Here is a 72,089-nt window from a genome sequence, read left to right as displayed (position 1 = left end):
ATTATATTTTAACCTCTTCCCTCCCTTCCATTTATTCTGCCTTGGGCTGTGGAGAAAGCCTAAAAACCATCCTGCTACGGCAACGGGAATTTAGACCAATTTATATTTGGACGGAATCGTATGTACTGGTCGGTTATAGCGAATCTGCCCAAGATGAATTTCAGTAGATTCTCTCATCTGTAATGTGACCTGGGTGAGGGTCCGGCAGACGTGGCGTGGTGCAGACCTCCCATAGGTGATCTATGTAAAGCTCTTTTATGTATTTCTAGATGTGGATTTCTAGCGATGGCCGGACTGCTGGCATCAAACATTACTAAAAGATGATATAATGACTTGTATATACAGACTGTTAATAAGGCATCATTATAAACCATGGCTTCTCCTTCTCTCCAGGTCCGTCTTCTTAGTGCGCCATAAAGAATCACAACAGATCTTCGCTATGAAGGAAATGGCCAAGCGGAACCTGGATACTCCACAGAAAGTGGAAAGCGCCTTTATCGAGAGAGACATCCTAACCTTCGCAGATTGTCCCTTTGTGGTCTCCATGCTCTGCTCCTTCCCTACTACATCTTACCTGTGTATGGTCATGGCGTATGTAGGAGGTAGGACACGTACATTGTATTATATTCTTCCCATGCCTGCTGACATCTTATCACCTCTCATATCATTAGGATTGTCCCCGTGGACGGTTACATCCCACAGAGCATTTACTATAGGTTATCTATTACCAAGATGCCCAGAAAGTCATTGATCTGTGTGATCTCCCGGTATGTCCGCACTGAGAGCGTCAGTATCTCCAGCTGTAGGCGAGATGTGACGTCACTTTATGTTATTAGTTACATAGATGACATTTCATCATGACGTCAGACTAATTCATTGTGCAGTAGACAGTATATTATATCTTTATATATTGTCTCCCGCCCCAATGTCTCCGCTCACTTCTCATCACACATCATGGTGATCTGCTGTATAAACCCCTCACCGGCCATATTTCCTTTCTTCTATAGGTGGAGACTGTAGGACCCTTCTAAACACCAGGGGTCCTTTCCCTGTCCCGTTGGCCCGCTTGTACTTTGCAGAAGCGGTCCTTGGTGTGGAATACCTGCATAGTTACGGTGTGGTGCACAGAGACCTGAAGCCGGAGAAGTAAGTGAATACCTATAGTATGAGAAAAAGCGGAAAGTTATCCTTTATTATCTCACGGTCTATGAAGCTACAACCATCTTCTCTTTCACAGCCTCCTGATAACATCTGCTGGACATATTAAAGTTACCGACTTTGGAATTTCAAAATTTGGTGTCATGATGCCAGACACCAACATCTACAAGCCATCAGCAGAGGACATCTCCAGAGAGTTCCAGGACCATGAGGTTGGCATTACCTACAGGAACTTAGCTTGTTCTGCATAAATCTCATGACCCTATTGTCTCTTCCCTACGTTCTTCATTTCTACAGAACTTTTTCACTGATATTTTATCTTCTGTATTTCTGCTTTTATGTCAAGAACTTATCATAATAATTGTCTCATCGATTCTCATCTCGCTCTTCTGTTGGTTTCTAGTTCTGTGGCACCCCGGGTTACATGGCCCCTGAGGTCATCCTGATGAAAGGCTATGGAAGACCTGTGGACTGGTGGGCAATGGGCATCATATTATATGAGCTTCTCATGGGATATAGACCATTTGATGGAAATTCCTGGACTGAGATTAATGAAAATGTGATCAATGGTAAGTAGAATAATCTGATCATTGCTTTCACTGGTTATCTTGGTTTAGTTGCTTCCTTTGCTTTATCTTACAGTCCAGTAAAGAGGTTTTATGTTCTGTAATTTTCTATATAACAGGAGATATAATTTGGGATAGTAATGAAACTATTCCACCCGATGCTCAGGACCTCATCACTCAGCTGCTCAGAAAAGATCCTGTGGATAGACTTGGCACAGGTAACATATCCAATACTATCACTATTCCCTTGTTACACCGAGGACATATCACTGATGTCCATGAGGATCATTACTTCTCTATCAGCTTCTCCATTTATAGTTCTCATTGCTAAGATTTTCACTCTATTTCCTACATGTCTGCTCGGTTACGTAATTAATTCAGATTAAGATAAACTGTTCAGATATAGTTACAAAGGTTGAAAAAAGACCTCGGTCCATCAAGTTCTCCCTTTCTCCACCAATTATTCATTTTGTCACCAAATTACCTATAACCTACAATCTTATGTGCACTGAGGAAATCTTCCAGCTCTTTTTTAGAAGCTGTTATAGTGTCTGCCATTACTACTTCTTGTGGTCGGCATTCCACAGACCGACTGCTCTTACTGTAAAGAACCCTTTCCTATTTAGCTGCTGGAATTGCCATTCTTCCACCGGTAATGAGTATACAGAGGGTATATGTTTTCTACAGGATTCTAGTAGGATATCCTTAAACATGTCCCATTTATGGTCGGAATCCCCATTTGCCATGAGATGGTCCCAGCCCACTTGATTAAGCGCTTCCCTTAATTTGTTGGTATGGAGCTGTCTCTGACAATGTCCCCATCACTTTTGTTTTTCTTTATCCAGGAGGTGCATTTGAGATCAAGGGTCATGCATTCTTTAGAGATTTAGACTTTGACAACCTTCTAAGTCAAAAGCCAGTGTACGTTCCTCAGCTTGCATCAGATGTGGACACCAGTTTATTTTTTGTCAGTAAGTAGAAAAGACATCATCTAGACATAGTGTCTGCTTGTCTCGTCTTCCATATTATGTGATAATCGGATCCCATTAATATTAATGATAAATGGTGACTGTGTTAGACTGACAACCTCTAATAGTAATAACACTTCATTGTCTATGTCTTACAGACCATTATAATATGATTAAACATCTGGTCTCAGAGGATGAGAAGGGTACAAGTGAGGACAATAAGTGGTATGACTTTCAAAATTTTACATCATCATCTGAAAGGCTTTCTAAAGTAAGTATGTGATTAATAAATCCAAAATATGCATAAAAATACCCTTAAAAGTAAACATAAAATGAATTCATATCTTGTTGCTTCCAAACGTAGCTCTATACCACCACTAACGGGTTGATGAACGATGAGGATCCCAAGTCCCCTCCAGAGTGTACCCCAACATGCAACACTGACAGCTCCGAAATGTGAGTAGATTATGGGGTCATTACTGGGAACTTCAGGCTGATATATGTGCACAACACCAAATATAGGACAGAAATACCATAATATCACATGCAGCATCCTCCGCCCCCTGGTTAGCAGTCATTGTGCTTTTGGCTTCAGAAACCGCTGGTGATAACAGCCCATGATTGTGGCCAGTCATGCATTTTTAGCAATACACACACTGTAGGAGAGATGTAGTATTACCTGACAGACATTCTTGGTAGTTGTTTTCCACTCCACTCTATAAAAGTTAGTTTTGAGCATTAGACCTTCCCCACTATGGCAGTCATATGTCCTATTAGGCCTTATAGTCAATGTTCTTATAGTGAGACAACCCCTTCTATACTGTGTTTCCTTGTGATTCATGTGTTTTTCTTCTTCCAAACAGGCAGAAAGAATCTTCCCCAATAGTTGATAGAGACGACGCCATTAGCATCTTACCATCCTCGTCCCCACTATCAGGTATGTCCATGTCTGCAGAACCAACAATCTGAATGTTGACTTCAAGTCTCAAATATTTCCACATGGTTTTCCTGTAATAGGTCTCCTATGTTATTCATGATTCATGGATCACAATTATGTTGTCCATGGGCCCATATTGTATCTCTATTTCACTGATTTTGCACAGGAGCTTTTTCATGGATTCTGTGAGATGCGTTGCAGCGTCCAATAACCTCCATCATCATAAGGAGACATCGTCTCCTACAATAGAATATCGCTCATCAGTGATGCACCACATGGCGGCACACAGGGCGCTTACTGCTCTATATCAGTGACACATCTATTGCCCCTCAGAAGGGATTATGTACATTATATAGGACTTATTCTGCCCTATTATGATACAATGCCAGATTATCAGGACTATAGGAGACAGGACTAGAACAATCCTACTATATACAGGAGACAAAGCAGATCCCATTAGGATATGTTATTACTGAAGTTTTTTTTTACTTTATGATCAGAATTTCCAGCTCAGGAGGAAAGAAAATCTACAATAAATCTGAGTAAATTAGAAGAAAAATCAGAAAACGGAAAAAAGAGACAAGGTAAGTGTGAGAATCAGCCCCATGTTGTGTGATATCAGTGAGAATCATTCATGTGGAGCAGATGTCATCTGTCAGTGATGGGATTATCACATGATTGACGGCTGACAATGATCCCTGACCTCTGTGTGATAATATTCCTCTGCCGTCCGACCACAGTGACCGCACAGTAGTATCATGTCATATGGAGTCCCATCACTTACATTATATTTACTTCTCTTCTCATAGGTTCCATCTTCCGCCGGATCTTATCATCCTGCCGGCGTGGATTATCCAGGGCTGCTCGAGTATTTGCAGGTTGTCACTGTTGCCCTAGAACCATCTGAAAGACAGGAAACCTAAGCATCGAGCGCCCTGAAGTCAAGCAGATCCACCATCACTGCTGGCCCTGTTTTGAAGCGGGACTAACTCCTAGCCGCGGTCTACGGACCAAACATTGGGCATGGGCAGGGCCTTGGGGGCAGATCCCAAGTGCGCTCAACCATGTGAAATAGCTTACGCTCAGGAACATTGAGGGATAGCGCTATCGGATAGCTCTACCCGTTCATTTCCTTTACGAATAGAGCTATGGGATAGCTCTACCCGTGCACTTTCTTCATGGATAGTGCTATCGAATAGCTCTACCCGGACAGTATTAACGACAGAGCTTTTTCATACACGTATTGATGCTGTTCCTAGTTTTACCCCTCCCTTATCCTTCTATCCTATTATTAATTAAAATTATAAAGATAAAAAAAAAATTCTAAGTTTGCGTAATTTTTTTTCACTTTTATTAACCTTATCTATGTATTTTGTTATCTGATAAGATTCAGTACATATACAGATACTGGCCGGTGGCCGAACCTTATACTACAAACACTTATTACCATATGTGTCCAACATTTTACTTATGAGTTGTGCCCCTAAAGACATCTAAAGTACAGGAAACCTCCACATCTTGCTCCCACAAGTCCAGCAGATCCACCATCAATGCTGGACCTGTAAAGAAGGACCTTCACCATCTACCTGTGGCCTTCTGTTATATCTCTACCTGGACATGTATCACCTCTGTCACCAGGCTCTGCGGTAATCCTACTGCTCGCCTGATTGGGTTCTTACTGGTATCTGACCCCGGATTCCCTCCTGACTATGATTTCGACTACTGATTCTGTTCCCGATCTTCTCCCTCCTTGAAGTCCAGCAGATCCACCATCACTGCTGGACCTGTATAGAAGGACCTTCACCATCTACCTGTGGCTTTCTGTTATATCTCTTGCCGGACATGTATCGTCTCTGTCATCAGGCTCCGCTGTATTCATACTGCTTGTCTGACTGGGCTCTTACTGGTATCTGACCCCGGCTGCCCTCCTGACTATCATTTTGCCTATTGATTCTGTTCCCGATCTTCTCCCTCCCTTTTCCTTCTATCCTATTATCAATAAAAAAAATTATAAATATTTTTAGTGAGATTTTTTTCATCTGTTAATGATCAAACTTTACTCTGCATTTTGTTAGTTGATAAAAATAATAATGTAACATTCCTGTTTCTAAATATATGAATGTCTATGTAAGCAGCATATACATTACTGATTTTACTCATTATATAGAGCCATTTATTCCACAGCACTTTACAAACATTATTGAAATTGTCCCCATTGGGGCTCACAATCTAAATTCCATATTAGAATGTTTTTGAACTGTGGGAGAAAACCAGAGAAACTGGAGGAAACCCACACAAACATGGGAGCGCATTCAAACTCATTGCAGATGTTGTCCATGGTGGGATGTGAACATAGGTTCTCAGTGCTGTAAGGCAGCAGTGCCAACCACTGAGCAACCTTGCTGCCCAAACGTATGTAGTCTCATTTTCTAAAGCTTTGTTTAGTGCTTCTTGGACCTATTGTCAGAAGTTTTGATAAGTCCATTAAGCAATGCATAAAATGAGAGCGTTTTTAAGACAAAAAGTCACTAAATGCTCCAACTGACACCCAGGCATCTTCTGGGGTTGAGTATCTGCGAAACAGAATATGCCTGAAGAATGGTCGGCTCACTTCTTTCAACCTCTTGGTGTTTTTGGAAACCTGAAGAATTTCAAAGACACTGAAGAGATACATAGAAATTTTGGTGGAGTTTCTGAGTGATTTTTCAGGTGGTTTTCAGAGTGGACCATGGGTTCAGTGATGGTCAATGTAGCAGATCAGTATTCTTCCAGCTGGGGCTGAGGTCGTTAAGCTGGCATCCTGTAGAATGCTAAATCTGTGTCCCTCTTGATGGAGCCATGGTGTACCGGCAGCTGTCTTGTAGAGTGTTTCTGGCTGTGATTTGTAAAGTTTACCTGATACAGAAGCAGATCCTCTTTTATACATCACAGCTCTTATTCAGGTATTTTTTCCACAGGATTGGGGGAAGTTTTCAGTGTCTCATCCCTCATTGTTTGAGTATTTAATTAATTTGCATAGTTTGTCTTCCTCTGTTTTTCCAAGTAAACAAGCTCCATGGCTTGGTACAATGTGTAATCAACATATTAGCAAACATGATTGTTCAATGACCCTGCGTCCCTGTTTTTCAAAGATAGCAGACAATAATCCCTAGGAGCTGATATAAGAGGTAAACAGCTGCCATTCAGCAATTTCCCAAACATCAATTCCAGTGTCAACATTCAGACCCATACGACTATAGTCCATGTGTCTTATGCAATGTATGGTGGGTAAATTTAGCAGTAGTACAGCAGAAGGCTTTGGGCACAGTATTGTAGTATTATTAAGGAGTAGTTTCATGCTGAGCATTAATAAGCAGAGCAGTAGGACATATATGATATTTTCTCCCTTGTCATATCATTATAATGACTTCTACTAAGATAGTGATCCATGATATCACATGTATTACTAGGAATATCATCATGTGACAGCACTATACAGATGTGTAGACCTGCGCCTGATGCCTAATAACTGAGGGGCTTAATCAGAGCTCCTCTTGTGCTGCAGGATGATAAGTGAATTGATTGTCGAGGACTCAGCTACTTCTCATCATCATTTACTTGAAAAACGAGCTGTGTCATTAAGATCTGAAGTCTGCGCCATTTAGAAAACCGGAGAACGTACTGGATGTGAATATACGGAAGCAGATGCCCAGTAAATTTTAAAAGATAATACACTTTATTGAATACTGTATAATGCACAATTTAAAAAAAAAAAAATTCCAATGGTTAAACACAAGAAAAATGGACTTGCAAACAGAGGGATCGTTATACCCAGTATTAAGAGCAATAGATTGAATACCAATAAAGTAGTGTTACAATTATGATTTGGTCCAGAGAAGATAAAAGAAAAAGCATCCAATTCTTTTGCAAAACAATAAAATACTGTTAGCGCTTATAAGCTTCGATGTATAAAAAATAATAATTGATGATTTCTCAAATAATAGGTAGTCAGGTACATTTAGATTGATGAAATTATTCCTGATGCTAAGTAGCAATATTAGTACATATTAGATCAGTACCCTTGTACATACAATTAGTGCTTATAAGCTTCAACGTATGAAAAAAAAAGTTTTTAAGTTCTCTGATGATATGAAGTCCAAATCCAATTGGACGAATTACATTATTAAATCTATTTTTAAAGCAGAGTAACAAGTGTCTTAAAGGTAAATTAGCTAATAGTACATATTGCATCAGTGGTCCAATTGAAAACAGCTTTTAACAATAGTAAGAAATAAGGGTTTTGAATAAAGTTAAACAGTAAAGTAACTGGTGGTCATTAGTGATGGGTGAGCACTAAAATGCTCGGGTGCTCGTTGTTCGGGTCGAGCAAATTGGAATACTCGGGTACTCGGACAGAAGAACAAGCCCAATGTAAGTCTATGGGAGACCCGAGCATTTTTACCGCGATTTCCACCGGGGATCCTTTTAAGGCCTAAAAACGTCTGAAAATGATGGAAACACTGCCCAAATGACATGGGGACATCATGGGGATCGCCCCTGGAAGCATTCCTGACTCCTAGTTCACAGCTTTATATAATGTTGTCAGAGTTTCATGCCATTTTTACCGGTGCACCAAAAAACATATCAAAACGAAACCAAAATGGACTTTGCTGGGAAATATGTTACGGTACATCCTTTCCAGATTAATGACTTGCATATAAGGCAAAATAATTAACCCCAGACCAAAATGTTCCTCCACCACTTGGGATATGTTCAGACGCAGCGGTTTTGAAGCGTATTTCAACTTTTACATTGCTTTCAACCAAAACAAATGTATTCACTGGGAAATGTCACTGTAACATTTCCCAACCCTAGCTGGCCATGTGGTGTGTGACACATAAGCAGACACATCTTGTTTCCTTTATGAAGGATGGACTCCTGCAGTGAGTGGATGGGCTGCCAAGAATTACGACGCACCCCAATACCCCTTTCACGAGATGTCCAGGAGGACGTTGAATGCAAGGCCTGCCCTGCTGCCAAGTCACATGCACCCCAATAAGCCTTTGAACCCAGGTAGTGGATGGGCACAGGAAAATCCAATTCACATTATTCATTTTGTACTTCCATACTCTTTTCTTATGCATTGACAGCAAGGTCTGCCCTGCTACCAAGTCATATGCACCCCAATAACTCCAATCCCCCTTGGAAGAAACATGGAGGAGGGCCTCTTAGCAAAAAATGACCCAATAAAAAGGAGCGGTCTCCTTGACTTGTAATGCCCATACACCAAGTGTGTTGGCTGGCAAACATTTTCCCCTGTGGGGTACACCTCAACCTTTTCCATAACAACTCTTTTACGCCCAGCAAAACCACCCACCCTTGTTCATGGGACGACTCCTGGACACTCTGGGCCGTGATACCAACCCACCCCGGGCGAAGTGACCTAGTGAGGACCACCCCCTATACAAGGAGCATCAGGGGCAGGCCCAGGGGAACAAAGTACCACGACTGCTGGAACCAGGTGGCTGGCTCGAAGACAACACAGAGCAGAGCGCGTGCTGGGAAGCAAGCCTGAGTACAAAACAGAGGAGACTGCATGCTGGGAAGCAAGTCTGAGTACAAAACAGAGGAGACTGCATGCTGGGAAGCACGCCTGAGTACAAAACAGAGGAGACTGCATGCTGGGAAGCACGCCTGAGTACAAGACAGAGGAGAGCACGTGCTGGGAAGCACGCCTGGGTACAAGACAGAGGAGAGCGCATGCTGGGAAGCATGCATGAGTACAAAACAGAGGAGACTGCATGCTGGGAAGCACGCCTGAGTACAAGACAGAGGAGAGCACGTGCTGGGAAGCATGCATGAGTACAAGACAGAGCAGAGCGCATGCTGGGAAGCACGCCTGGGTACAAGACAGAGGAGAGCACGTGCTGGGAAGCACGCCTGGGTACAAGACAGAGGAGAGCACGTGCTGGGAAGCACGCCTGGGTACAAGGCAGAGCAGAGCTCATGCTGGGAAGCACGCCTGGGTACAAGACAGAGGAGAGCACGTGCTGGGAAGCACACCTGGGTACAAGACAGAGCAGAGCTCATGCTGGCAAGCACGCCTGAGTACAAGACAGAGGAGAGAGCATGCTGGGAAGCACGCCTGAGTACAAGACAGAGCAGAGTGCATGCTGGGAATCACGCCTGAGTTCAAGACAGAGGAGAGCTCATGTTGGGAAGCACGCCTGGGTACAAGACAGAGGAGAGCACGTCCTGGGAAGCACGCCTGAGTACAAGACAGAGGAGAGAGCATGCTGGGAAGCACGCCTGAGTACAAGACAGAGCAGAGCGCGTGCTGGGAAGCACGCCTGAGTACAAGACAGAGCAGAGCGCGTGCTGGGAAGCACGCCTGAGTTCAAGACAGAGGAGAGCTCATGCTGGGAAGCACGCCTGGGTACAAGACAGAGCAGAGCGCGTGCTGGGAAGCACGCCTGGGTACAAGACAGAGGAGAGCGCATGCTGAGAAGCACGCCTGGGTAAAAGACAGAGGAGAGCACATGCTGAGAAGCACGCCTGGGTACAAGATAGAGCAGAGCCGTGCGGTAATTGTGTGTCGTGCAAAAATATAGTGAGATCTTCTTCATTCACATCTGTGGATGGCAAAAAAAAAAAATTTCTCCATCCAACAACATATTACCTGCAACACCTCTCAGGTAATATATCATGCCACAAGTGTTAGGTGTCGGGATTCCTGCCCCTGCACAGGAGGAATCTCGAGCCTTGCCTTCTGCATTCTCCCATTCAGTCCCAGCAGCAGAGGAGCCTGCTCAGTAAAGACGTCGTTCCCAGAGTCTTGCTCAGGCTAGTGCTGTCACGTTGGTTACTGCTGCCACCTCTGGGTCAGCTTTGGCAATCCGCACTAGCCAGCAGCGATGGCTTCCCAGCCATCCAGAAAAAACCCATAAGTTTACAGTTTCTGATTAGTAGACAGGACAAAATAAGTCTGACCCTCTGATGAATATCCAGAGGGTCAGTAGCACCAGAAATGGTCAGTCTGGTGCCAGATGCTCTTTGGGAACACGTTACAACAGCCATTACGCTGATGAAGCCCCTGTGTTATGGGTAAATATGTATATGAAATACTCAGTGCCTGATGACAGATGAATAATGATAAAACAGGCAAAAACCCCCAAGGAATGAAATGTTCACCCACCTGAAATCCCCTTTGTTGTTGATCACTCTGTCCATGGGGCAATACTGTGCTGAACTCTCCAGCACCACGATATCCACAGTCCTGCTGTCATTACCTCGCCTGCTCTGCACCCGGCAGCCCCAGTTCCCGGTTGATCCAGCTTGTATGTTGGAAATGGTCAGTGCACTAAAAAGGGGATCAAGGTGTCACAACCACACACAAAGGCAATACTATTATAATAACCTCATACCTTCCACGGCCATAACTCACCTACTGGAGCATTTACCACAGAAGATAAAAGACTTTAAAGAGGACCTGTCACCAGGACAAAAATGGCCAGGTTTTGCTCTTATTTTCTCCCTGCTGTTTCCCAGAGTGTTCCGTAGCTTTTCTGTACGTATTGGGGATATGGGCCTTTTTATTTAGTACTGACTTTACCATGGGGCGAGGCTCACAGGATCCTCTGGGGCGGGTCTTTGGGCTGCTCTGCATTATATGTCCTTGTAAGTCACCTCTCCTTAGTGAAGAGCATAATTATAGCAAGTAAATAAAAAGGCTCATATTTCTGGAACAGTATAGCAAATTTACAAAAAAATTCAATACAACCCCCCGCTCCCAAAAAGAAACAAAAAAACTGAGCTGGACTATAAGCTGGCATGTGTGCAAAGTGTAAGAGCAAGTTCACACTGTGGCCATTTCACAGACAGAACCTAGGAAAAAAATAAAATGAGCCCATACCCTACAGAAAATAAGCAAATACTAATAGCACATATTATATATATAACACAGGGGACTGAGCGCTGTTTTGATCAAATACATATTTTTTGTGTTATTTTCCTATGGGTTTTGTCTGTGAAATTGCCGCAGTGTGAACGCGCTCTAAGGCCGGAGTCACACTGGCGAGGAATACGGGTGCGTGCGAGGCGCAAAAAGCCCGCATTAGACACGGACCAATGATTCTCTATGGGGTCACTCGCACCAGGCGTATATTTCTCCTCCGTATCCTCCGCTCCGTGCCACTCGCAGCATGCTGCGATTGTCAGCGTACTACGCCCGTAGCACGCCAATGCAAGTCTATGGGTGCGCAAAAAATACGGATTACACACTGACCACACGTGTGACCTGCGAGCAATACGCAGGTCTTTTGGCTGGTGACAGGAAATGGGCCAATCCATCATCAGGAAGCGTAGACATGCAAATGAGCTCAAAAAGCGCTCCAGACATCCAGGAAGTCCGCCTCCACGGAGTACAGCAGCAGCATGGCGTCCACTTACATAAATGTGGAGATGCTAATTGTGCTGGTGCAGGAGCGTCCAGAAATATGGGACCCACGCGACGCAAACTATGCGAACCGCACACGAAAGGAGGCGTCATGGAGGCGCATCTGTCGCCAGATGTATCATGACTTCGGTGACAGACCACGTGAGGAGCAGCAGAAAATTCGTAAGTGCAACCATAAAAATATAATTAACGTTAGCGCACGCTATAAAATGACTCTACAATCAGCCCCCCCTTCCTGGGCATGTAATTTTAGCCTCATGAGGCCGTTACATTAGGATGTGACACGTGGCTTCACACAGCCATAATTAGGGGTTAGGCCACAAGCTCCTCATCCTCCTAGCCACAAAAATTATTTTCAGGGGAGCTAATGAGACCCTGGGTATCGGCCTAATTACATATGCCACCATGGGTAGAACGCACACCCCAGAAGGCCCCATGCCTAGACTACTGTTTGAAAATGTGACCTTTCCAATATGTGATTTTGACAATCTTTCCTGTCACATTGCAGTGGAAGATGTGATGAAACGGTGGAGAAGCATCCGGGACCAGTACCGCCGGGAACGCCAGCAGCGGTCCAGGAGTGGGGATGCTGGCCATGTAAAGCGGAAATATATATATTATGACCGGCTGAACTTCCTCGCCCCAATTCTGGCTCTGAGACCGTAAGTACATACCTCACACCACATGACACAAAAACATTACACAAATACTTTACAGGGACAAAAATATTGATGTATTTTTGCCTCTGTTCTATTTCATAACAGAACTCAATCCAACCTTACGGATCGAGGAACGGCCTCAGAGGCAGAGCCCGTTATAGATCCTGTAGGGGATGAGGTGGCTGGCCCATCTTCTCCCCCTACAAGAAGGATGTCTGAAGAGGAGGCATCACAAGAGCACACAATGGCTGCCCGACAAAACACACCACCAGGACGGTCTGCAGCTGCAACCTCACCCATCCTGGAAGAGATGGGCAACTTGAGCAGCAGCCCAACTGCCCAGATCAGGCCCTCCCCACAGGCTGCTCTAGCATCACGGCGAATAAGAAGAAGGCGCCAGGTCGCCATTCAAGAGAGCAGGACCAATGTGGACACTGGGGTGCTGAATTACCTGTCCAGAATCACTACAGATGATGGTGAGGAGGCCTATGCACGTAGCCTCACCCTTTATCTCCGTGCCCTTACCCGTGAGGTCAGGCTCCGTATTAGGGGGTGTATTCAGATCCTGCTTGATGCAAGCACCCCCCCCAATACCCCATATGAGGTGTTTGAATTTCTGGAGAGGTGGCAGCTCTCACCAAGAAATTTAATGCGCATGAGACCATCCACACAGATGCTTGCTTAAGCAGGGTCTGAACAACCCCTAATACGTGGGCCAACACCTCAACCCCTTCCTCCCCCTACCCATCCTTCTATTCCGCAGCCCCAAATGTCTTCAGCAAGCCAACCCCACCAATATGGCCACTTGTACCCACCCAGTGTTGGAGGCTGGTCCCAACCTGGTTGGGGACGATCTGGCTATCTTGGTGGGTATGATCCACGGGCCTACCATAGCCAACAAGAAGCCCCTCACCATCATCATTATTACTCTGGGCAGTATCACCAACAGGCCCAGGAGGCTGGACAACAACAGCATCATGGGCAACAGTATGGCCCCACACAGGGCGATGTTGCCCACAATGTCCAGCAGCACCCCCAGGCTGTTCCTCCCCGTTCCCCTTCCCCTACATATGAGGATTTATGAATCCAAACTTTGGAGATGTCCAGTGACATGTAACTGGTGCTTCTAATCTAGAGAAAAAAACAGGTGTTCTCCATCACCAACATTTATAACATAATTTAACACTCACATTTGTAAACAATGTTTTCCAAACATATGAAACAATCCATCATGACAGGCAACGCTACCTCACGCCTTTCACACAGATATTACATGTGTGTATAAAAGAGAAGATTTAAATGCGCTATACAGTTACCTGAAAGGATGAGAATACAATAATCACTTGTTAATGCATAGGAAAGGCGTGCTTGCCTTTAGTTAAGTAGTCAACTTTGTTATTAGCACTCTCTAGTAACCCAATTTGAGGCGACCAGCATTCACAATATCACGCTCTCTCTATGTCTTAACAAGTGAGTTTTGTATTTTCATCCTTTCCAGTATAGCATGCTTAAATATTGTCTGTTCTACAGACAGGTAATATCTGTGTGAAAGATGTGAGGTAGCCTTGCCTGTCATGGTGGAATCTTTCTATGTTTGGAAAACATTATGAGGAAATGTGAGTGTTATCTTATTGACTTTATTTAGGTGATGGAGCTCACCCTTTGTTGCCTAATCCAGGTTAATGTAGGCATGCAGCAATGTTGTTATTGCATAATGTTTGTTGCAGTTATTTTCTGTTATGTTAATGTTACATCAAGTTAACGAAGGCCCAAAGGGGCATTTTGGCCATTGCCAAATTTGTGTGATGGCAAAATTATGTTTGCCTTTAAGCAAAACCCAAAAAACAAAAAGGCAAAACTAAAAATTTGTCTACTCTAGTTAACGTCTCTGTGTGATTTCTCACTATCCCTCACAACATACTAACAGACACCAACCAATGCAAAGAAACACTCATAGAATCATAACAAGGCTTGAGTAATATATATTTAGACACACTTTGAACCAAAAATAATTAGAACATAGACACAGCATTCTCTTGCCAAGAAGTAGCCCCCTCAGGTGAGATAAAGTAATTAGTGAATATATCACGCACTTTGAGGCCAGAGAGCGGTCTACGTTGAGGGATGATAGGTGGTCTCACCCTGCGCACATTGTCCGGCCTACGCACAACACCATCAGAGGAGGAGCAATCATGTATCCTGGTGAAGTTATGCAGAACAACACAGGCTTTCACAACTTCATTCACATTTTGCTCACTCAACTGAATGGCAGACTGGAGTACCCGCCATTTGGCACAAAGAATCCCAAAGGAACACTCCACCAGTCGCCTAGCACGTGATAGGCGCAAGTTCAAAATTCCGCGCCTGTGGTCAAGGTTGCGCCAGGGATATGGCCTCATGACATTACATAACTGAAAGGCCTAATCTGCCACAAGGACATAAGGGACTGATTGTTCGGGGGAGCCTGGTAGCTGGCGTGGTGGTGGTAGTTCAAACTGGTTGGTGCGTAGCCGCCGACCCATTATGGAAGTATTGAAGACTCTAGAGTCTCCTGTCCTTCCATAGGCCCCAATGTCCACAATTATAAACTTGTATTGAGGGTCTACCAGAGCCAACAATACAACAGAAAAGTATTGTTTATAATTGAAGAATTGGGACCCTGAGTTCGGCGGCTTACGCACCCTGATATGTTTGCCATCCAGGGCCCCAATACAATTTGGAAACTGGCAGTCCTCCTCAAAGTCCCTTGAAATCCTTAACCAGTCTTCCATCCTGGGCTCGGGTAGGACCACCTGATGGAGTCTTGTCCAGATTTGTGCACATGTAGACCTCACTATGCCTGAATTGGTGGACTTTCCAATGAGAAACTCATGGTGGAGGGCGGCATAAGACAGGCCAGTGGACAGGAAGCTGTAGAACAACAGAAATAGTCCAGGTTAGAATGGCTAAAGTAAAAAAAATCAGTTACATGCCGACCAAACTTGGTAGGAAATGAGAGAGAACAACACACACATATTTGGTGGCACAATGACTAAGTGATATGCAGTACATATTAGATGTAACATTGTGCTGTGTCAGTTGAAACATATTTTGAGTAAGATGAGGGTATTAAACATTGTCCAAGAAGGCCAAAAAACATAAATTAACACACACATTATGAACATAGAGAATGTGGTTGTGTAGTACATACCGTATTGTGAGTAGAAGTCGCTCCTCTGCAGATAAGGCTTGGCGCATCCTAGTGTCCTGAAATGTGATCCCAGGGCGCACTGTCTCCAATAGGCGATCAAATGTGGTAATGCTCATTCGACAGTACTGGTAAAATTTTTCCGGATGCTCCCGCAGAGACGAATAGAGGCGGTGAAAATGCCCTCTTGTGAGTCGTTGCCTCAAAAGTGGATGTACCCACATGCGTCTCCTCCTCCGCGGATCCACTATCACAGGATATGGTTGGCCAAAGCGCCGTGACAAAAGCCAGGTAAAGAGAACCTGCTCGGTTGTATTGAATGTCAGACCCTCTGCCATGCTGCACAAAGAACACCAACACACCTCGTGAAAGCAAGGTGAGAAATGTACAGAATGTAGGCAGCCACCTATTTCTGAGTGTCTAAATAGGGTGCAGGCTAATGATTTAAATAGTTTGCAGGCCTCAAAACCGTTAAATGTCCATTTTGCAAGGCTGCGAGAAAATCTCGCCATACGGATTGCATACGGATTGCATACGGAGACACACATGCGCAAAATACGCGACCTCACCTTGCTTACGGATGACCTACGGACCACTATTTTGTGGTCATTGATCCGTATTACGCATGTAAAATACGGAGCGTATTTTGCGCAGGTTAGTGTGACTCCGGCCTTACACTTATGTACTGGGGATTACAGATTATAGTCCAGATCAGATTTTTTTTCTGCTGAAAAAATAAAATAGGAAAAACTCTCTTTTAAACTTGACAACCCCCCTGTAACTTGTACCCATGGCTCTGAATATTTCTGGCCATGCATGCGCTGAGAATGATGAAAATGTCTATAGGACGCTGCATCGCTCCCCATCCAGCTCAGGGGGTAGAAGTCTGGGGAAACTGTGGGGTCTTGCAGGGCAATGCATACAATTCTCCGGGGTTTGGTAAATCAGGGAAAAATAACAGAATAAATGACTCTTTATGACCCAATATGCGCAGTGATCTTTAGGCTACTGGCTTCGTATACAATGCCAAACTCCTATAGGGATTTTATGGTTTGTCCATGAAACAACGTATATATATACCGATGATATATCGGAGAACACGGGGCACCTGGCAATCAGCGATCAGCTGTGGATCATGTTCTTCTCAACAAAAATCCCCTGCGACTCGTCCGTTCCCACAATCCTCCCATCCGGATAGCACAACACCGGCATGTCCTGGTCTATGTAGGACGCCGTGCACTGGAAAGCGAGGCTGTCCCCTCAGACACAACCTGACGATGGGACGGGGTCATGTAAAATGAAGGCAGCTCCAGAGTCTGAAAAGTGGATACAAAAAGTTTGAAAAAGTTAAAATAAAAAAAAACTAAAATCTTATGTCACCAAATATACACGATTTTATTACCTGGATTGTAAAATCCAGCCAGCTCCAGAGGCGCACGGCGCATGTCCAGAAGTTTGGAAGATAACTTTTGGTCATGCGGAGTGCGTACACCCGGCTTCAGAGACGCAGTGACGTGGCCGGAATGAGCGGCGCATGCATGCGCTAGATACGCATAAGCGGTGATGACACGGCGTGTGCACATTATGTTATCACGCCCACAGGGGCACGATAACATGGAAAGAGGGCTGACTAGTCTGGGGCAACGAGCGCCATTTGACTCGAAAAATGTTATCTAGGGCCGGATAGGCAGGGAACTTACTCATAAGTGAGTTAGAGGGAATGGGGGACCTGACAGCTTCACTTTAATGGGGTCGCAGCCTCTGTGGACTTTCCGAAAAGGTGTGTGTATACTGACAGACCATGTGACACTGAGGAAGACCACCTGGGTGCAATCTTTCACTTATGAAGGGAATTGCTTGCACCAGAAAATTTTAGTGGCTTTATGGCAAAAGGCGTGAACACATATGCACAGGTAGATTTTTAGAACCCAACCAAAAAATTATTCTATGCCAATTTATCACCCACAAATCAGATTACAAAAATATTTAAACACAGGTAACAAGATAGGTAACAAGCCAACAGGGGTGAAAACTTTTGCAAATTGCTGTATTTCTATGCAGCTGTCACGCTAGAGCCAGGAGAGCAGACGGCCAGTCTTAGCACTCGTCCGAGTTATACGGCCGTCTGACTCTTCCCTAACACAGAGAGAAGAGAGGGAGAGCAGTCACTACCAGGAGCTCTGCGGGATTTGTAGCATTTTTGCAGAGCGCTCTGCTAGATAAAAGGACTTGCAGACACTGATGATAGAACATTTGTAATGAAGACTATTTAGAAAGTTCCATTTAGCCAGGAAATATTTATCATCAATGAATTTTCACCCACTAGCCAGCACAGCATTGTATATATCCCCCTGCGGGGACTGTTCACCGTCAGCACGCCATGTTTCCCTACAGTACGTGGCCTCCTGGAGGTGCTCTAGACCAGAGGTCCCCAACCTTTTTTGCACCAGGGACCGGCTTGAAGCAAGACCATTCTTCCATTGCCCGGCAGGGCGGGGATGGAGGTGTGACAGGGGCGGGGCTTTGGTTATAAGGGGGCGGGGCTATGGACGTGGTTGTAGTTTAGCAGTGCATACTTATAATTTAATTATAACATTTTTAATGTGACTCAGCTCACCATAGGTTTTGAATGAGTGGGAGCACCTGGCTTGCTTCTCTGTTTCAGTGGGAGCACTGGGCTACTTCTACTGATGATCGTCACTGCTAATGATGATTGGAACCTACAAGGAAATGGAGCATTGAGCACTTAAGAAAGATTGTACTGGAGTTCTGTACATGCTGATTATTTTCTAATCATCAGAAAATTTATGTGTGGTTCCCCCCGTCCTGTCCAGCTCTGTGTGGCTTCCCCTGTTGTATGCATATCTCCCCTGTCCCATCCTTGTATACATGGCTCTGCTCCCATCCTGTATACATGGCTCCACTCCCACCCTCCCATCCTGTATACATGGCTCCGCTCCCACCCTCCCATCCTGTATGCATGGCTCCCCTGTCCCATCCTGTATACATGGCTCCCCTGTCCCATCCTGTATACATGGCTCCCCTGTCCCATCCTGTATACATGGCTCTGCTCCCATCCTGTATACATGGCTCTGCTCCCATCCTGTATACATGGCTCTGCTCCCATCCTGTATACATGGCTCTGCTCCCACCCTCCCATCCTGTATACATGGCTCTGCTCCCATCCTGTATACATGGCTCTGCTCCCACCCTCCCATCCTGTATACATGGCTCCGCTCCCACCCTCCCATCCTGTATGCATGGCTCCCCTGTCCCATCCTGTATACATGGCTCCCCTGTCCCATCCTGTATACATGGCTCCCCTGTCCCATCCTGTATACATGGCTCCCCTGTCCCATCCTGTATACATGGCTCTGCTCCCATCCTGTATACATGGCTCTGCTCCCATCCTGTATACATGGCTCTGCTCCCACCCTCCCATCCTGTATACATGGCTCTGCTCCCATCCTGTATACATGGCTCTGCTCCCACCCTCCCATCCTGTATACATGGCTCCTCTGTCTCATCCTGTATATATGGCTCTGCTCCCACCCTCCCATCCTGTATACATGGCTCTGCTCCCACCCTCCCATCCTGTATACATGGCTCCGCTCCCACCCTCCCATCCTGTATACATGGCTCCCCTGTCCCATCCTGTATACATGGCTCTGCTCCCACTCTTCCATCCTGTATACATGGCTCCCCTGTCCCATCCTGAATACATGGCTCTGCTCCCACCCTCCCATCCTGTATACATGGCTCACATGCTCCCATCCTGTATACATGGCTCTGCTCCCACCCTGTATACATGGCTCCGCTCCCACCCTCCCATCCTGTATACATGGCTCTGCTCCCATCCTGTATACATGGCTCTGCTCCCACTCTTCCATCCTGTATACATGGCTCCGCTCCCACCCTCCCATCCTGTATACATGGCTCTGCCCCCACTCTGCCATCCTGTATACATGGCTCCCCTGTCCCATCCTTTATACATGGCTCTGCTCCCACCCTCCCATCCTGTATACATGGCTCCGCTCCCACCCTCCCATCCTGTATACATGGCTCTGCCCCCACTCTGCCATCCTGTATACATGGCTCCCCTGTCCCATCCTTTATACATGGCTCTGCTCCCACCCTCCCATCCTGTATACATGGCTCTGCTCCCACCCTCCCATCCTGTATACATGGCTCCGCTCCCACCCTCCCATCCTGTATACATGGCTCTGCTCCCACTCTTCCATCCTGTATACATGGCTCCCCTGTCCCATACAGTATACATGGCTCTGCTCCCACCCTCCCATCCTGTATATATGGCTCCGCTCCCACTCTTTCTCCCCTGTATGCATGGCTCCGCTCCCACTCTCCCTCCCCTGTATATATGTCTCTGCTCCCACTCTCCCTCCCCTGTATATAAGGCTCCGCTCCCACTCTCCCTCCCCTGTATATATGGCTCTGCTCCCACTCTCCCTCCCCTGTATATATGGCTCCCCTCCCACTCTCCCTCCCTTTCATATATGGCTCCGCTCCCACTCTCCCTCCCTTTCATATATGGCTCCGCTCCCACTCTCCCTCCCTTGTATATATGGCTCCGCTCCCACTCTCCCTCCCTTGTATTTATGGCTCCGCTCCCACTCTCCCTCCCTTGTATTTATGGCTCCGCTCCCACTCTCCCTCCCTTGTATATATGGCTCCGCTCCCACTCTCCCGGCCTCCCTTGTATATATGGCTCCGCTCCCACCCTCCCTTGTATATATGGCTCCGCTCCCACCCTCCCCTGTATTTATGGCTCTGCTCCCACTCTCCCTCCCTTGTATATATGGCTCTGCTCTCACTCTCCCTCCCTTGTATATATGGCTCTGCTCTCACTCTCCCTCCCCTGTATATATGGCTCCGCTCCCACTCTCCCTCCCTTGTATATATGGCTCCGCTCCCACTCTCCCGGCCTCCCTTGTATATAAGGCTCCGCTCCCACTCTCCCTCCCTTGTATATAAGGCTCCGCTCCCACTCTCCCGGCCTCCCTTGTATATAAGGCTCCGCTCCCACTCTCCCTCCCTTGTATATAAGGCTCCGCTCCCACTCTCCCGGCCTCCCTTGTATATAAGGCTCCGCTCCCACTCTCCCTCCCTTGTATATATGGCTCCACTCGGCTCCCCCATCCTCCCCCATCATACTTACCCTCACATCGCTGAACTTCCCTCCCTGCATCTCGCGGTTCTTCAGCTCCTGTGCTACCGCTCATTAAGGTCTATGAATATGGACGCCACGCCTATGGGAGATGAGTGGCATCCATATTCATGACCTTAAATGAGCGGTACACGTGACCGCTCAGCGCTGGATGAAGCCGTCGCGGGATGCAGGGTGAGTATCAGGCACTGCTGCACCGCCGCCGGCTCCCCTTTTGTCCGCGGACCGGCAAGGGCACTGCAACGGCCCGGTGCTGGGCTGCGGCCCGGTGGTTGGGGACCCCTGCTCTAGACGTCTAGTCTTCCGTCTGTGCAGATACATATCTCCAGTAAGTCAGGCCTAGTCTACACATGTCTCCAGCAAGTCAGGCCTAGTCTACACATATCTCCAGCAAGTCAGGCCTAGTCTACACATATCAACAGCAAGTCAGGCCTAGTCTACACATATCACCAGCAAGTCATGCGTAGTCTACACATATCTCCAGCAAGTCATGCCTAGTCTACACATATCTCCAGCAAGTCATGCCTAGTCTATACATATCTCCAGCAAGTCAGGCCTAGTCTATACATATCTCCAGCAACTCAGGCCTAGTCTACACATATCACCAGTAAGTCATGCGTAGTCTATACATAAAGTCAGGCTTCGTCTACACATATCTCCAGCAAGTCATGCCTAATGTACACATATCTGCAGCAACTCAGGCCTAGTCTACACATATCACCAGCAAGTCAGGCCTAGTCTACACATATCACCAGCAAGTCAGGCCTAGTCTACACATATCTCCAGCAAGTCATGCGTAGTCTATACATAAAGTCAGGCTTCGTCTACACATATCTCCAGCAAGTCATGCCTAATCTACACATATCTGCAGCAACTCAGGCCTAGTCTACACATATCACCAGCAAGTCAGGCCTAGTCTATATATATCACCAGCAAGTCATGCCTGGTCTACACATATCTCCAGCAAGTCAGGCCTAGTCTATACATATCACCAGCAAGTAATGCCTGGTCTACACATATCTCCAGCAAGTCATGCCTGGTCTACACATATCTCCAGCAAGTCAGGCCTAGTCTACACATATCACCAGCAAGTCAGGCCTAGTCTACACATATCACCAGCAAGTCAGGCCTAGTCTATACATATCACCAGCAAGTCATGCCTAGTCTACACATATCTCCAGCAAGTCAGGCCTAGTCTACACATATCTCCAGGAAGTCAGGCCTAGTCTATACATATCACCAGCAAGTCATGCCTAGTCTACACATATCTCCAGCAAGTCAGGCCTAGTCTACACATATCACCAGCAAGTCAGGCCTAGTCTACACATATCACCAGCAAGTCAGGCCTAGTCTACACATATCTCCAGCAAGTCAGGCCTAGTCTACACATATCTCCAGGAAGTCAGGCCTAGTCTACACATATCACCAGCAAGTCAGGCCTAGTCTATACATATCACCAGCAAGTCATGCCTAGTCTACACATATCTCCAGCAAGTCAGGCCTAGTCTACACATATCTCCAGCATGTCATGGGTAGTCTATAAATAGTCAGGCCTAGTCTACACATATCTCCAGTAAGTCAGGCCTAGTCTACACATATCTCCAGCAAGTCAGGCCTAGTCTACACATATCTCCAGCATGTCATGGGTAGTCTATAAATAGTCAGGCCTAGTCTATACATATCACCAGCAAGTCATGCCTAGTCTACACATATCTCCAGCAAGTCAGGCCTAGTCTACACATATCTCCAGCATGTCATGGGTAGTCTATAAATAGTCAGGCCTAGTCTACACATATCTCCAGCAAGTCAGGCCTAGTCTACACATATCTCCAGGAAGTCAGGCCTAGTCTTATTTACCCACCAAGTCCTGTGAATAGCAGACACATTCTTCTACCCAGAGGAGGTGAAGTCATGCCTCAGCTCCGTGACAGGCATCCACATAGGAGACGTCACGTGTGCAGCTTAGCTGCCGAGGATCAGAAGAAAAAGAAGAGCGCTCGGTGGGTGAAACCCGCGCAGGATGATTTACTCTCAGTACAAGTAAGAACCCGGACTTGTGATCTTACAGGAACGGCTCAGCTGCCAGGAAACATCAAGGCTGACGCGGTGGTGGATTAGAGAAGAAGTGGATGGTGAACGCCACCAGCGTCTATATGTCCTGAAGTCACGTTCTGGAGCCACACACAACCTTCAGGGCATCCTCACAGTGAGCCGTCACAGCTCCCACCGCTCTGCCCAGGAAATCTTATTTGTAAAATACTAGAACTCCTAGAAAATAACAATAAACTGACAACTGGGCGTTACCAGCAAGGGGCGAGTCCCTACACTGGACAATATCATTCAGGAGCGACGATGGCTGCTCTGTGCGCACAGGACCTGTGATGAGGTCACAGGAGGGGAGGAGTCAGAGGTCACATGATCAGGGGCCTCAATGTCTGCAGGCCTCTGCTGTCCTGGTTGTCATGGTGCTGGATGAGGGGAAGTTTCTGTGTGGGGTCAGGAGGGGTTTACAGGGTGGATGTAGCAGAGCTGTGTGTGTACGAGGTGTACGGAGCGGAGCCGCGTGTGTACGAGGTGTACGGAGCAGAGCCGAGTGTGTACGAGGTGTACGGAGCAGAGCCGTGTGTGTACGAGGTGTACGGAGCGGAGCCAAGTGTGTACGAGGTGTACGGAGCAGAGCCGTGTGTGTAAGAGGTGTACGGAGCGGAGCCGTGTGTGTACGAGGTGTACGGAGCGGAGCCGTGTGTGTACGAGGTGTACGGAGCGGAGCCGTGTGTGTACGAGGTGTACGGAGCAGAGCCGAGTGTGTACGAGGTGTACGGAGCAGAGCCGAGTGTGTACGAGGTGTACGGAGCAGAGCCGTGTGTGTACGAGGTGTACGGAGCGGAGCCGTGTGTGTACGAGGTGTACGGAGCGGAGCCAAGTGTGTACGAGGTGTACGGAGCAGAGCCGTGTGTGTACGAGGTGTACGGAGCGGAGCCGTGTGTGTACGAGGTGTACGGAGCGGAGCCGTGTGTACGAGGTGTACGGAGCGGAGCCGTGTGTGTACGAGGTGTACGGAGCGGAGCCGTGTGTACGAGGTGTACGGAGCGGAGCCGTGTGTGTACGAGGTGTACGGAGCAGAGCCGTGTGTGTAAGAGGTGTACGGAGCGGAGCCGAGTGTGTACGAGGTGTACGGTGCGGAGCCGTGTGTGTACGAGGTGTACGGTGCGGAGCCGTGTGTGTACGAGGTGTACGGAGCAGAGCCGAGTGTGTACGAGGTGTACGGAGCGGAGCCGTGTGTGTACGAGGTGTACGGAGCGGAGCCGTGTGTGTACGAGGTGTACGGAGCGGAGCCGTGTGTGTACGAGGTGTACGGAGCGGAGCCGTGTGTGTACGAGGTGTACGGAGCGGAGCCGTGTGTGTACGAGGTGTACGGAGCGGAGCCGTGTGTGTACGAGGTGTACGGAGCGGAGCCGTGTGTGTACGAGGTGTACGGAGCGGAGCCGTGTGTGTACGAGGTGTACGGAGCGGAGCCGTGTGTGTACGAGGTGTACGGAGCGGAGCCGAGTGTGTGTACGAGGTGTACGGAGCGGAGCCGAGTGTGTGTACGAGGTGTACGGAGCGGAGCCGTGTGTGTACGAGGTGTACGGAGCGGAGCCGAGTGTGTACGAGGTGTACGGAGCGGAGCCGTGTGTGTACGAGGTGTACGGAGCGGAGCCGTGTGTGTACGAGGTGTACGGAGCGGAGCCGTGTGTGTATGAGGTGTACGGAGCAGAGCCGAGTGTGTACGAGGTGTACGGAGCGGAGCCGTGTGTGTACGAGGTGTACGGAGCAGAGCAGTGTGTGTACTAGGTGTACGGAGCAGAGCAGTGTGTGTACTAGGTGTACGGAGCGGAGCCAAGTGTGCACGGGGTGTATGGAACAGACGTGTTCGAGGTGTACGGAGCGGAGCCATGCGTGTACGAGGTGTACGGAGCGGAGATGCGTGTATGAGGTGTACGGAGCGGAGCTGTGTACACGAGGTGTACGGAGCGGAGCTGTGTATACGAGGTGTACGGAGCGGAGATGCGTGTATGAGGTGTACGGAGCGGAGCTGTGTATACGAGGTGTACGGAGTGGAGATGCGTGTATGAGATATATCACACAGAATATATCACACAGATACAGAGGGCAGGCCAATAGAAAAGCGGCAGGCCAGACATACATTACAAAAGCCGCAGGTGGCCAGAGCCTGCCGATATTTACTGTGGGAATTACAAAGGTGGGGGAGGGCGGACAAAAGGGGAATATCGTGTCCCCTCTGCCCAGGGGCGTAGCCTGTGGGCTGATGCATTAGGGACATGCATCTCACATGTAACCTATTATACATACGTATAACTGCACAACATATTCTGGGTGCTGAGTGGTTCTGTAACACGTAACATGCCTGTTTGGCAGCTCACTAGCGACCATTTAGCGATGCACCAGCGATCCTGACCGGGTCGTATCGTTGTTGGGATCGCTGGTGCATCGCTAAATGTAACAGGGCCTTTAGTCCCAGGAGCTGCTTGCTGCTGACCAGTGCAGGCTGCTATCACTGACCCTGAGATGGCAGCAGCAACTGAACCGACAGCACTGGCCTAATCAAGACGCCGGCAACTAAGTCTTGGCTGAGAAGCCTCCTCTGCAGCTGGGACTGAATGGCAGACTGCAGAAGGCAAGGCTTGAGATTCCTCCTGTGCAGAGGCAGGAATCTGACGCCTAACACTGAGTTCCTGCCGTGTAATCCCAAAAATGATCAGTGTACATCGAGTACTGTGATACTTGGACGAGTAACGAGTAGTGTGAGCACGTTCACTCATCACTAGTGTTGAGCAATACCATCCGATATTCAGAAATATCGGATCCGATTGGATCGGCCCGATACCCCAAAAAGTATCGGTATCGCCGATTCCGATGCCGGAAGTCCCATTCAAGTCAATGGGACAGAAATATCGGAACTAAAAAAACCCCTGCTTTTTTCAATTGGACCACTGATGCAATATGTACTATTAGCTGATTTACCTTTAAGACACTTGTTACTCTGCTTTAAAAATAGATTTAATAATGTAATTGGTCCAATTGGATTTGGACTTCATATCATCAGAGAATCTAAAAACTTTTTTTAATACGTTGAAGCTTATAAGCACTAATTGTATGTACAAGGGTACTGATCTAATATGTACTAATATTGCTACTTAGCATCAGGAATAATTTAATCGATCTAAACGTACCTGACTATCAATTATTTGAGAATTTATCAATTATTATTTTTTATACATCAAAGCTTATACGCACTAACAGTATTTTATTGTTTTGCACAAGAATTGGATGCTTTTTCTTTTTTCTTCTCTAGTCCAAATCATAATAGTAACACTAATGGTATTCAATCTATTGCTCTTAATATTGGGTATAACTATCCCTGTGTTTGCAAATCCATTTTTCTTGTGTTTACCCATTGGAATTTTTAAATAAAAATTTTGGGTTATTCAGTATTCAATAAAATTTCTAGGTTTTGCGTACCTGGATGTAAGTACGCAAAACCTATGTAATGTAAGAGTTTTCTAATGCAGTTTGTTGGCAAAAGCTCTGATTGTTCCTCTGATTCCTTTTCATCTTGAACCCACTGCTAATTGCTCTTCTCCTCACTATATATATTTCTTATTGTCCTGAATGCAGCAGTAAGGCTTATATTTCTGTCCAGCAGTTACACCGCCGCCTCCACCCTGTACCAGTCATTGCACTCACCCACATAGCTCTCCACAGAGCTGCACCATCCTACATGTTCTCTCACATCTCGATCTACTGCCATATCTACACTCCAAGGAGCTAAGGCTAACATCCTCCATGATCAGGACTTCGGGCAGTATGAGGTCTCAGTGGTTAGTACTGCAGCCTTTCAGTGCTGGGGTCCTGGGTTCAAATCCCACCAAGAGCAACATCTACAAGAAGCTTACTTGTGTTTCCTCCCACATTCCAAAGATGTCCTGAAAGCGAACCTAGATGGTGAGCCTCATGGGGGAAAGTGCTGGTAATATCTGTGAAGCACTGCAGAGTAAGACAATGCTATATAAGCAAATTATAACTAAAAAAAACTATTAAGGACTTTCCACATATTAGATATTTTAGGGCTGCACCAGTTTTATGGAATGTACTACTCCAGGCAATCAGTTTCATTCCCACTGTCTACAATTTTAAGTTTGCGCTAAAGGGCTCTGCGTTAAAAAATCGGATTGCACTTTGACTAATGTTATTCAATGACTCAGTGCTCATCTACAATTTGTTTCTCAGCCCAGATCAGACTGAGAAAAAAAGCATGCTGCAAACGGCCGTGTATATCAGAGGAGACTTGCCAATGCAAGTCAATGGGTGTGTGATGGAGAGCCAGGGCCGTACTAGTGGCAGTGATTAACGGTTCTGGTGCGCCCTGACCTCCCGTCACATGCAAACTGTCACGGGGGGCTTAGTTCAACTAAGGCTGTAACTCCCGGGGCCCCTGTGATGTCCCTATAACTAGGGGAAACCCTGTCTGACCCTCAACCCAGGGTTTTTGCTGATGGTGCAAATGCCTGAGCCTCCACACTTTCCTTATCTCCTGCTCAGCCCTGCACTTAACCCTCCACTCTCCACCCAGTGAGGAGCCACAACACCAAAGCCCCCACACAAATATGACAGACAGGGAGAACTTAAACTGCACTGCGCCGAACACACACAGGAATATACAGTAATGTGAACAGGGCACAACTAAACACAAATATGGGAAGGAGAAAGGAAAACAACGGATCATACGCCACCAGACACGAATCTCTCTCTCTCTGCAACACCTCCACTCCAGACCGGAACCACTTGGTATGAAACACAAGCTATAATCGGCGACGCCCATAGGCCAGCATGACTACTTAAAGACCGTGGGCGTGACTAACCATCCAACCTGGTCTCCAGCAGGATTAACCCCCGAGAGCCTGAAGATCAAGCCGGCGCCACTGAGGCTATAGTGGCTGGAGGTGGAACTACCTCTGCCTGCCGGACGCAGTGGTGTGAACAGCGTCCGACATGACACAAACAGTGTCCATTACTTAGCATACCTGTGGCATCACGTCCTCTACGTTGCTGGAGGCTCCCTCTGTCCAGTTTTGCACAAATTGAGACACAGTCCATTTCAAGTTTTAAACGCACAACTTTACTGGTCTAATACATAGCACATCCATGCTCATCACAGCATCAACATCATATTTCGCATAGTGCATCTCTTCCTCTTTCCCTCTACTTCTGGTTATACAGCACGTTCCCGGGTCGGACCGTTTCATATAGTTCCTCAGCGTCCTCTCTGTTCAGAATCTCTGCTCTTGGGGGTTCCCTCAGTCATTTCACCCCAGATCTGAGGGCATCAGCCCATGCGATGATCTGCCACATGATGAGCGACCTGCGCGTCTAAACTGCTGTGACTTCTGCAGTTCCAGTTCCCACTACTGATGTCACTGCTGTCTTTGCTGCTGTTCTGACCCACTGGCATTAGATGGCTGGGCTCCAATATTTCAACGTTACAGGGTCACTGTGTTGTCCCTCTATAGCCCAGGCTCTAAGCCCACCCGAGCTGTCTGGGCACCTTCACCCTACTCCCCTCACTTGAGGAAATGTACCCACAGTGAAGCCCTCCTACATTTAATTGTTAACTATACTGAACTCCTATCTTACATTATGTACGCTATAATGCCCCATCTAGTGGCCATACATGAGTACTACACTTTCTCTATTATTCATATCTACATATAAGAGTATATACATATACATTACTCAGTAACAAATAACAAACACTATATACAATTAGCATAACTAAATACACAACTTTAAGGGGGTAGAGGCGTGGTACCCCCTTACAGGTGCGAGAAAAAAGTTGCACAGCACACGCACCATGCATGTGATTTTTACTCACTCATCTCATAGGAAACCCGATATTTCATCAGTCGAGAATAGAAAGTTCACAACCCGAACTCTCAAAATAGGATAGAAGAGGCATACACTGCTCAAAAAATAAAGGGAACAAAGAAATACCACATCCTAGATATCGCTAAAAGAAATGTTCCAGTTGCAAATCTTTATTCATTACAAAGTATTAGCCCAAACAATTTGGATTATGAAATGAGGCCTGGTGCCTGCACCTCAGTATTAGCACAAAGGATTTATATTGTGAAATGTAGACTGGCGACTGCAACACATTATTAGCAAAAAGGATTTAATTATGAATTATGGGCTGGTGCCTGAAACACAATATTAGCACAAAAGATTTATATTGTGAAATGTGGGCTGGCATCTGCTCCAGAGTATTAGCCCGAACGATTTAGATTATGAAATGAGGTATGGTTAGGGATGAGCGAGTAGTGAAGTATTCGGACTCGCTATACTCGTACCGAGTATACCATAATACTCGGGTATTCGGTACGAGTAGTGAGCCCAATGATAGTCAATGGAAAATGCGAGTAATTGTCTACTGGACCCTACAAAGTGGTCTGGGGGCCGAGGAAAAGGCTAAAAAAAATGCTAAAAAAACATCCGGGGGAAAACTGCTGGGGGCAAAACATCCGGGGGCAAACTGCTGGGGGCGAAACATCCGGGGGGCGAAACATCCGGGGGCAAACTGCTGGGGGCGAAACATCCGGTGGCACCACTGCTGCACTGCAGGTCATTTTTTTTAACTGTGCATCTTTTCATCAGCATGTGGATGGGATTTAGACCTTTACGCTGCATATGAGCCCGACCTAATGAACCGTTGAGTTAGTATGTTTTTTCAGTAAACAACATGCTGTAAACAAATGTATATAACATGGGGGCACCTGGTCAGGGGCTGCACGAGTGGTTTTACACCTCTGCTTCACTAGAATGTACAAACACTATTTGAAATCCTGTGTTTTTTTGCTGGCAGAGCGGGACTCGTACGCCACTTACGCAGTGCCAGTGATATATCAGAAGTGCCGTAAGAGCGAGTAATAATGGAGGCGATCTTCTGACAGCTAAGTGTGTAAGTGGTGTAAGGAGAGCAATCTGCCCTAAGGGCTGTGCTATGGTTAACGCAGGAAGAAGCCATCCATCATCATCTTCATCACAAGGGATTCACAATTATAAAGCTTGGACTACTGTCCTTGTTGTGCCACTGCCCAATGTGTAGGCATAGACATAGTGTCTTCAAAACATTAGCCCTAGGGGCCGTATCATGGTTGATGAAGGAAGCAAAACAGGTCTGAAGAGCCAAACACTTATGACGTAGCTAGGACTACTAGCATAGAGGTGGCAGTGCCCAGTGTCCAGGCATAGCCATAGTGTCTCCAAAAATTAGACCAAGGGGCATGATACCATGGTTGATGAAGGAAGAAGGGTCTCACTCTCATCACAAGTGCCTCCGATGGGAAATATTAAGTAACGTAACATTGTTTTTAGCTTATTGACCATGAGGTACATGTGGCAGAAGCAGGATTTGAAAACATGTGTAAGAAGAAGAATAGGGGCTTGTATGGGAAGGGATGGACGTGATCACCAATTTAAAAAAATAATAAAGCTTTGGGTGACTTTAGCTTGGGATAGAAGGAGAGGTCGGGCCAACTATGCTTTCTTGGATACCCAGTAATTAAATGGTAAAGAAGCGTCAGGAAGGACGCAGGTATGGTCACTTAGATAGTCGTTGACCATCTTGTTCAACTTCTCCCTCCTTGACATTTCTACTGTTCCAGCTAGTCTTTGGTGATGAGCCGGTTTATTGAAGATAGCCCTGTTTGTGGACATTTTACCACCACCTCTTTTGGATCTGCTTGACGTATCTCTCCCCATTAATGCATGCTGTTGCACAGAGCAGGTATCTCCGCTAGTAGTGGTGTCTGAGGGCGCTGTTGCCATCAAATGGTCGACAACGGCCTTCTTGAAGGATTCCATTGTGAAACCCCTTCGTGACTGCAACAGTAGCGAAGGAAATTTGTCCTTGTACCGTGGGTCTAGAAAGGCGGCCAACCAGTATAGGTTGCTATTGAAAATGTGGATTACACTAGGGTCTTGGCACAGACAGTCAGATATGAAGTGTGCCATGTGTGCCAAGCTGCAAAGAGCCAAATGTTCTGTGACTCCTAAAGGAGGAACAATACCCATCCTCTCCTCACACTGACTCTACTCCTCCACCTCCTCCTCTCCAGCCCACCCATGCTGGACAGACATGAAGCTGGGGTTGGGATTCCCCTCTGTAGCATGAGGTGTCCCCTCGGTACCACTGAAAAAGAAGTCCTCTCCCTCCTCATTTTCATCATCCTCTTCATCCCCCAATGTTACCTTGTGATATTGGCTGGGCTGGGTAGGATCACCCATTGTGAAATCTTGCTCCATACCCAGCTGCTGGGCATGTAAAGATTAAATTTTTTGATTCTGCAGCGATTTTTTTCAGCAGACATAGCATAGGGATGGTTACGCTGATAATAGCCTGATCACCGCTCACAAGCTTGGTGCAGTACTCAAAGTTATCAAGCGCTTCACAAATATCAGCGATCCACACCCACTCGACAGTTATGCATCTTGGCTGAGTCTCAGAGTGACGGGCATGTTTAAGCTACTATTCAGAAAGTGCCTTCTGCTGCTCACTTACCCTTGCCAACATATTATACGTTGAGTTCCACCTTGTTGGCAGGTCTCAAATGAGTCTGTGGTTTGGCAAATTAAATTGCTTTTGAACTGCTGCAAGACCGGCAACAGCGGCTGAAAAGTGGCGGAAATGGGTGCAAATACGGCGCACCTTCTCAAGTAGGTACGGCAAGTCAGGGTATGTTTTTAGAAGTTTCAGCACCACTAGGTTCAGCACGTGAGCCATGCATGGCACGTGTACCAGCTTCCCGAGCTTTAAAGCCGCCACCAGGTTACGCCCATTGTCGCAGACAACCAGACCAGGTGGGAGTTGCAGTGGGGAGAGCCACTGATCGGTCTGTTGCTTTATTCCTTGCCACAGCTCTGCTGCAGTGTGTGGTGTTTCACCTAAGCAGATCAGCTTCAGCAGAGCATTTTGCCGCTTTGCCGATGCGCTGCTGCACAGCTCCCAACTTGGGAGTGTTGTGGAGGGTAATTCAGCATAGGATGATGAGGCGGAGGAGGAAGAAAAGGGGAGACTGAACGTATATAATGAGGCGGAAACCCTAATTGAGGCTGGGCCCACTATCTGTGGCATGGGTAGGATATGTGTTGATGGTCCAGTTTGAGACTTTGTCCCACCCTCCACCAGGTTGAGCCAGTGTGCCGTGACAGAGATGTATCGTCCCTGGCCACAAGTACTTGTCCACGAGTCTGTTGTAAGATGGATCTTCCCGGTTAAGGCGTTGGTGAGAGCACGCTTTAGATTGTTTAAGACGTGCTGTTGTAACGCGGGGACGGCACATCGGAAAAATAGTGCCGGCTGGAAACGGAGTATCGTGGGGCAGCCACAGCCAAAAGATCACGGAAAGACTGTGTCCCCACAAGCCTAAACGGCAGCATCTCCATGGCTAGCAACTTGGCAATGTGAGCAGTCTGTATTCGTGCTTGTGGGTGCGTGGCTTGGTATTTACGCCTCCTTTCATACATCTGGGGCACGGACAATTGGACACTTTCCTGGGACAAAGAAGTGGATGACCTTGTTATGGCCTGTGTTTGTGCAACCTCAGCTTGTGAGTGAGAGGTATGATGATCACCTGCTTCCTGCCCAGCAGATTGGAAAGGACGTATCACAGGCGACATGGCAGTGGTTTGACCCGCAGTCGCAGACACTGATTTGGTACCCTGTTGTTCAGCCCACCGACTAGGGTGCTTGGCTGCCATGTGTTTCCACATACTGATGGTGCTTTGGTTGCCTTTGCCCTTGGCCTCTGCTCAGCTTCCTATGGCAGATGCTACAGATGACAACATTTGGTTCAGAAGGACTATCGGAAAAAAATTTCCAGACAGTGGCTGAACGCACCCTTGCCTTGACTTGGGGCAGAGAGGGATTGCTCTTGGCAACAGATGACACAGTTCGCACTCTGATCAAACCAGTAGCCCTTGGTGCCTTTGTTGGCGCTACATATCCACCTTCATCCTCTGTGCTGCTGTGCTGGCTATGCGTGCCAACGGTCCAGGTCGGATCGGTGGTCTCATCTTCGACCACCTCGTCGTCCATGTCATCCTGTGTATCATCACCATCAACCTACACCTCTTCACCTGGTATATCAAGTGGATGAAAGTGGCTTTCTTCTGGTTGTGGGGTTTCAAATATTTGGCCATCATCAACAGACGATACCCCCTCATGTTCCTCTTTAATGTCGCGCGGTGAGTGTCACGGGGCTTGGTGACACTGTGCAAATGGTGCTAGCAAAACAAGATGTCTGCTTATTATATGGCCAGGGACATGTTTCTTTGGCAACCAATCACAGAAGACCTTGTGTCATGATGTTGTGGATGGTTTCTGTGCGACTTCTCTTCTAAATTATGTTGCATGCCCTGCTTATTGTCCAATCTGGATATTTGCGCTTTTTAACTTCCGTGAGGAATGAGCAAATTCAGTATGCAGATTCTTATTGTCGCTGCAGTTGCATTTGAATCTAACAAATTCACCCACAGGTATAGAATCTTTTTGAGAAAAAGACACAGGGCCTCAGGTAAGTCAAAGTGGCGGGTTCATGGGACAACACTGCCCCACCCCTACCTCTGAAGCTTTTACCTCAACAATGAATGGTTTTGATGGACCAGGGTGGACTAAAACAAGGGGAAGACATAAAGCATTTCTTTAATAAAGCAAACTCCTCCACAGCCAGAGCTGACCAGTTTTTGATATCAGCTCCCTTACGAGTTAGATTAGTGAGGGGCTTGACCACCTGTGAAAACCCCTTAATAAATTTCCTATAATGGTTTGAAAACCCCAAAAACATTGACGACCCTTTAAGTCTCTGGGTTGCACCCAATACACAATGGCCCGTACATTCCCATGATCCATACGAAACCACATGTCAAACAGAATGAACCCCAGAAAGGACAATTCTTGGACAAAAAATAAGCATTTTTCAGGTTTTGTAAATAGCGAGTTCTCTTGTAACCTCTGGAGAACCGCAAGTAAATGATCCATGTGAACCTAGTTGTTAGATGAGAACATGAGGATATCATCCAAATACACCACCATAAAGCACCCAATAAAATCAGAAAATACATGGTAATGAAATTCTGAAAAACAGCTGGCGCATTGGTGAGACCAAAGAGCTTAGTCTTGGGCAATTTAGCACCCGGAATCAGATTGAAAGTGCAATCAAAAGGGCAGTGTGGTGGTAAGACCTCGGCCTCTTTTTCGGGAAAAAAAAATCCTCAAAATCCTTCAGGTACTCCGGAATATCTTCCAGATTAATGGATGACACAAAAACAGTAGTAAGGCAACTTCTACTACGATTAGGACCCCATTTAACAATGTCCCGAGAGTTCCAGTCTATCACAGGATTATGTAACTGTAACCAGGGGAACCCAACAACAGTTGTAGATTGTCCAGAGCCAGAGTATCCTTCAGGTGATCCAACAGTCCTCTCCTGAATTGACATCTCAGCACAGAGTTATGCCAGGACACCTCAGTGGATCATCGACGGAACTTGAAGCAATATCATTCAGCTGAGAGCTTTCCCTGAAAGAGACTCATGATTGTGTCCTCTGCCACTCTGACCTAGTCAGGCTTCTCAAAAATAAGTTCTAAGGCCTCAAAGAACCTATCCACAGACACATGTTCAGGGGCAGAAGCAGATAAAGTGAAAGCCCACGATTGAGGTCCCTCCCGAAGTAAGGAAATGATTATCCCCACCCGCTGACTCTCATCTCCAGAGGATCGGGGTCTAAGAGAAAAAAATAGCTTGCAACTTTCCTAAAATGTACAGAACCTCTCCTTTACCCCAAAGAAGGTATCTGGGAGCCTAACTGTAGGTTCAGTAGAGTACAATGAGATGTCAACAGTGTTACACTACTTACAGGCAGAGTGGAAAGAAAATCACTGCAAAGATTTTACAGAGTCAGAAAGTTCTCTTTGCAGGCTCCACAAGATGGCAGTAGAGTGGAAGCTGGACTGGTCCTAAACAGAGCTGGCCTGCAATACAGCAGCAAGGCTACCACAGGTGGCAGCAGAGTAGTCCAAAAAACCGGGTCAAATCCTTGACTGTAGCGCAGTACCAAAGGAATAAGCAAACTCACGGTCAGGGACAAGCCAGAGAATCAGCAACGGTCGGAAGCGGATAAGACAAAGACAAAAGATAGAAGCAGGTCAGGATGCAAGCCAAGTCAAACCCAGGGAGTCAGCACACTAAAGGGAAACAGTGGTTCAGGACGGGAATACGGGAAAACAGAGACACAGGATCAGATAGCAAACGTAGCAGGAAAAATCAGAGCAATCAGAGTGAGCTACAGCAGCCCTAGGCAGGAACTATAAGGCTGTGTGCACACTTTGCGGATTGCCCTGCGGAATTTTCCGTGCGGATTTCCCTTGAGGTTTGTCACCTGTCATGGAGCAGGTGGTAAACCGCTGCGGAATCCACACAAAGAATTGACATGCTGCGGTTTGAAACTGCAGCAAATTCGCGCTGAAAATTTTGCACAGTGTGCACTGCGGATTTAATTTTCCATAGGCTAAAAGGGTACTGTACAATGCAGCAGAAACTGCTGTGGAGCTGCAGGACCAAAACCGCTGCGGATCCGCAACAGAATCCGCAGCGTGTGTACACACCCTAACCGACATTGCAGGAAGCAGCGAAAAATAGCAAATCTGAATTCAGACTAAGGCTAGGAAAGGTAACTCCTTTATGGTCAGAACGCGAAAAAGGGAAAACAGTGCTCCAACCCTGGTCTGGAGCATGACAATTATAATGTAGGAGCATGTGAAAAGCTATTGATTTTTTAAAAACTTTAGCAGTAATATCATCATTTATTATACTTATTTGCACATCTAAAAACTCTAGACTACAGTGCCTTTCAAAATTATTTGGCTCCCTGGAACTTTTCAACCTTTTCCCACATATCACGCTTCAAACATAAAGATACCAAATGTAAATTTTTGGAGAAAAATCAACAAGTGAGACACAATTGTGAAGTTGAACGAAATTTATTGCTTATTTTAAATTTTGGTGGAAATTCAAAAACTGAAAAGTGGGGCATGCAATATTATTATTATTTGGCCCCTTTACTTTCAGTGCAGCAAACTCACTCCAGAAGTTCATTGTGAATCTCTGAATGATCCATTGTTGTCCTAAATGACTAATGATGATAAATATAATCCACCTGTGTATAATCAATTCTCTGTATAAATGCACCTGCTCTGTGATAGTCTCAGAGTTCTGTATGAAGCACAGAGAGCATCATGAAGACCAAGGAACACAACAGGCAGGTCCGTGATACTATTGTAGAGAAGTTTAAAGCCAGATTTGGGTACAAAATGATTTCCAAAATTTAAACATCCCAAGGAGCACTGTGCAAGTGATCATATTGAAATGGATGGAGTATCATACCACTGCAAATCTACCAAGACCCGGCCGTCCCTCTAAACTTTCATCTCAAACGAGGAGAAGACTGATCAGAGATGCAGCCAAGAGGCCCATGATCACTCTGGATGAACTGCAGAGATCTACAGCTGAGGTGGGACAGTCTGTCCATAGGACAACAATCAGTCATACACTGCACAAATCTGGTCTTTATGGAAGCGTGGCAAGAAGAAAGCCATTTCTCAAAGATGTCCATGAAAAGTGTCATTTAAAGTTTTCAACAAGCTACCTGGGAGACACACCAAACATGTGGAAGAAGGTGCTCTGGTCAGATGAAACCAAAATCGAACTTTTTGGCAACAATGCCAAACGATATGTTTGGCGTAATGGCAACACAGCTCATCACCCTGAATACACCATCCTCACTGTCAAACATGGTGGTGGCAGCATCATGGTTTGGGCCTGCTTTTCTTCAGCAGGGACAGGGAAGATGGTTAAAATTGATGGGAAGATGGATGGAGCCAAATACAGGACCATTCTTGAAGAAAACCTGTTGGAGTCTGCAAAAGACCTGAGACTGGGACAGAGATTTGTCTTACAACAAAACAATGACCCCAAACATAAAGCAAATTTTACATTGGAATGGTTCACAAATAAACGTATCCAGGTGTTAGAATGGCCAAGTCAAAGTCCAGACCTGAATCCAATCGAGAATCTGTGGAAAGAGCTGAAAACTGCTGTTCAAAAATGATCTCCATCCAACCTCACTGAACTCGAGCTATTTGCCAAGGAAGAATGGGCAAGAATTTCAGTCTCTCGATGTACAAAACTGATAGAGACATACCCCAAGCGACTTACAGCTGTAATCGCAGCAAAAGGTGCCACAACAAAGTATTAAGTTCAAGGGGCTGAATAATATTGCACGCCCCACTTTTCAGTTTTTGAATTTACCCAAGAATTTAAAATAACCAATAAATTTCATTCAGCTTCAATTGTGTCCCACTTGTTGTTGATTCTTCACCAAAAATTTACATTTGTTATCTTTATGTTTGAAGCATGATATGTAGGAAAGGTTGAAAAGTTCCAGGGGGCCGAATACTTTCGCAAGGCACTGTATTAGGCCCAAATTTTGCTGTAAATTTCATGCTAATTTTGTTGTAATTATTTAAATAATAAACAAAGTCATTAAACTCTGGTTCTGTTCCTGCCCATACAACAAATATATCAACCATCGTCTCAGGGGTGGGATCTATTACTGAGCCGCTTTTCAAGTTCCTAGATTGGAGACTAAAACCTTTATTAATATTAATACCAGCACATATAAAAGACGCTAATGATTTTTTAAAAATTATTTCAGATTTGCAGCGAAAAAAGCTTGTAAACGGAATCGATAGATGTTGAAAGTTTATATACGAGGATCCCACAATCATTGGGGATAGATTCTATTGAGAATATTTGGAATAACCAGAGGATACAGAACTAAATATAACATTCATGACAGAAGGACGAGATGTTGTATTATCTCATAACGCCTTCACCTCTGACAATAATTGGTATGTGCAAGTAACGGGGACAGCAATGGGTGCGCCAGTGACACAGCAAAGATAATATCATTACTAAAGTTTAAAAACCCAACAGCTTCTAACATGCTCCTACATTATAATAGTGCACACCCCGGCATGTATTTCTATGCCGCCCCACACTCCGGTCCTGAGTGCCGGCGGCAGTGCCGGGTATTGATGCCACAGACTCGGGCGAGTTTCTCACATCACACTCACAAGTGTGACCCCGGCCTAAGACGAATCAACAGCAGTGATGCAGGTTGTGAAACTCAAGCAATAGAGCTCACAAAAAACTTTAGAGCTCGGGGTTACCCTTCAACATTACTGAAAGAGGCACATAATAGAGCTAAAGAAAAAACGCACGCAGAATTAATAAAAAAGCCAAGAACTGATATGATTAAAAGAAAACAGAGATTTATTTTTATTTTTAGAAATAACCCAAATATGAGTTTGATAAAGAATGCGATCAGAAAACACTGTCATTTATTGGAAAGTGACCGAGACCTTAGTGCTGTAGCTCAGAATAAACCGTGAGTTACTTATAGAAGAAACAAAAATATTGGCGACCTACTAGTGAGAAAAAGATTTACAGCTGATATAGAAACATCTACATGGCTAACAGATAGTAAACCAATAGGTAATTTTTGCTGTGGACATTGTTCATACTGTCGGCTGCAGATTACAGGGAAGGTTTTAAAATTAGGTAAAATTACGCATATAATAAAAGATTTCATCACGTTTCGTACGAATCACGTGGTATATGCAATTTTATGCCCTTGTCACTTCTACTATATCGGAATTAGGCCACTATGCACACGCTTCAGGGAACATTTCCATTCTATCACTACAATGAAAGGGTCAGTGAGATTCATCAAACACATACATGATTGCCACAATGCAGATCCTAATGAGTTAAAATTTGCAAATATTGAGCATGTAGAAAATCCACTAAGAGGAGGCAATAGCAATAAATTACTTCTGCCAAGAGAAGCCAAATGGATTTTAGACACTGAAGCACAGGGCCCTCTAGGCTTACATGACATGTTAGATCTGTCTGTTTTGTGTGACATGTTTTTCTTTGTGCACAAGTGTGATGTTTAATCAGTGTTGTTGCATTCACCTAGTCTTTCACTTCCCTCACGCTGGTTTAAAGGGAATGAGGTGTTTTCACATAGTAACATTGACCAGTAGAAGCGCAAACTAGCGCAAAACGTTCAAATTATCCTTAATGGGATACCGTCCCTCCTCGTGGGATCATGTGATCACCACATACGGCACATTGACAGTGGTTTACCCTTATAGGTAGAATGCGCGGTTACCCTGTGTTCACTCCTATATTCCAGTGGTGCAATTATGTGGGCGGTTTGTCAGCGACACTGACAGTTTCGAATGTGCACACAATGAAATGGACATGTGTTGTATGTCAGTGGGCGGCTCCCCGATAGACCAACTCAACTGTCTCCATTGGCTGGAGGTTGCTTTTATAGCGATATTGCTTCCCACTCAGGCATGCCCCCAGGAAGAAGCACTAGCGAAACGTGCATCGGGGTTACGGGAGGCAGCATGCAGCCATTACCCATGTGTCAGCTTTGACCCATACAGGTAATATGTACATCTCCTAGCTTTACCAGTCTTTATATATATACCAGTGCACTCCCGATTACTTCTACATTGCCTTGCTGCGCATGTCATTTTGTGACGTCACCTCTATGAGTAGTTATCCTCTGATGGGAACTTTCCCACAGCAGTGTCTCCCTGCATAGGCGGCATACCTTATACATTATTTATATCTCATATCACACCGGCAAACACTGTGTCTGCAGAGTTTATCATTCCCAGGCCTCAAGGATTGGTGATTGGGGACACACTGCTGTCCAGGCACTCTGGCCAAATTATTTACTCACGTGAGGGGTGCGATTGTTCACCCTCACCTGATTCCATTGGTGTCTGGTGACAGTTGGCTTCCATGCAGATATCAGGATTTTATAGTACGGCATGTTTACCCGATTATATATATTTAAGATCTCTCTTTATGCACGATGGCTGAACACGGGAACAATTAGGATTTATATATAGTCATTTGTTTTACAACTACTAGTAATTTGCTGCAACTGCCCTCCGTGTGTTTGTTGGTTTGAGGCACCTTTTTATGTCATTAATGTTTTCTCTTTTATGTATTGCTTTAAATATTCAAAAATAAAGTGCTCCATTTTATTTTGTGCTGAATATAAGCACTTCTTGATTTGTATGTTGCATACATGTGGCATGATCATTATGGCTTCTTATTGTCCTGTAGCCCATCCCAGCCTTGTGCAGGTCTACAATTTTGTCCCTGGTGTCCCTAGACAGCTCTTTGGTCTTTGCCATGGTGGAGAGGTTGGAATGTGATTGATTGTGTAGACAGGTGTCTTTTATACAGTTAAATTCAAACAAGAGCAATTAATACAGGTAATGAGTGCAGAGTAGGAGGACTTCATAACCCCTTAATGACCGCTGATACGCCTTTTAACTGCGGCAGTTAAGGGTACTTAAACCACAGCGCCGTTACTGAGGAATAAGGGTATAGCGCTCCCCAAAGTCAGAATTTATCCATGCTTTCAGCTACCTGGGGTAGCCAAGACCCCAGAGAACATGATTTGGTCGGTTTTTACAGACTCCGGTGTTACGATCGCCGTTATTAACGGAATAATGGCGACTGCAGAAAAAAAGTCAGATTTTCCATTTAATTTCTCTGTCATCTGATGTAATCGCACATCATCGGAGAGAGAAATAGGGTCCTTGATTCCCCCACCCGGAACTTCACGGTGTCCCTGGCCTCTCCTACATCCCCCCATTTTCCCATTTGAGTTAGAGTTGGGCTAGTGGGTTGGGCTAAAGTTAGGGTTGGTGCTGAAGTTAGGCTTAGGATTGGGGCTAAAGTTAGGGTTAGGTTTGGGACTAAAGTTACGCTTAGGATCGAGGCTAAAGTTAGGGTTAGGTTTGGGACTAAAGTTAGGGTTAGGGATGGGGCTAAAGTTAGGGTTAGGGTTGGGGCTAAAGTTATGTTAGGGTTGGGGTTAAAGTTAAGGTTGGGGCTAGGATTAGGGTTGGGGCTAGAGTTGGGGGGACGGTTAGGGTGGGGATTAGGGTTAGGGTTGTGTTTGGGTTAGGATTACGGATAGGGGTGTGTTGGGTTTAGGGTTGGGATTAGATTTGTGGGGTTTCCACTGTTTAGGTACATCAGGGGGGTCTCCAAACGCGACATGGCGCCACCATTGATTCCAGCCAATTTTGTGTTCAAAAAGTCAAACGGTGCTCCCTCCCTTCTGAGCCCTGCCATGCACCCAAATAGTGGCTTTTCCCCACATATGGGGTATTGGTGTACTCAGGAGAAATTGCACAACAAATTTTGTGTTTCATTTTCTCCTGTTACCTTGTAAAAATAAAAAAAATTGGTTCCAAAGTAATTTTTTGTGATAGAAGTAAAATGTTCATTTTTTCCTTCCACGTTGCTTTAGTTCTTGTGAAGCACCTGAAGGGTTAATAAACTTCTTGAATGTGGTTTTGCGCATCTTGAGGGGTGCAGTTTTTAGATTGGTGTCAATTTTGGGTATTTTCTGTTATTTTGATCCCCAAACTCATTTCAAATGTGAGGTGGTCCCTAAAAAAATGTTTTTGTACGTTTTGTTTGAAAAATAAGAAATCGCTGGTCAATTTTAACCCTTATAATGTCCTAACAAAAAAATTGCTTCAAAAATTGTGCTGATGTAAAGTAGAAATGTGGGAAATGTTATATAGTAACTATTTGGTGTGATATACCTCTCTGATTTAAGTGTACAAAAGATAAAGTTTGAAAATTGCAAAGTTAGGGTATATCAAACAAATTTTACCACTGACATGAAGTACAATGTGTCACGAATATCAGAATAAGTGGGATACGTTAAAGCGCTCCAAAGCTGTAACCTCATAAAGTGACAGTGGTCAGAAGTGTAAAAATTGGCTTGATCATTAAGTACTAATTTGGCTCTGTAACTAAAGGGTTAAAAAAACAGGTCTGGGAGAGCCAGAATGCTTGCTGGTCGGTAGGTGATCAAATACTTATGCAATAAAATGCAATTTAATAATTTGAAAATCATATAATGTGATTTTTTTTTTTTATTTTTAGATTCTGTCTATCACAGTTGAACTGTACCTATGATAAAAATTACAGATCTCTCCATTCTTTGTGGGTGGGAAAACTTGCAAAGTTGTCAGTGAATCAAACACTTATTTTCCCCATGTATTTGTGCAGAGCCGATCCTTGAAGATTCTATCACAGGATTCCGTGATGACATCACTGACGATGCTCGGCTATTGTGAGATCACTGGTGATTCTCGGCCATTATGACCTCACAGCTCGGTCCCTACTTCTAGAATGTACGCAGGGTCACCGCTGCCATTTATGGTTCTATAGTGACTGAGAGCATTTGCAATTTTTCACTATGGCTGAATTACTTTTGCAGAATTTTCAGGTACAAGCACTGTGGGAGATTCTTACCACCCATCACCCTAACATTGTGCTTCCACCATCCGATGGCGTCCTCAGCTTCACTCACCGGCTGGTGGTGCAGCTAGTAATGGATTGCCTGACCAAATACCAACTAGACCAACTAACGTCAGACTATCTGACGGATTTACGTCACAACATCAGGACATTACTACACCAGGTAAATGGCGGACGCTCCGCACAAAACTTCCCCGTAATCATAGATAATAATGGTGGGAGAGAAGCTTCTTCTTTCCTCCAATATAAAACACGACGAGTCCCCAGATATGGAGCCGTTGTATCTGCAGAGAGGAGACGATGTCACTGACAATGGCCGCCTCCATTGTGTCTTTTCTCATCTCACATTTTTCCTTTTTGTTTCTTCTCTTCTTTATAGGCTGAAAAAAGATCTCAAATTGAAGATTTGTCTTTTATTAAAGATCTGGCCGAAAAAGTCCTGTGTGTCCTAGAAGGTCCGGCCTGCTCGTCGGAACGCCCGGTAAGGAGCCATCATCTTCTCCAGATCACCAGTCAGAGATCAGAAGATCTGGTGTTAGATCTTCCAGGCCTCCCTGTCAGTCCCCGGCAGGCACAGGAGGTATTATGGCCGCCTGTCTGTGCTGCTCCCTCCTCTGTGAGGACAGTCTGTATTCTGCTGATGTAGTCACAGCTCAGTGGGGGGAAGTCTGTATTTTCCCTTCTTTCTCGCTCTATCAGTCTTCCTACTTGTAAATGCTGCCGCTGAGATAATAGACGTCATTACAGAAATGTTGTGCATACAAGTCCCTTATACAGTATATTAATGTGGGCTTGTGGAGAGGAGCTGCAGTGTAAAGCAATTCTACCCAATGATATAATGAATAAAGTGCAAGACGTATCCACGGTGGAAAGAGCGGGGATAATGCAGCTCTGGGATATCACGGTGCATAACATAAAATCTGACACCGAACGGGAGATTTTTCAATATTAACTCATCGTAATCCACATAAGGGAGAGAAGTGTCTGAGAAAAGTTCTCATGATGGCGCGTGATTTGTAGCGTTACAATTGGTGCATCTGTAAATGTTGGTTTAGTCCTTCCTGATTGGTGCATTTGTATTTTTTACATCCTGAGATGTTTTCCTGCAGCTTCTATATCTTAGTATTATTTCTTATTCTTTTTTAGGACTTGATCAGATCATTGATCCCGGCAGGAGAGCCGCGGATCAGCGACTATGAGACATCTAAACGGATCGGCAGTGGAGCTTTTGGGTGAGATTTCTGTTCCCATAATCCCCATTTCTCAGGGTTCCCCATGACAATGCTTCTGCCCCTGTGCTCTGCCATTCAGTGTTATCATAGGGAAACGATCAGAGTCCACATCACTGTCCGCATCTCAATGTCACTCTTCAGCTCAGTTATATACAGCTGAGCGACCAGATCTGTAACCAATCAGTCTGTAAGGAAAGGGCGGATATAATACATTACACCCACCGGTCCGAGACCTCCTCTGTTCTTATGCTGCCGCCTCCACCACCGCTTCCCCGTCCTCCGCACCGATCTTCGGATTTTTCGGGGCCCCATTATGGAGCTGATAATAGTGAATGGCAGCACACGGTCAGGTGAGGGGTGACACGAAACTGACGCCAATGACATCTGCACCCCCACCCTCCACCATGACCATGTGAGTCCGATCACCGGCATCAGCAGCAGAAGGGAGGACAACCAAAGACTGGCACAGACGACGGAGGACAGCAGTGATGGACGGGGAGGGACGAGGACAAGGGGGTGTAATGTGTTTAATTATATTTTAACCTCTTCCCTCCCCTCCATTTATTCTGCCTTGGGCTGTGGAGAAAGCCTAAAAACCATCCTGCTACGGCAACGGGAATTTAGACCAATTTATATTTGGACGGAATCGTATGTACTGGTCGGTTATAGCGAATCTGCCCAAGATGAATTTCAGTAGATTCTCTCATCTGTAATGTGACCTGGGTGAGGGTCCGGCAGACATGGCGTGGTGCAGACCTCCCATAGGTGATCTATGCAGAGCTTTTTTATGTATTTCTAGATGTGGATTTCTAGTGATGGCCGGACTGCTGGCATCAAACATTACTAAAAGATCATATAATGACTTGTATATACAGACTGTTTAATAAGGCATCATTATAAACCATGGGTTCTCCTTCTCTCCAGGTCCGTCTTCTTAGTGCGCCATAAAGAATCACAACAGATCTTCGCTATGAAGGAAATGGCCAAGCGGAACCTGGATACTCCACAGAAAGTGGAAAGCGCCTTTATCGAGAGAGACATCCTAACCTTCGCAGATTGTCCCTTTGTGGTCTCCATGCTCTGCTCCTTCCCTACTACATCTTACCTGTGTATGGTCATGGAGTATGTAGGAGGTAGGACACGTACACTGTATTATATTCTTCCCATGCCTGCTGACATCTTATCACCTCTCATATCATTAGGATTGTCCCCGTGGACGGTTACATCCCACAGAGCATTTACTATAGGTTATCTATTACCAAGATGCCCAGAAAGTCATTGATCTGTGTGATCTCCCGGTATGTCCGCACTGAGAGCGTCAGTATCTCCAGCTGTAGGCGAGATGTGACATCACTTTATGTTATTAGTTACATAGATGACATTTCATCATGACGTCAGACTAATTCATTGTGCAGTAGACAGTATATTATATCTTTATATATTGTCTCCTGCCCCAATGTCTCCGCTCACTTCTCATCACACATCATGGTGATCTGCTGTATAAACCCCTCACCGGCCATATTTCCTTTCTTCTATAGGTGGAGACTGTAGGACCCTTCTAAACACCAGGGGTCCTTTCCCTGTCCCGTTGGCCCGCTTGTACTTTGCAGAAGCGGTCCTTGGTGTGGAATACCTGCATAGTTACGGTGTGGTGCACAGAGACCTGAAGCCGGAGAAGTAAGTGAATACCTGTAGTATGAGAAAAAGAGGAAAGTTATCCTTTATTATCTCACGGTCTATGAAGCTACAACCATCTTCTCTTTCACAGCCTCCTGATAACATCTGCTGGACATATTAAAGTTACCGACTTTGGAATTTCAAAACTTGGTGTCATGATGCCAGACACCAACATCTACAAGCCATCAGCAGAGGACATCTCCAGAGAGTTCCAGGACCATGAGGTTGGCATTACCTACAGGAACTTAGCTTGTTCTGCATAAATCTCATAACCCTATTGTCTCTTCCCTACGTTCTTCATTTCTACAGAACTTTTTCACTGATATTTTATCTTCTGTATTTCTGCTTTTATGTCAAGAACTTATCATAATAATTGTCTCATCGATTCTCATCTCGCTCTTCTGTTGGTTTCTAGTTCTGTGGCACCCCGGGTTACATGGCCCCTGAGGTCATCCTGATGAAAGGCTATGGAAGACCTGTGGACTGGTGGGCAATGGGCATCATATTATATGAGTTTCTCATGGGATATAGACCATTTGATGGAAATTCCTGGACTGAGATTAATGAAAATGTGATCAATGGTAAGTAGAATAATCTGATCATTGCTTTCACTGGTCATCTTGGTTTAGTTGCTTCCTTTGCTTTATCTTACAGTCCAGTAAAGAGGTTTTATGTTCTGTAATTTTCTATATAACAGGAGATATAATTTGGGATAGTAATGAAACTATTCCACCCGATGCTCAGGACCTCATCACTCAGCTGCTCAGAAAAGATCCTGTGGATAGACTTGGCACAGGTAACATATCCAATACTATCACTATTCCCTTGTTACACCGAGGACATATCACTCATGTCCATGAGGATCATTACTTCTCTATCAGCTTCTCCATTTATAGTTCTCATTGCTAAGATTTTCACTCTATTTCCTACATGTCTGCTCGGTTACGTAATTAATTCAGATTAAGATAAACTGTTCAGATATAGTTACAAAGGTTGAAAAAAGACCTCGGTCCATCAAGTTCTCCCTTTCTCCACCAATTATTCATTTTGTCACCAAATTACCTATAACCTACAATCTTATGTGCACTGAGGAAATCTTCCAGCTCTTTTTTAAAAGCTGTTATAGTGTCTGCCATTACTACTTCTTGTGGTCGGCATTCCACAGACCGACTGCTCTTACTGTAAAGAACCCTTTCCTATTTAGCTGCTGGAATTGCCATTCTTCCACCGGTAATGAGTATACAGAGGGTATATGTTTTCTACAGGATTCTAGTAGGATATCCTTAAACATGTCCCATTTATGGTCGGAATCCCCATTTGCCATGAGATGGTCCCAGCCCACTTGATTAAGCGCTTCCCTTAATTTGTTGGTATGGAGCTGTCTCTGACAATGTCCCCATCACTTTTGTTTTTCTTTATCCAGGAGGTGCATTTGAGATCAAGGGTCATGCATTCTTTAGAGATTTAGACTTTGACAACCTTCTAAGTCAAAAGCCAGTGTACGTTCCTCAGCTTGCATCAGATGTGGACACCAGTTTATTTTTTGTCAGTAAGTAGAAAAGACATCATCTAGACATAGTGTCTGCTTGTCTCGTCTTCCATATTATGTGATAATCGGATCCCATTAATATTAATGATAAATGGTGACTGTGTTAGACTGACAACCTCTAATAGTAATAACACTTCATTGTCTATGTCTTACAGACCATTATAATATGATTAAACATCTGGTCTCAGAGGATGAGAAGGGTACAAGTGAGGACAATAAGTGGTATGACTTTCAAAATTTTACATCATCATCTGAAAGGCTTTCTAAAGTAAGTATGTGATTAATAAATCCAAAATATGCATAAAAATACCCTTAAAAGTAAACATAAAATGAATTCATATCTTGTTGCTTCCAAACGTAGCTCTATACCACCACTAACGGATTGAAAAACGATGAGGATCCCAAGTCCCCTCCAGAGTGTACCCCAACATCCAACACTGACAGCTCTGAAATGTGAGTAGATTATGGGGTCATTACTGGGAACTTCAGGCTGATATATGTGCACAACATCAAATATAGGACAGAAATACCATAATATCACATGCAGCATCCTCCACCCCCTGGTTAGCAGTCATTGTGCTTTTGGCTTCAGAAACCGCTGGTGATAACAGCCCATGATTGTGGCCAGTCATGCATTTTTAGTAATACACACACTGTAGGAGAGATGTAGTATTACCTGACAGACATTCTTGGTAGTTGTTTTCCACTCCACTCTATAAAAGTTAGTTTTGAGCATTAGACCTTCCCCACTATGGCAGTCATATGTCCTATTAGGCCTTATAGTCAGTGTTCTTATAGTGAGACAACCCCTTCTATACTGTGTTTCCTTGTGATTCATGTGTTTTTCTTCTTCCAAACAGTCAGAAAGAATCTTCCCCAATAGTTGATAGAGACGACGCCATTAGCATCTTACCATCCTCGTCCCCACTATCAGGTATGTCCATGTCTGCAGCACCAACAATCTGAATGTTGACTTCAAGTCTCAAATATTTCCACATGGTTTTCCTGTAATAGGTCTCCTATGTTAGTCATGATTCATGGATCACAATTATGTTGTCCATGGGCCCATATTGTATCTCTATTTCACTAATTTTGCACAGGAGCTTTTTCATGGATTCTGTGAGATGCGTTGCAGCGTCCAATAACCTCCATCATCATAAGGAGACATCGTCTCCTACAATAGAATATCGCTCATCAGTGATGCACCACATGGCGGCACACAGGACGCTTACTGCTCTATATCAGTGACACATCTATTGCCCCTCAGAAGGGATTATGTGCATTATATAGGACTTATTCTGCCCTATTATGATACAATGCCAGATTATCAGGACTATAGGAGACAGGACTAGAACAATCCTACTATATACAGGAGACAAAGCAGATCCCATTAGGATATGTCATTACTGAAGTTTTTTTTTACTTTATGATCAGAATTTCCTGCTCAGGAGGAAAGAAAATCTACAATAAATCTGAGTAAAGAAGAAGAAAAATCAGAAAACGGAAAAAAGAGACGAGGTAAGTGTGAGAATCAGCGCCATGTTATGTGATATCAGTGAGAATCATTCATGTGGAGCAGATGTCATCTGTCAGTGATGGGATTATCACATGATTGACGGCTGACAATGATCCCTGACCTCTGTGTGATAATATTCCTCTGCCGTCCGGCCACAGTGTCCGCACAGTAGTATCATGTCATATGGAGTGCCATCACTTACATTATATTTACTTCTCTTCTCATAGGTTCCATCTTCCGCCGGATCTTATCATCCTGCCGGCGTGGATTATCCAGGGCTGCTCGAGTATTTGCAGGTTGTCACTGTTGCCCTAGAACCATCTGAAAGACAGGAAACCTAAGCATCGAGCGCCCTGAAGTCAAGCAGATCCACCATCACTGCTGGACCTGTTTTGAAGCGGGACTAACTCCTAGCCGCGGTCTACGGACCAAACATTGGGCATGGGCAGGGCCTTGGGGGCAGATCCCAAGTGCGCTCAACCATGTGAAATAGCTTACGCTCAGGAACATTGAGGGATAGCGCTATCGGATAGCTCTACCCGTTCATTTCCTTTAGGAATAGAGCTATGGGATAGCTCTACCCGTGCACTTTCTTCATGGATAGCGCTATCGAATTGCTCTACCCAAACAGTATTAACGACAGAGCTTTTTCATACACGTATTGATTCTGTTCCTAGTTTTACCCCTCCCTTATCCTTCTATCCTATTATTAATTAAAATTATAAAGATAAAAAAAAATTCAAAGTTTGTTTAATTTTTTTCACATTTATTAACCTTATCGATGTATTTTGTTATCTGATAAGATTCAGTACATATACAGATACTGGCCGGTGGCCGAACCGTATACTACAAACACTTATTACCATTTGTGTCCAACATTTTACTTATGAGTTGTGCCCCTAAAGACATCTAAAGTACAGGAAAGCTCCACATCTCGCTCCCACAAGTCCAGCAGATCCACCATCACTGCTGGACCTGTATAGAAGGACCTTCACCATTTACCTGTGGCCTTCTGTTATATCTCTACCTGGACATGTACCACCTCTGTCACCAGGCTCTGCGGTAATCCTACTGCTCGCCTGATTGGGTTCTTACTGGTATCTGACCCCGGCTGCCCTTCTGACTATGATTTCGACTACTGATTCTGTTCCCGATCTTCTCCCTCCCTGAAGTCCAGCAGATCCACCATCACTGCTGGACCTGTGTAGAAGGACCTTCACCATCTACCTGTGGCCTTCTGTTACATCTCGTGCCGGACATGTATCGTCTCTGTCACCAGGCTCCGCTGTATTCATACTGCTTGTCTGACTGGGCTCTTACTGGTATCTGATCCCGGCTGCCCTCCTATCATTTTGCCTATTGATTCTGTTCTCAATCTTCTCCCTCCCTTTTCCTTCTATCCTATTATCAATAAAAAAAATTATAAATATTTTTAGTGAGTTTTTTTCATATATTGATCAAACTTAACTCTGCATTTTGTTAGTTGATGAAAACAATAATGTAACATTACTGTTTCTAAATATATGAATGTCTATGTAAGCAGCATATACATTACTGATTTTACTCATTATATAGAGCCATTTATTCCACAGCACTTTACAAACATTATTGAAATTGTCCCCATTGGGGCTCACAATCTAAATGCCATATCAGAATGTTTTTGAAATGTGGGAGAAAACCAGAGAATCTGGAGGAAACCCACACAAACATGGGAGAGCATTCAAACTCATTGCAGATGTTGTCCATGGTGGGATGTGAACATAGGTCCTCAGTGCTGTAAGGCAGCAGTGCTAACCACTGAGCCACCTTGCTGCCCAAACGTATGCAGTTTCATTTTCTAAAGCTTTTTTTATTGCTTAATCATAGAATCGTAGAGTTGGAAGGGACCTCCTGGGCCATCTGGTCCAACCCCCTGCTCAAAGCAGGATTCGCTAAATCATCCCAGTCAGATGTCTGTCCAGCCTCTGTTTGAAGACTTCAATTGAAGGAGAACTCACCACTTCTCGTGGCAGTCTGTTCCACTCATTGATCACTCTAACTGTCAAAAAGTTCTTTCTAATATCTAATCTGTGTCTCCTCCCATTCAGTTTCATCCCATTGCTTCTAGTCTTTCCTTGTGCAAATGAGAATAAAGTTAATAATAATAATAATAATAATAAATTTTATTTCTATAGCGCCGACATATTCCGCAGCACTTTACATTTCAGAGGGGATTTGTACAGACAATAGACATTACAGCATAACAATAATCACATACAGTAGATTATAACAAATACCAAGAGGAATGAGGGCCCTGCTCGCAAGCTTACAGTCTATGAGGAAAGAGGTAGACACGAAAGGTGGGTGGTAACAGTTGCCCTGATTGTATGGACCAGCCATAATGTTAAGTGTGTGACAGTACAGACAGAGGGCTAATGGATGCATAAAGCATGTGCATAAAGCAAAGTTGATCCTTCTACAATGTGACAGCCCTTTAGATATTTGTAGACAGCTATTAAGTCTCCTCTCAGTCTTCTCTTTTGCAAACTAAACATTCCCAAATCCTGCAACCTTTCCTCATAAGACAGGGTTTTCAGACCGGTCACCATTCTGGTCGCTCTTTTCTGAACTTGCTCCAGTTTGTTGATGTCTTTTTTAAAATGTGGTGCCCAAAACTGGACACAATATTCCAGATGAGGTCTGACCAAAGAGGAGTAGAGGGAAATAATCACTTCACGTGATCTAGACTGTATGCTTCTGTTAATACATCCTAGAATTGCATTTGCCTTTTTTGCTGCTGCATCACACTGTTGACTCATATTCAGTCTGTGATCTATTAGTATACCCAAGTCTTTTTCACATGTGCTGTCACTTAGCCCTATTCCTCCCATTCTGTATATGCTTTTTTCATTTTTATTTGCCCAGATGTAGTACTTTGCATTTCTCCCTGTTAAAAACCATTCTGTTAGTTGCTGCCCACTTCTCCAGTTTATTTAAATCTTTTTGAATCCTCTCTCTCTCTTCTCTAGTATTAGCTATCCCTCCTAGCTTTGTGTCATCAGCAAATTTAATCAGTTTACCATCAATTCCTTCATCTAAATCTGTTGTGAGTTCATTTTCCCCTCCGTCACTGAGGCCTGGTGGACTCCCTATTCTGGTGAAGGAAGGTGGTGGGCCTGATTATCAGGCACCTGGGACTAATGAAGACGATTGGCTGAGTGGAGTCACTGACTGGATTTAAGGCAGCCTACGCCCTTTCTGCCCTGCGGGTGATTTCTCTGTGGACTCTTGGACACCAGTCTGATTCCTGCTCTCCTAAAGCTAAGTTTTCTGTTTTGCCTTTTTGCATTTAAGATTTGTTTTTGTTTTTCTTGCTTTTTGGATTCTGCCACTCCCTGCTGGAGTGTGCAGTGTTCCGTTAGCTCTGTCTTCAGAAAGTACCTGAGTGCTGATTTAGTTTTTGAAGCTTAGTCGCTTCAGGGCCATTTTTATATCAGCTTGTTGGCTTTTGTCTCTGATAGGGTTTTGGCAGATTGCAGACAGCAGCCTTCCTATCCGTTCCTATCTAGGTAGTTTTTGGGCCCCGTCTTTGCTCAGCCTGTCTTTCTGTCTGTGTAAGTGTTTTCATCTTGCTTCACCGTCATTATATGTGGGGGGCTGCCTATTGCTTTGGGGTCTGCTCTGGGGCAGTTAGATTTCCCCTTTCCTTCTTTAGGCCTATGTATCTCTCCGGCTGTGATCGAGGGGTCTAGGTCATCGTAGGAACCCCCCACGGCTACTGCTAGTTGTGTTGATAGGTTCAGGGGTCTGCAATCTGATAGTTGCCAATTTCTCTGGTTTTCTGGACTTAGCTAGAATTTCTGTTTTTTCCTCCTACGGTGACTCAATCATAACATAAATCGTTGATAAAGATGTTGAACAATACAGGGCCCAGGACAGAGCCCTCTGGTACCCCACTTGAGACATTCTTCCAACTGGATGTGCAGCCATTTACGACCACTCTTTGGGTCCGATCACTAAGCCAGTTATGAATCCACCTAACAGTTGCCTTGTCCATTCCATACTTAGTCATTTTTTCAATAAGGATTGTATGAGAGACTTTGTCAAATGCTTTGCTGAAGTCAAGATATACTATATCTACAGCATTTCCTTGATCCACCCAATCAGTGATACCGTCATAGAAGGAAATTAAGTTAGTCTGTTGTTGTTGTTAGTCCGTTTCTTCTAGTTTAAAGCTCTCCTTACAAGTGTAGCAAGGCGACTTCCAAATACATGTTTTCCAGTCTTCGTAAGGTGCACCCCATCTCTAGCAAGTAGTCCATCGTATAAGTAATTCACTCCGTGATCCAGAAATCCAAATCTTTGCTGACGGCACCATCGACGTAGCCAGTTGTTCACCTGCAGAATCTTATTCCACCTCCTTGTTCCATGGCCATCCACTGGGAGGATGGAAGAGAAGACCACCTGCGCTCCCAGTTCTTTCACTTTCTTGCCTAAGTCTTCAAAGTCTCTGCAGATGGTTTCCAGGTCATTTCTTGCGGTGTCATTTGTCCCCACATTTAGTAGCAGGAATGGGTAGTCATCTGTAGGTCTGAAGAGTCCTGATATCCTGTCAGACACATCTTTAATTTTTGCACCTGGAAGACAGCACATTTCTCTTGAGGTTATATCCGGTCTGCAGATAGCGGCCTCTGTTCCTCTCAACAGGGAATCCCCCATGACCACCACTCTCCGTTTCTTCTTCACAACATTTTTCTTTCTCCATCCAGGAGGACTCTGAGGGCGTACAAGGTTGCTGTTTGTGGGCAACGTCTTATCCTGATGTATTTCTTCATCGTTTTCCTGCGTGAGAGCCTGGTACTGGTTCCTGAGGAGTATGGGTGCTGACTGCCTCCTGATCCTCCTGCTTCTCTGGGTCACATGTCTCCATTCCTCTGTTTCTTCAGGTGTACTTCGAATTTCTTCTTTTTCTGTAACATGAAGAGATAATTCTGCTCTGTCTAAGAACTCTTCACCTTCCTTAATGATCTTCAGCGTAGCTAACCTCTCTTCGAGATTTTGCAACTTTTCCTCCAACAGGGACACAAGCTTGCATTTGTGGCATGTGAAGTTTGGCTTTTCCACTGGTAAGTCTGTGAACATGTAGCAAGAAATGCAGCTCACCAAATGGCTCCTGGCCTCTTCCATATCGAGATTTCTTAAAAACAATGAAAGATGAGCCAAAATTTTCCGATTTCCTCTTTTCAGCTGCAACGGCCAAAACCCAGTGATCGTTGAGCTCGCGGAGACTCTTCACTTATCCCAGAAGGCACTGGGAATATGCAAATGATCTCCTCAAGACTCTTCCCCCAGTTTTCTTCTTGGACCTATTGTCAGAAGTTTTGATAAGTCCATTAAGCAATGCATAAAATGAGAGCGCTTTTAAGACAAAAAGTCACTAAATGCTCCAACTGACACCCAGGCATCTTCTGGGGTTGAGCATCTGCGAAACAGAATATGCCTGAAGAATGGTCGGCTCACTTCTTTCAACCTCTTGGTGTTTTTGGAAACCTGAAGAATTTCAAAGACACTGAAGAGATACATAGAAATTTTGTTGCAGTTTCTGAATGATTTTTCAGGTGGTTTTCAGAGCGGACCATGGGTTCAGTGATGGTCAATGTAGCAGATCAGTATTCTTCCAGCTGGGGCTGAGGTCGTTAAGCTGGCATCCTGTAGAATGCTAAATCTGTGTCCCTCTTGATGGAGCCATGGTGTATCGGCAGCTGTCTTGTAGAGTGTTTCTGGCTGTGATTTGTAAAGTTTACCTGATACAGAAGCAGATCCTCTTTTATACATCACAGCTCTTATTCAGGTATTTTTTCCACAGGATTGGGGGATGTTTGCAGTGTCTCATCCCTCATTGTTTGAGTATTTAATTAATTTGCATAGTTTGTCTTCCTCTGTTTTTCCAAGTAAACAAACTCCATGGCTTGGTACAATGTGTAATCAACATATTAGCAAACATGATTGTTCAATGACCCTGCATCCCTGTTTTTCAAAGATAGCAGACAATAATCCCTAGGAGCTGATATAAGAGGTAAACAGCTGCCATTCAGCAATTTCCCAAGCATCAATTCTAGTGTCAACACTCAGACCCATACGACTATAGTCCATGTGTCTTACGCAATGTATGGTGGGTAAATTTGGCAGTAGTACAGCAGAAGGCTTTGGGCACAGTATTGTAGTATTATTAAGTAGTTTCATGCTGAGCATTAATAAGCAGAGCAGTAGGACATATATGATATTTTCTCCCTTGTCATATCATTATAATGGCTTCTACTAAGATAGTGATCCATGATATCACATGTATTACTAGGAATATTATCATGTGACAGCACTATACAGATGTGTAGACCTGCGCCTGATGCCTAATAACTGAGGGGCTTACTCAGAGCTCCTCTTGTGCTGCAGGATGATAAGTGAATTGATTGTCGAGCACTCAGCTACTTCTCATCATCATTTACTTGATAAACGAGCTGTGTCATTAAGATCTGAAGTCTGCGCCATTTTGAAAACCGGAGAACGTACTGGATGTGAATATACGGAAGCAGATGCCCAGTAAATTTTAAAAGATAATACACTTTATTGAATACTGTATAATACACAATTTTTAAAAAAAATTCCAATGGGTAAACACAAGAAAAATGGACTTGCAAACAGAGGGATCGTTATACCCAGTATTAGGAGCAATAGATTGAATACCAATAAAGTAGTGTTACTATTATGATTTGGTCCAGAGAAGATAAAAGAAAAAGCATCCAATTCTTTGGCAAAACAATAAAATACTGTTAGTGCTTATAAGCTTCGATGTATAAAAAATAATAATTGATGATTTCTCAAATAATAGGTAGTCAGGTACATTTAGATTGATGAAATTATTCCTGATGCTAAGTAGCAATATTAGTACATATTAGATCAGTACCCTTGTACATACAATTAGTGCTTATAAGCTTCAACGTATGAAAAAAAAAGTTTTTAGATTGTCTGATGACATGAAGTCCAAATCCAATTGGACCAATTACATTATTAAATCTATTTTTAAAGCAGAGTAACAAGTGTCTTAAAGGTAAATCAGCTAATAGTACATATTGCATCAGTGGTCCAATTGAAAAAAGCTTTTAACAATAGTAAGAAATAAGGGTTTCGAATAAAGTTAAACAGTAAAGTAACTGGTGGTCAGTAGTGATGGGCGAGCACTAAAATGCTCGGGTGCTCGTTGTTTGGGTCGAGCAAATTGGAATACTCGAGTACTCGGACAGAACAACAAGCCCAATGTAAGTCTATGGGAGACCCGAGCATTTTTACTGCGATCCCCACCGGTGGTCCTTTTAAGGTCTAAAAACGTCTGAAAATGATGGAAACACTGCTCAAATGACATGGGGACATCATGGGGATCGCCCCTGGAAGCATTCCTGACTCCTAGTTCACAGCTTTATATAATGTTGTCAGAGTTTCATGCCATTTTTACTGATGCACCAAAAAACATATCAAAACGAAACCAAAATGGACTTTGCTGGGAAATATGTTACGGTACATCCTTTCCAGGTTAATGACTTGTATATAAGGCAAAATAATTAACCCCAGACCAAAATGTTCCTCCACCACTTGGGATATGTTCAGACGCAGCGTTTTTGAAGCGTATTTCAACTTTTACATTGCTTTCAACCAAAACAAATGCATTCACTGGGAAATGTCACTGTAACATTTCCCAACCCTAGCTGGCCATGTGGTGTGTGACACATAAGCAGACACATCTTGTTTCCTTTATGAAGGAGGGACTCTTGCAGTGAGTGGATGGTCTGCCAAGAATTACGACGCACCCCAATACCCCTTTCACGAGTTGTCCAGGAGGGCGTCCCTAAAAAATGTTGCATTGAATGCAAGGCCTGCCCTGCAGCCAAGTCACATACACCCCAATAAGCCTTTGAACCCAGGTAGTGGATGGGCACAGGAAAATCCAATTCACATTATTCATTTTGTACTTCCATACTCTTTTCTTATGCATTGACAGCAAGGTCTGCCCTGCTACCAAGTCATATGCACCCCAATAACTCCAATCCCCCTTGGAAGAAACATGGAGGAGGGCCTCTTAGCAAAAAATGTCCCATTAAAAAGGAGCGGTCTCCTTGACTTGTAATGCCCATACACCAAGTGTGTTGGTTGGCAAACATTTTCCCCTGTGGGGTACACCTCAAGCTTTTTCATAACAACTCTTTTACGCCCAGCAAAACCACCCACCCTTGTTCATGTGACGACTCCTGGAGTGGACACTCTGGGCCGTGATACCAACCCACCCCGGGCGAGCTGACCTAGTGAGGACCACCCCCTCTACAGGGAGCATCAGGGGCAGGCCCAGGGGAACAAAGTACCACGACTGCTGGAACCAGGTGGCCGGCTCAAAGACAAGACAAAGCAGAGCATGTGCTGGGAAGCACGCCTGAGTACAAAACAGAGGAGACTGCATGCTGGGAAGCAAGTCTGGGTACAAGACAGAGGAGAGCGCATGCTGGGAAGCACGTCTGGGTACAAGGCAGAGGAGAGAGCATGCTGGGAAGCACGCCTGAGTACAAAACAGAGGAGACTGCATGCTGGGAAGCATGCCTGAGTACAAGACAGAGGAGACTGCATACTGGGAAGCACGCCTGGGAACAAGACAGAGCATTGCGCATGCTGGGAAGCATGTCTGGGTACAAGACAGAGAAGAATGAGTGCTGGGAAGCACGCCTGAGTACAAAACAGAGGAGACTGCATGCTGGGAAGCACGCCTGGGTACAAGACAGAGGAGAGCATGTGCTGGGAAGCATGCCTGAGTACAGGACAGAGGAGAGCGCATGCTGGGAAGCATGTCTGGATACAAGACAGAGGAGAATGCGTGTTGGGAAGCACGCCTGGGAACAAGACAGAGGAGAGCACGTGCTGGGAAGCACGCCTGGGTACAAGACGGAGGAGAGCGCGGGCTGGGAAGCACGCCTGAGTACAAGACAGAGGAGAGCACGTGCTGGGAAGCACGCCTGGGTACAAGACAGAGGAGAGCGCATGCTGGGAAGCACGCCTGAGTACAAGATAGAGGAGACTGCATGCTGGGAAGCATGTCTGGATACAAGACAGAGGAGACTGCATGCTGGGAAGCATGTCTGGATACAAGACAGAGGAGACTGCATGCTGGGAAGCACGCCTGGGAACAAGACAGAGGAGAGCACGTGCTGGGAAGCTTGCCTGGGTACAAGACAGAGCAGAGTGCATGCTGGGAAGCACGCCTGGGTACAAGACAGAGCATTGCGCATGCTGGGAAGCACGCCTGGGTACAAGACAGAGCAGAGCGCGTGCTGGGAAGCATGCCTGGGTACAAGACAGAGCAGAGCGCGTGCTGGGAAGCATGCCTGGGTACAAGACAGAGCAGAGCGCATGCTGGGAAGCACGCCTGGGTACAAGACAGAGCATTGCGCATGCTGGGAAGCACGCCTGGGTACAAGACAGAGCAGAGCGCATGCTGGGAAGCACGCCTGGGTACAAGACAGAGCAGGGCGCATGCTGGGAAGCACGCCTGAGTACAAGACAGAGCAGAGCGCGTGCTAGGAAGCACGCCTGAGTACAAGACAGAGCAGAGCGCATGCTGGGAAGCACGCCTGAGTACAAGACAGAGCAGAGCGCGTGCTAGGAAGCACGCCTGAGTACAAGACAGAGCAGGGCGCATGCTGGGAAGCACGCCTGAGTACAAGACAGAGCAGAGCGCGTGCTAGGAAGCACGCCTGAGTACAAGACAGAGGAGAGCGCATGCTGGGAAGCACGCTTGGGTACAAGACAGAGCAGAGCGCATGCTGGGAAGCACGCATGGGTACAAGACAAAGGAAAGCCGTGCGGCAATTGTGTGTCGTGCAAAAATATAGTGAGATCTTCTTCATTCACATCTGTGTATGGCAAAAAAAAAAAAAAAAAAATTATCCATCCAACAACATATTACCTGCAACACCTCTCAGGTAATATATCATGCCACATGTGTTAGGTGTCGGGATTCCTGCCCCTGCACAGGAGGAATCTCGAGCCTTGCCTTCTGCATTCTCCCATTCAGTCCCAGCAGCAGAGGAGCCTGCTTAGTGAAGACGTCGTTCCCAGAGTCTTGCTCAGGCTAGTGCTGTCAGGTTGGTTACTGCTGCCACCTCTGGGTCAGCTTTGGCAATCCGCACTAGCCAGCAGCGATGGCTTCCCAACCATCCAGTAAAAACCCATAAGTTCAATTTCTGATTAGTAGACAGGACAAAATAAGTCTGACCCTCTGATGAATGTCCAGAGGGTCAGTAGCACCAGAAATGGTCAGTCTGGTGCCAGATGCTCTTTGGGAACACGTTACAGCAGCCATTACGCTGATGAAGCCCCTGTGTTATGGGTAAATATGTATATGAAATACTCAGTGCCTGATGACAGATGAATAATGTTGAAACAGGCCAAAACCCCCAAGGAATGAAATGTTCACCCACCTGAAATCCCCTTTGTTGTTGATCACTCTGTCCATGGGGCAATACTGTGCTGAACTCTCCAGCACCACGATGTCCACAGTCCTGCTGTCATTACCTCGCCTGCTCTGCACCCGGCAGCCCCAGTTCCCGGTTGATCCAGCTTGTATGTTGGAAATGGTCAGTGCACTAAAAAGGGGATCAAGGTGTCACAACCACACACACAGGCAATACTATTATAATAACCTCATACCTTCCACGGCCATAACTCACCTACTGGAGCATTTACCACAGAAGATAAAAGACTTTAAAGAGGACCTGTCACCAGGACAAAAATGGCCAGGTTTTGCTCTTATTTTATCCCTGCTGTTTCCCAGAGTGTTCCGTAGCTTTTCTGTACGTATCAGGGATATGGGCCTTTTTATTTAGTACTGACTTTACCATGGGGCGAGGCTCACAGGATCCTCTGGGGCGGGTCTTTGGGCTGCTCTGCATTATATGTCCTTGTAAGTCACCGCTCCTTAGTGAAGAGCATAATTATAGCAAGTAAATAAAAAGGCTCATATTTCTGGAACAGTATAGCAAATTTACAAAAAAAATTAAATACAACCCCCCGCTCCCAAAAAGAAACAAAAAAACTGAGCTGGACTATAAGCTGGCATGTGTGCAAAGTGTAAGAGCAAGTTCACACTGTGGCCATTTCACAGACAGAACCTAGGAAACAAAGAAAATGAGCACATACCCTACAGAAAATAAGCAAATACTAATAGCACATATTATATATATAACACAGGGGACTTAGCGCTGTTTTGATCAAATACATGTTTTTTGTGTTATTTTCCTATGGGTTTTGTCTGTGAAATTGCCGCAGTGTGAACGCGCTCTTACACTTATGTACTGGGGATTACAGATTATAGTCCAGATCAGATTTTTTTTGCTGCTGAAAAAATAAAATAGGAAAAACTCTCTTTTAAACTTGACAACCCCCCTGTAACTTGTACCCATGGCTCTGAATATTTCTGGCCATGCATGCGCTGAGAATGATGAAAATGTCTATAGGACGCTGCATCGCCCCCCATCCAGCTCAGGGGGTAGAAGTCTGGGGAAACTGTGGGGTCTTGCAGGGCAATGCATACAATTCTCCGGGGTTTGGTAAATCAGGGAAAAATAACAGAATAAATGACTCTTTATGACCCAATATGTGCAGTGATCTTTAGGCTACTGGCTTCTTATACAATGCCAAACTCCTATAGGGATTTTATGGTTTGTCCATGAAACAACGTATATATATACCGATGATATATCGGAGAACACGGGGCACCTGGCAATCAGTGATCAGCTGTGGATCATGTTCTTCTCAACAAAAATCCCCTGCGACTCGTCCGTTCCCACATTCCTCCCATACGGATAGCACAACACCTGCATGTCCTGGTCTATGTAGGACGCCGTGCACTGGAAAGGGAGGCTGTCCCCTCAGACACAACCTGACGATGGGACGGGGTCATGTAAAATGAAGGCAGCTCCAGAGGCGAGTCTGAAAAGTGGATGCAAAAAGTTTGAAAAAGTTAAAATAAAAAAAACCCTAAAATCTTATGTCACCAAATATAGAAGATTTTATTACCTGGATTGTAAAATACAGCCAGCTCCAGAGGCGCACGGCGCATGTTCAGAAGTTTGGAAGATAACTTTTGGTCATGCGGAGTGCGTACACCCGGCTTCAGAGACGCAGTGACGTGGCCAGAATGAGCGGCGCATGCGCTAGATTCGCATAAGCGGTGATGACACCGCGTGTGCACATTATGTTATCACGCCCACAGGGGCACGATAACATGGAAAGAGGGCTGACTAGTCTGGGGCAACGAGCGCATTTGACTCGAAAATGTTATCTAGGGCCGGATAGGCAGGGAACTTACTCATAAGTGAGTTAGAGGGAATGGGGACCCGACAGCTTCACTTTAATGGGGTCGCAGCCTCTGTGGACTTTCCGAAAAGGTGTGTGTATACTGACAGACCATGTGACACTGAGGAAGACCACCTGGGTGCAATCTTTCACTTATGAAGGGAATTGCTTGCACCAGAAAATTTTAGGGGCTTCATGGCAAAAGGCGTGAACACATATGCACAGGTAGATTTTTAGAACCCAACCAAAAAATTATTGTATGCCAATATTTCTCTCACTTCACCAACTTAGACTATTTAGTGCTGATTTATCACCCACAAATCAGATTACAAAAATATTTAAACACAGGTAACAAGATAGGTAACAAGCCAACAGGGGTGAAAACTTTTGCAAATCGCAGTATTTCTATGCAGCTGTGACGCTAGAGCCAGGAGAGCAGACGGCCAGTCTTAGCACTCGTCCGAGTTATACGGCCGTCTGACTCTTCCCTAACACAGAGAGAAGAGAGGGAGAGCAGTCACAGCCAGGAGCTCTGCGGGATTTGTAGCATTTTTGCAGAGCGCTCTGCTAGATAAAAGGACTTGCAGACACTGATGATAGAACATTTTTTATGAAGACTATTTAGAAAGTTGCATTTAGCCAGGAAATATTTATCATCAATGAATTTTCACCTACTAGCCAGCACAGCATTGTATATATCCCCCTGCGGGACTGTTCATCGTCAGCACGCCATGTTTCCTTACAGTACGTGGCCTCCTGGAGGCGCTCTAGACGTCTAGTCTTCCGTCTGTGCAGATACATATCTCCAGCAAGTCAGGCCTAGTCTACACATATCTCCAGCAAGTCAGGACTAGTCTACACATATCTCCAGCAAGTCAGGCCTAGTCTACACATATCTCCAGCAAGTCAGGCCTAGTCTACACATATCTCCAGCAAGTCAGGCCTAGTCTACACATATCTCCAGCAAGTCAGGCCTAGTCTACACATATCTCCAGCAAGTCAGGCCTAGTCTACACATATCACCAGCAAGTCAGGCCTAGTCTACACATATCTCCAGCAAGTCAGGCCTAGTCTACACATATCTCCAGCAAGTCAGGCCTAGTGTACACATATCTCCAACTAGTCACGCCTAGTCTACACATATCTCCAGCAAGTCAGGCCTAGTCTACACATATCACCAGCAAGTCAGGTCTAGTCTACACATATCTCCAGCAAGTCAGGCCTAGTCTACACATATCTCCAGCAACTCAGGCCTAGTCTACACATATCTCCAGCGAGTCATGCCTAGTCTACACATATCTCCAGAGAGTCATGCCTAGTCTACACATATCTCCAGCGAGTCAGGCCTAGTCTACACATATCACCAGCAAGTCAGGTCTAGTCTACACATATCTCCAGCAAGTCAGGCCTAGTCTACACATATCTCCAGCAACTCAGGCCTAGTCTACACATATCTCCAGCGAGTCAGGCCTAGTCTACACATATCTCCAGCGAGTCAGGCCTAGTCTACACATATCTCCAGCGAGTCATGCCTAGTCTACACATATCTCCAGCGAGTCAGGCCTAGTCAACACACATCACCAGCAAGTCAGGCCTAGTCTACACATATCTCCAGCGAGTCAGGCCTAGTCTACACATATCTCCAGCAAGTCATGCCTAGTCTACACATATCTCCAGCGAGTCAGGCCTAGTCAACACACATCACCAGCAAGTCAGGCCTAGTCTACACATATCTCCAGCGAGTCAGGCCTAGTCTACACATATCTCCAGCGAGTCAGGCCTGGTCTACACATATCTCCAGCAAGTCAGGCCTAGTCTACACATATCTCCAGCAACTCAGGCCTAGTCAAATACATATCTCCAGGAAGTCAGGCCTAGTCTTATTTACCCACCAAGTCCTGTGAATAGCAGACACATTCTTCTACCCAGAGGAGGTGAAGTCATGCCTCAGCTCCGTGACAGGCATCCACATAGGAGACGTCACGTGTGCAGCTTAGCTGCCGAGGATCAGAAGAAAAAGAAGAGCGCTCGGTGGGTGAAACCCGCGCAGGATGATTTACTCTCAGTACAAGTAAGAACCCGGACTTGTGATCTTACAGGAACGGCTCAGCTGCCAGGAAACATCAAGGCTGACGCGGTGGTGGATTAGAGAAGAAGTGGATGGTGAACGCCACCAGCGTCTATATGTCCTGAAGTCACGTTCTGGAGCCACACACAACCTTCAGGGCATCCTCACAGTGAGCCGTCACAGCTCCCACCGCTCTGCCCAGGAAATCTTATTTGTAAAATACTAGAACTCCTAGAAAATAACAATAAACTGACAACTGGGCGTTACCAGCAAGGGGCGAGTCCCTACACTGGACAATATCATTCAGGAGCGACGATGGCTGCTCTGTGCGCACAGGACCTGTGATGAGGTCACAGGAGGGGAGGAGTCAGAGGTCACATGATCAGGGGCCTCAATGTCTGCAGGCCTCTGCTGTGCTGGTTGTCATGGTGCTGGATGAGGGGAAGTTTCTGTGTGGGGTCAGGAGGGGTTTACAGGGTGGATGTAGCAGAGCCGTGTGTGTACGAGGTGTACGGAGTGGAGCCAAGTGTGTACGAGGTGTACGGAGCGGAGCCAAGTGTGTGTACGAGGTGTACGGAGCAGAGCCGTGTGTATACTAGGTGTACGGAGCGGAGCCAAGTGTGTACGAGGTGTACGGAGCGGAGCCGTGTGTATACGAGGTGTACGGAGCAGAGCCAAGTGTGTATGAGGTGTACGGAGTGGAGATGTGTATACGAGGTGTACGGAGTGGAGATGTGTGTATGAGGTGTACGGAGTGGAGATGTGTATGAGGTGTACGGAGTGGAGATATGTGTGTATGAGGTGTATGGTGTGGAGCTGTGTATACGAGGTGTATGGAGTGGAGATGTGTGTGTATGAGGTGTATGGAGTGGAGCCGTGTGTGTACAGTATGTACAGAGCGGAGCCGTGTGTATGGAGCAGAGCCTCGTGAGCAGCACGTGTACAGCGTGGACGGATATTGGCTTCGCTGTTGATTGGGTTAATGTGTTTGGAGATCCTTCTGAATTCCTGGATTGTTTTTCCAATGTATAACTTTGTGCAGAGCATTCTCCTATGTAAATAACTCTTTTCGTCCTTTATTCTATCTCTGATATTGAATTTCCATTTGTCATGGAGATTCGTAAATTCTTTAATACTGCGCAGGTATTTGCAAAATTGGGAAGAATTGCCGGGATAAGATCCCATTTGTAATTGTTTAGGCCAATTCCCCTGTGCTTGTGGTGTCCTTATTGATGTAAAATGGCTCTGCACCAGTTGCTCATGTAAGGTGAGACCTCTCTGATAGGACACTGATGGATATGAGACAATTATAGCTTTCAAATCAGGATCTGTCTGCAAGATAGGTCAGTACCTGCGCCGTATATTTATAGCTTCTGGGGTTTGGTCCTCATGGGTCCCTATGGATCTAATGATTGAATTATCCCTTTGTTTGTCTCTTGGGTCCAGTATGGGAACTTTCTTTAATTTTGCTATATTAAATGCCTTATAAAAAACTTCTTTCGGGTAACCTCTAGCTGTAAATCTTTTCACAAAGATTATGGTACTCTCTACCAAAACTTTCATTCTCTGAACCGTTTTGGCGAGTCCTCGAATACTGTCCCACCTATATTCCTGCTATTAGCTTTGGGGGTGATAGCTGTTTCAGTGGAGAAAACTGTTGGTAGTCGTTGCCATCCTGAGAATATCCGTGCGGATAAAGCCATCATCCTGAATACCGATCGTCAAATCTAGCAAATTGATGCATTTGTTTCCAATTTCATGTGTAAAGAACTTGGCAATTTTATTCCTATTCAAACCTGTAACAAAGTCAGAAAATAAGTGGACATTGCCATCCCAAAGGATAAGAACATCATCGATGTACCAACCACCCCCTTGAAAAAAAAAAGTGACTAGTGTAAAAAAGTAATAATTCACCAATTTTATCTTCCCACCACCCTAAAAATAAATTAGCAGAAGTCAGTGCACAAGAAATACCCATGGTGGTGCCTTTCACACAGTGGTAAATGTTATGAATGGGTCACCGAGGAGGAAAAAAAACAACAAGATAAGTCTCAGAAAACCAGAGAGGTTGATAACTATGCAGATTGCAGATCCCTGATCTTAAGCACACAACTAGCAGCAGTCGCGGAGCGTTCCTACGATGGTCCTAGATGCCTCTTCACAACCAGAGAGCTACATAAGCCTAAGGCAGGAAAAGAGGAAAACTAACTGCCCCAGAGCAGACCCCAAAGGAAAGACAGCCCCCCACATGTATTGACGGTGAAACAAGATGAAAACACAAACAAAGGCAGGAAAATAGGCTGAGCAAACGATGGGGCCCGACTAACTAGAAAGGACAGGAAAGGAAAGCCACTGTCTGCAATCTGCCAAAAAACCCTAACAAAATAATGTCCAACACGTCTGATAGCAAAATTAACCCTGAAGTCACTAGACTTCTCCCACTATATCAGCACTCTGAAATATTCTGAAACAGAGCAAAAAGAGGCCAATCTAATAAGAAACAAAAAGGCAAATTGGCAAATACAGATAAATAGGAGTGGAAGTTCAGCATAGCCCCAGCAGGGGCAGGCTGACCACACATGAAACTGAATTGACCAACAAGCGCAAGTGTGAACATTAGCAAAAAAACAAACTTAACTTAAGAAGACTGGAAGAGAGCTGAAGTCCAAGACCTGAGAAGCAGACTGAATCACCAGCACCAGGATAGGACGTTGGCTGTCTTATATCCAGTCTGATACTCCAGAGATACAATTGTTATCCTCCTCATCAGGTGGCAGATCACTACCACTTAATCCAACCTCACTACCTCCTGTCACCACCAGAGGGAGAACGGAAGGAGAACTCTCAACTGGTGGAGCAGAAAATGAGCTCATAACAGTATCCCCCCTTGAGGAGGGGTCACAGAACCCTCATCCATGCCACCAGGCCGATCAGGATGGGCCCGGTGAAAAGCACGAACCAATTTATTGGCATGAATATCAGAGGCAGAGACCCAAGAATTATCCTCCTGGCCATAACCCTTCCATTTGACCAAATACTGGAGTCTCCGTCTAACCAAACGAGAATCCAATATTTTCTCTACCTCATATTCCACATTGCCTTTAACAAATACAGGGTCAGGAGGTGCCGCCACAGGAACTACTGGCTCAACAACCTCTTCAACAGTGACTTGTGAAATACGTTATGGATTTTGAACGTAACTGGAAGAGCCAATCGAAAAGAAACAGGATTAAGAATCTCCAAAATCTTATAAGGTCCAATAAATCTGGGCTTAAATTTTGGAGATGCAACCTTCATAGGAATATTCTTAGACGACAACCAAACCATATCAGCCACTTTAAACCGGGGACCAATGGTCCTATGCCGGTTGGAAAAATGCTGGGCCTTTTCCTGAGAGAGTGACAACTTATCCACCACTTGGTCCCATATCTGCTGCATTCTCACAACCACAATGTCCACACCTGGGCAGGACGAAGATTCCACTTGCCCAGAACAGAATCGAGGATGAAACCCAAAATTACAGAAAAAGGGTGACATCAAAGTGGCAGAACTAGCTCTATTGTTCAGCGCAAATTCGGCCAATGGCAAAAATGAGACCCAATCATCTTGATCAGCAGATATAAAACATCTTAAATAAGACTCCAGGGTCTGGTTTGTTCTCTCAGTCTGCCCACTGGTCTGGGGATGAAACGCGGAGGAGAAGGATAACTGAATTCCCAGATTGGAACAAAAGGCTTTCCAGAATCTGGAAACAAACTGGACCCCTCTATCGGACACAATGTTCTCAGGAATCCCGTGTAACCGAACCACCTGTTGTAAAAACAAGGGTACCAACTCAGTGGAAGATGGCAACTTTGGGAGTGGTACAAGATGGACCATCTTCGAAAATCTATCACAAATCACCCAGATAACAGTCATTCTCTGAGAGACAGGAAGATCAGAAATAAAATCCATTGAGATATGGGTCCATGGCCTCCTGGGCACCGGCAGGGGCATCAGCAACCCACTAGAACGAGAACAGGGTTTAGACTGAGAACAAGTCCCACAGGACTGTACAAAATTCCTGACATCTCGAGATAAGGCAGGCCACCAAAACAACCGACTCACCAAATCTCTGGAACCAAAAATACCCGGATGACCAGCCAATGCGGAGCAATGGACTTCAGACATCACTCTCTTTCTCCACTGGTCAGGAACATACAATCTTCCCATAGGGCAGCGCTCAGGTTTATCCTCCTGAAATTCCTCCAGGGCGCGTCTCAAATCGGGCGAAATGGCAGGAAGAACTACCCCCTCACCTAGGATAGTAGTAGGCTCGGTCACATTAAGAGAATCAGCAAAGAAACTCCTAGAAAGGGCGTCTGCCTTAACATTCTTAGTGCCCGGAAGAAAAGAGACCACAAAATTAAAACGCGTGAAAAACAAGGCCCATCTAGCCTGTCTAGGATTCAAGTGTTTGGCCGACTCCAGATAAATCAGATTCTTGTGATCGGTGAGGACCACAAATTGATGTCTAGCTCCCTCCAACCAATGTCTCCACTCCTCAAATGCCCATTTCATGGCCAACAATTCCCGATTCCCCACGTCATAGTTGCGTTCAGATGGGGGAAACTTTAGAGAAAAGAAGGCACAGGGATTCATCTTAGAAGTCACAGGGTCTTTTTGGGACAAAACAGCTCCTGCACCAATCTCAGAAGCGTCTACCTCCACTTTAAATGGAAGTGAGACATCAGGTTGCCGTAAAACTGGAGCTGAAGTAAATCTCTGCTTAAGCTCCTGAAATGCTGAGACAGCCTCAGGAGACCAATTCAGCACATCAGCTCCCTTCTTGGTCAGATCAGTCAGTGGTTTGACAATACTAGAAAAATTACCTATAAATTTACGATAGAAATTAGAAAAACACAAAAAAATTCTGGAGAGCCTTCAAAGAAGTAGGCTGAACCCAATCATAAATGGCCTGTACCTTGGCCGGGTCCATTTCAATAGTCGATGGAGACAAGATAAATCCCAAAAATGAAATCCTCTGTACACCAAAGAGGCACTTCGATCCCTTAACAAACAGGGAATTCTCCCTCAAAATCCGGAACACAGTCCGGACATGTTCCACATGGGAATCACAATCACTAGAAAACATCAAAATATCATCCAGATAGATGATCAAAAACTTATCCACAAAGTCTCGGAAAATATCATTCATAAAGGACTGGAAGACAGAAGGGGCATTAGAGAGCCCAAAAGGCATCACCAGGTACTCAAAATGTCCCTCCGGAGTATTAAACGCCGTCTTCCATTCATCCCTGTGCTTAATGCGAATAATATTATACGCCCCCTGAGGTCAAACTTGGTATACCAACAGGCACTTTTAACTCTGGAAAATAAATCAGTAATCAGGGGTAACGGGTACTGATATTTGACAGTGATTTTTGTTAAAGGAACGATAGTCAATACACGGTCTTAATGAACCATCTTTCCTGGCCACAAAAAAAAACAAGCACCTAAAGGTGACGAGGATGGTCTAATATGACCCTTCTCCAACGACTCCTTAATATAGGATCGCATAGCATCATGTTCGGGTACAGATAAGTTGAAAAGCCGACCCTTGGGAAACTTACACCCAGGCATCAAGTCAATTGCACAGTCATAACTCCTCTGACGAGGCAAAGACGCAGACTTACTCTCACTAAATACATCAGAGAAATCAGCCAGATAATCAGGAACATCATGAGACTGAGGAGAGGTGGAGAAAGCAGGAGCGTCCCTAAGAACACACTGACAACCCCAATTCACCACAGAGACAGATTTCCAATCCAAAACTGGGTTATGAGTTTGCAACCAGGGGAACCCCAGAACAATAGTATCATGCAAATTATGCAGCACCAAAAATTTACAATTTTCCTGGTGGTCAGGGGCAACTCGCATTATCAGAAAAAATTAATTAATGGAGATTGGAAAAGACTTAGTGTACATAAAAATCCCCTTAAAACACAATTTTATTAATGATCATAAAAACACACCTTCCCAGTGACGTTGAAAAAATGTCAAAAAATAAACCTAGTATAAGGTGCTGCATAGCCCTACATTAAGGCCTAACTGATACCTTCCTATCCGTGGAGGTTGGCACCCTAATAGTACGATATTGGCGCCCCCACTCAACGAGGACTATCCCTCACTTCCCTAGTGATCCCTAGTATCACAGAGAGGAAAACAATTTCAAGATAGAACAGTAATGAAAAGATCAGAATGCCCTAGGACTTATGCAGACCAAACAGATAATACAACAATAAAACATAACCCACATCATGATATCATGTGACCCACAAAAATAGCAGCTATTCTCACTTGGAGAGATAAACATCCTCAAATACAATCAGCAATAAATGAAAAGGTCACTTATCATGTCTCATGGGGGACCCTCAACGCGTTTCCCCGCCGTAGCGGTTCATCAGGAGTAATAGTCCTATCAAAAATATTGTTGCTGCTTCATGCCTGATACCTTCAATAATAGTGGCACCAGAAGTCTAGGAAACCGGATTTAAATAACCGGTGTGATTGTTTTGCATACCACCCACTATCCGGCAGTCCAATCGGTGTGAAGATGCAAATAACTGAGAGCCAGGTGTGCAGCAAAAAATATCATATACCTGAGAGCCCGCCGCTGCATTCAAAATTCAAAGCGGAAGAAGGGGTCATTAGCGTGCGTTCCACCGTGGGGCGTATCCAATATGGCGCCCATACTTCCGGTCGCGCAACCCCCTCAGCGGGTTGTAGCCTCCGGAACCATCCTGTGCGGGCAGAGCGGAGGGGAATCAAAGATGGCGCCGGCACTTCCGGTCACATGTTTCCCCTTAGCTCCCGGACACGCCCATAGATACCAGCAATGGGCGCATCACCAATATGGGCCGGACCTTTCGATCACATGCTTCCTCCCTGCTCAATAATGTAAACAAACAGAGCGCATCATATGAAATCGCCAGGAGATCAAGAGTCTGCCCGCAATACAGTGTCCCACAGATTTATCGCAGTAAGGATGACCCCAATAAATCTAGTAGTACCAATGTCCTCATATTCGGCATAATGCTGCACATCAGAAATTCAAGAAATGTAGAAAAATAAAAGTCCATATTGCTATGCGATAAATCAAATCAACCATCCAATGTGGTCCATGCCATACAGGCATCATCCAATATGCCAGACATATAGAACCCCTTATCATAACCCCCTATAACAGAAAAAAGGGGGGCAAGTTCAACCAACCAGAGACTCAAAAGATCATAAAAAACAGGCATATGAGATGCATTCATTCATCCCATTAGGGAAAACCGATTGCAGTCTGAACATCCATTCACACTCCCGTCTCAAAATTAAATTGTCCAGATTACCTCCCCTAGCCCTTGGTTTGATTAATTCTATCATATTAAAGGTGATGTCACCCATTCGACCCTGATGTATACCATTGATGTGTCTGGCGACAGGAGTATCACGTTTATTTCTGATATCAACTCGCATTATCACCTGGGTCCAAAACTGAAGTTTATTCTCCGCCAAAGGAGTGGCATCAATACCCCTCAAAGGAATGGGCGTCTGCAGAGGTGTCATGGACAAACCACAACGTTTAGCAAAGTCCAAATCCATCAGATTCAGAGCTGCTCCTGAATCTACAAAAGCCTTAGTGGAAAATGTGGACAAGGAGCAGATCAGAGTAATTGCCAAAAGGAACTTAGATTGTATACTGCCCACAGCAAATGTGTGTGCAAAACGTTTCTCTCGTTTAGGGCAGACAGAAATAGTATGAGAGGCGTCTCCACAGAAAAAAACACAGCTTATTATGCCTACTAAACTCCTGATGTTGCGCCCTAGGCAAAACCCCATCACATTGCATAGGTTCAGACATTTGTTCAAAAGGTGGCAGCGCCTCCCGTGCAGTTTTACGTTCACGTAAACGTCGATCAACTTGAATGGCTAATGACATAGAGCCATCCAGACCAGAAGGAACAGGAAATCCCATCATAACATCTTTTACGGTCTCTGGCAAACCTTTCTGAAAGAGAGCCGCCAATGCACTATCATTCCATGTAGTAAGGACCACCCACTTTTGGAATTTTGACAGTACAACTCTGCACGATCCTGACCCTGGTCTAATGCCAACAGGGTTCTCTCAGCTTGATCAACAGCATTAGGTTCATCATACAACAACCCCAAGGCTTGAAAAAATGCATCCACATAGGATTTTCAGGTGTCAGAGAAAAAGCCCAATCCTGGGGATCGCCGCGCAGCAAGGAGATGACAATTTTAATCTGCTGCACAGAGCTCCCCGATGAATTAGGCTTCAAGGCAAGAAATAATTTAAAATTATTCTTAAAATTCAGAAATTTAGACCGATCCCCAGAAAACACATCAGGAGTAGGAATCTTAGGTTCAGCAGCATGTGTCTGAATGAGGTAGGTGGAAATTCCCTGCACTTCAGCAGCAAGTTGCTCCACACGATCAGACAATTGCTTAATCTCTATTAGAAAAAAAAATCCTCCTACGGCCCCAGAAGAAAAAAAAGAGGAAAAAATAGACCAAAAAAAAAAAAAATTCTGACACTTTTTTTTTTCTTTTCCTTTAAACAATATTTCCCTGCTTTTGAGTACCCTAGAATCTGCGGTATGGCTGGTGATTCTGTTATGAATGGGTCACCGAGGAGGAACAACAAAAAGCTAAGTCCCAGAAAACCAGAGAGGTTGGTCACTATACAGATTGCAGATAGCTGATCCCAACCATACAACTAGCAGCAGCCGTGGAGCGTACCTACGATGATCCTAGACGCCTCGTCACGGCCGGAGGACTACATAAACCTAAAGAAAGAAAAGGGAAAACTAACTGCCCCAGAGCAGACCCCAAAGGAAAAGACAGCCCCCACACATGTATTGACGGCGAAACAAGATGAAAACACATACACAGGCAGGAAAATAGGCTGAGCAAACGATGGGGCCCGACCAACCAGAAAGGACAGGAAAGGAAAGCCACTGTCTGCAATCTGCCAAA

The sequence above is a fragment of the Dendrobates tinctorius genome, unplaced genomic scaffold (genome assembly GCF_039654945.1).
Source record: "Dendrobates tinctorius isolate UK_male_01 unplaced genomic scaffold, ASM3965494v1 ptg000095l, whole genome shotgun sequence".
Classification (NCBI taxonomy): domain Eukaryota; kingdom Metazoa; phylum Chordata; class Amphibia; order Anura; family Dendrobatidae; genus Dendrobates; species Dendrobates tinctorius.
The sequence above is the reverse complement of the archived record's forward strand: the minus strand, read 5'-3'. Positions refer to the sequence as shown.